Below are 72,089 nucleotides of genomic sequence, written 5' to 3'. Positions count from 1 at the left end.
AGCGCCTGTGCAAACAGAGCTCTTAATGGGCTATACTTTGTCTTGACACAGGCAACATAGCGTAATGGCTTTCTGAGTACTTTCAGTGCTCCTGAGAGCTCAACAAGGGCGGGCAGAGACCTCGAGAGGTCAAAGGTCAACAGCAGCAACATTAAGCATTTTTTTGTCCTTAGTGCAAGTGTGTGAACCTGGGAGTAGGACTTTAACAATCCGACATTGCATCAACACTGTCTGATAAGTGGACCCAGTGGTTCTCACAGTTTTAGCATTCACGAAGCACACATCTATGTTTATGTATGTTAAGTGATTTAAGACTAAACCACCAAAAGTGTGTTTTGCTGCAAATAAACCATTAGAGAGTTTATCTGGCTTCCAGTTAAATTTGAGGTGACGAGAGATAATTTGAAAGGTGCTACTTCTCCTGAATCTCTGCACCACTTATTCTAAGCTTTCATTGAACTTCCTCTCCCTCTCTGTGTTCCTGCTGCTACCAGATTAATGCGCTCAGTGCCTTGGGAGCTAAAGCGGCAGAGCAGGCAGGGCAGAAGTGGGCATCACTGGACTCGACCTGGAGGATGGCGTGCTTTCCCTAGATGACGTGTTGGAAGAGCATGATGCCATGGAAAAAGAGGTGTGCACTGTGCTGGTTGCAGCCACCCAGAGAGGTGCTCTTACCCCAGGTAAAAAAATATATACATTTCACCCTTTGCCATATTATATTCATATAAGACTCTGCAGACCTCCCTACTCAGAGTGGCTCGTGTGATGATGGCGTGCTATGCTGTGAGCTTTTACAGATAGTGTTTTGCTGCTCTACACTGATTTTGCCAGCCCAAGCCGCCTGTGGCCAGGGTTGAAAGCACCGCCTGAGTAATAGGCCCCTTTTTCATTTTCTCCCCCCTCTCTGTGTCAATAAGGACCTCTGACTTCGGATAGGTTTGTGCTTTAAAAAACTGAAAACAAAGGTTAGGATTTTAATGTTGTCATACATGCAACAAAGCGTGCAGTGGTCCAAGAAGCAGCCTGACAGAGCTTCAACAGTTATGGATATTGACACAGGAGTGTTGTTAAACTGGGTTAAAGATTGCTTTTAACAGAAATTTAATTTGTACCTGATAATTTCCTATTGCACTCTTTCTCTGGTTAGTTATCATACAATACCAACAGTTTGGTGATGGTGTGAAGTACCAGCTGTTTGTGTTTTTACTAGGACTGGGTGACACTCCCCTGCACGCGTAACTCTGTAGAATCTCACACAGTTTTTAGATAATGCCACCGAATTACAGAGAATAGAACTCCTCAAGCTCTGCCCACCCTTACTTCCGATATGGGTCCTTCATGGAGGAAAACTTCAATATTCTCCTCCCCTTGTCCTTCGACCAGCTTTCTTCCACTCCTTGTGATTCCACAGCACTAATTTGTTTGTTAGGGTCAGGATCTACTTATTTTACCAGCACTGCATCAGCTCTATCAAATTCAGATTCAACTTCAGAATTAATGTGACCCCCCTCAGATTACTCAAGTGCTGTTTCAGGCTTTGGCTGGTCCCCTACAGCTTGGCTGATCTCTTCCTATGGCTTTCAGACTACAGCTACCATCTCTTCTGGGAGAGGTGCTGTTTCTCATTCTAGGGGAAACAGGACTCTTCGTGTGTGGGATGCATGCACCCAATCTGGAAGGCTTCCACACTTCACAGCTGTCGTAGTGCTCAAAATCACCTGATAAGAACTACACCAATGAGGGTCAAGGCTACTCTTCATCACGTGTTTCTTCACTGCCACCCAGTTTCCTGGACTAAGGCTGTGGCATTGCTCTGACTGGGGTGGTGCAGTGGTTGCTTCAACCTGATGAGACACAGAACAAATCACGTCAGCCAATCCTTTACAGTCATCAAGTAAAAAAACATCTTTAAAGTTCTCTAATATGTTTGTGGGCACTGCAGGCACTCTCATACCTCGCACCATGATAATCTGATGGGCAAGAGTCCTGTCCTCTAATCTAGGATACTCATCAGTACAAGAGGCAAAGCATCAGGCCATTTTAAAGACGTTGAAGCACACACCTTTGCAATTATAGACTTCAAAGTACTGTTGACTAGCTCTACGGTACCTGAAGCTTCTGGCCGATAACTGGAATGATATTTCTGCTCCACTTTTATTGCTGCACATAATATTCTAAAGACCTCATTATTAAATCGAGTCCCTCACTATGACTCCAGAAAGGTTGGAAATCCGAATCTTGGGCTAAGTTCCATCAACAACAATTTTTCTACAGTGAGACTATAACATCTCCTAGTCAGAAAGGCATCTACCCACAGTAAAAAGATGCATACTACCACTAAAATGTACCTCAATCCATTGCATACTGGCATCTCAATGAAATCCAACTCTTTCCTGTTGAAGGGACCTCCAGATCTCCCTTTATGGCTCAGTGTGATAGCAGGTCACTTTACCACATTCATTTGTTGGCAAATCAAACATCGATAACAGAATGCTTCAGTCATTACTCAATACCTTGGGTTAAACTTAGTCTGCCTAAACAATCTCACTATGGCATACTTTCCTATATGCATCGAGCCATGATAATGCTTCATCAATGGGGGCAGCAAAAAATAGGCAATACTAGTCTTCCATCTCCTCAAACCCAAATGTCATCATCTCTTTTTGCACAGCCTCCTCTTATCAAACTTTGTTACTCCTTCTTAGTAACCTCCTCTCACAAACTCTTCACTTCCTCCCATGTATCAGCCACAATTGATCTCATCTTTTCTCTCATTTGTGATATCAACATTAAAAGTACAGACATTCAGTGCAGAGTAACCTGCAACTTTGTCAGCATACATGTCCCGACTGTCACAAAATCATTCCCTTTACAATGAGCAGGACATTTTTCATTGGCAATCCATGCAGGCATTTGGAAAGCTTCTAACAGTTTTTCCACATCTTCTCCATTGCATATGGGGGATCCTGATGAGGTCATGAAACCCCTCTGAGACCATAATTGTCCGAAATCATGAACCACACTGAACCCATACTGGCTATCAGTGAATATTGTCACTTTTAGCTGGTATGAAACACAACATGCTCTGGTAAAGGCAATCAATTCTGCCACCTGTTGAATACTCCTTGAAGCCAAGCAGGTTCCACTACCCCCGTAACAGTACAGACAGGATAGACAGCACTCATGTTTCGATAATTATGCCTGAGGCAACATCCATCCACAAAGAAAGTATGGTCAGATTCAGGTAACGGCTATTCAGAAATGTCAGGATGGGGCTTAGTTTAGTGACATTGAGGCAGTCATATTCTACTTTACTTTCATTCTCATCACAAGGCTAAGGGCATCAGGGCTGCAGGATTTAGAGAAACATCTCTTCAGGGTTATATTCTATGTTGCTAAGATCATCTGCTCATACTTAGTGAGCCTGCTATTTGTCAAATGTTGAGTATGTGTTCTAGTTAGCAAAATCTCCACTGAGTGGGAAACATAGAGAGTCAAAGGGTGATCCATCACGATGCTTTTGCATCTCTCTATACTGTCACCAGTTGCAGCAACTGATTTGTGGAATCTGGGCAAGGTTGCGGCTACTAGATCTAAGGTAGCAGAAAAAATTGGCCACGGGTCTGCGGGCACTTCCATTAGTCTTTGTCAATACTGGGAGCGCACAACCTCCTCATTCATTGCAAAGGAGAGAAAGCGCTTTGTTGTAATATGGCCTTCCTTGCGCATGAGTGCTACAGAGGCTTTCTATCAGCTCTAGGAAAGCATTCAAGAAACCATTGTCCGAAGGCCGTGTGTTTGCATCCGCAATGCTTGGCTATCAGGGAAAAGTTAGATATCCACTGCCGACAGTAGCCCAACATTCCCAGAAACATCCTGATTTCCTTCTGCTTACAAAGTGGATTTATTTGCATGATTGCCGAGATTCTTTCCTATGACATCTTTCTTGCACCCTTAACAATATCATATCCTAAGCAAAGAGCCTCTCCCAAACAATACTGCAACTTACATGGGGATACTTAATGTACATTCTCGGCGCGGGGATACAAGGAGCTGCCCTCGACTGGATCCAATCCTTCCTCTCTGGCAGAACTCAGAGGATCAGATTCCCTCCTGTTTCTCTCCGAACCCACTGACATCAACTGCGGAGTACCCCAAGGACCATCGCTCAGCCCAACGCTTTTCAACATCTACATGGCCCCCCTCGCCGCCATCATCAGACAGCATGGGCTCAGCATCGTATCCTACGCCGGCGACACCCAGCTCATCCTCTCACTCACCAAGAATCCCGAAGACACCAGACTCTGCTTCCAGGAAGGGATGAAGAGCGTGGCAGCCTGGATGAAAGACAGCTGCTTGAAGCTCAATGCAGAGAAGACCGAGGTCCTCATCCTCGGACCCTGCACCTCCGCCTGGGACAACACCTGGTGGCCCTCCGCCCTTGGGAACCCACTCACCCAGAAAGACCAGGCTCGGAACCTCGGCATCATCCTTGACTCATCCCTCTCCATGAACCGCCAGATCAACGCCGTGGCCTCCACTAGCTTCAACTGCCTTCGCATCCTCCGTAAGACGTATAAATGGATTCCCCCTGACTGCAGAAGGACCGTCACCCACGCATTCATAACCAGGAGACTGGACTACGGCAACAGCCTCTATGCCAGAATCAGCAAAACTCTTCTACACAAACTCCAAACCATCCAGAACGCCGCAGCCAGACTCGTCCTCGGGACACTGCGTCACGAGCACATGACCCAACACCTACGAGGCCTCCACTGGCCCGTCCAGAAGAGGGTCACTTTCAAACTCCTCACCCACGCCTACAAATCCCTCAACAACATCGGACCCAAATACCTCAACGAGATAGTATCCTTCCACGTACCCAAAAGGAACCTCCGCTCCGATGACCTCGCCCTGGCAGAGATCCCCCGCATCCGCAGAAACAGAACTGGTGGGAGAGCTTTCTCCTACTTCGCAGCTAGGACCTGGAATGAGCTCCCTGTGAACATCAGACGCTCCCCGACCCTGCACACATTCAGGAAGGACCTAAAAACCTGGCTCTTCGACTGACCTGGAGCCGCCCCCAGCACCTTGAGACCCTCACAGGTGAGTAGCGCACTTTACAAACCCCTGATTGATTGATTGATTGATTGATTGAATGATTCTCAGCCAGATGATTCAACAGTGCTATTGTATAATTTTGCAAGCCTCTCGAGCATTGGATGCAACCAACAGGTCAAGGCATTGAGGAACTTTAATTTTCGATCACGATCGTATCGACCCGCCATTTTGTGGGCCGCCGCCATTTTGTGTTGCCATCACTCAGGCAGCACGGCGAACAAAGTCTATTCTGCATTTTCTGTAGCCCGGTGTCGAAATACGTCCTCGGCCTCTATTTGCGAAGCTGGTGTTAGAACTAGCCGAGTACACTAATCCCTGTCTGGCTTTTCTAATCCCTGTTTCAACTATCTGTTAGCTCACACTATTCTTTCCTGACTTTATCTTATCGACTGGCCTTCACTGTCTCCTACTAGCATTCTCCCATTTCACGACTGTCCTCCAATACACACAAACGTATCTCACCACCTGCAAGTTAGTTATGAATCTGTTAATGCATCAGCTTGAGGGTGGGATGACAAACACAGTTGGAGGAGAGGTCTCTTCGAGTCATCTGATATTTCTGTTTTCAAACCTTTCCTATTGGTTCCTCCTTGTTTTCCAACTTTCCTTATTGGCTCTTTCTTGTATGCTCTGGGAGTGTATTTTGTTAATAATTGTATCATTGTATAGTATTTAACCTGATGCGCCACAGAGTGAAGTGGCAGTCTCCTGAGAACCTACTTCATGTACTTCTAGGATAACTGTACTAGCTGCAGCTAAATAAATCTGAACTTCTAACGCCGACAGAGTGTCCCGTGTCTCTGTGTAGCGAAGTAGGTGAACTCCGGAGACATAGGGCGTACCCTGCGCCGCCAGGTCCAAAAGGTTCTGGTTCTTCAACTGGCGCCCAACGTTGGGCGGCTTCAGTGGTACCGGTTCTGCTCGAAGGTTGTGAGGAACCCCGCAAGAAAATTCCGGAGGGTTCGCGAGCCACATTAAGCGACCCCTGTATGTCGAAAGTGGTCTGAAGGTCTTTTGCAGCGCGGTTACTCCTTCCTGACGGCTACTGACAACCGCTGCCCTGACTGCCGCCCTGCTTTGGCCCTTCCTTTGATGATGTATGGTAAGGCGAGACGATAGACGGACCTCTGTTGGTGGAAGAAGACATCCTTAGTTAAGTATCTTCGTGGGTCGCGCCCACAATTTTGTTCTTTGTTTGATTTCCTTAGGTTTCTTAGATTTAACTTTTGCAAAAGATAAAGCCGAGTGTAAGTGCATTTGTGCTGCGTAAACTGAGTTTTACTCCCTTGAAGTTTGTGAACAGTCCGGAAAAATCTCGAGATGCCTGGTCTGACTAAGTTTGGAAGAATTTGTTGTCTTGGTTGTAATAGGGACTCCCGACTTGAGGACTCTTGTCCGATTCCTTCGGTTGGAACTCCCACATATGAGCTCTATTCAAAACATGGTATCGGCCCCATTGCCTTTAACGAGACATGGACCCGATACACGAAGAAAGATGGTGTTCTCAAATGGCCAGAAAATGGTAGTTTTGATCCAGATGTGCTAGATAATTTGGAAGCAGTTTTATTTAAAAGAAAAACCCGGCCGGCAATGTTTGACTCTTTCCGCCTTTGGCGTAAGGAAGCCAAACAGAAAGAAATTAAACAAGCAAAACGAGATAGGAAAGCACAGGGTATGACAATTATACAGGCTGCCCAACAGTTCAAAGACGATGAAATTGATAATACGACTGAAATTTCAGAAAGACAACATCGTATGGCGATAGATAAATGCTATCCGGTGTTGCCTGTTTCTTCTTCTAATAATAAGAAAGATATAGAAGAAGATCCTCTAATGTACCATTTATTAAGGTTGCCTCTGCCTTATGCGCAAAATGCCAATGTACCTCAGCTGTTACAGCCTGCTCAGCTGCCAGTGGTACCTCCGCCGGTTCCAGCTCTTCAGCATTTGCCTCCTCCAGTATTACCGCCCTTGCCGGTTTTACCATTAGTCTCAACTTCTTTGCCTTCATTTCCTGATCTTAGTTCTCCTTTGCCTTCTGCTCCTCCTGCAACTACCAGTTCTTCTCCTGCCAGTTCTCCTAATACTCTGTCTCCAATTCTAATGTCTAATTCACCGTCTGTGCGTAAGCATCTCACAGACTCTGTCACTAGTATTCTATCTCCTTTCTTTGGAGCTTTTAATGCGTCTCCAGCTTTTGCTCGAAGACAATCTCGTAGTCAGTTCCCAGATTTTGAGGAACAAGAGAAGTTAGACTCTCTGGCACGAAGATGGATCAAGAAGGGTCCACAATACAGTGTGCTTAATATTATGCCTACCTTTTTGCAATGGAATGCGCCTACGCAAAGATTTGTATTTAATGTAATGTGCGACATTCTCATTAAAGAATGGGAAGATGTGAGTTCGAGTCCGGTCTCACAAGATTTGTTAAATGTTCAGACTGATTTTGAAAAAGGACTTATTGTAGGTTCCAAAGTTGAGGAAGCTGTAAGGACACTTATCTCTTATAGATCCTTATTGTTTTCTCAGAGTTTTCTTGATTCCGATCCGTCGGTTAAACTGACGTCGAAAAATTATCCTATGAGAGAGGTTCCTCCAGTATGGAAGGAAGAGGTTCCAGCAGCAGGTGCTAATCCTCCTATTCCTGCTCATTTCCAACGTATATGGGTACATGTCCCTTGGAAGAGATCTGAAGTTTTGGCTCTTAAGCAGACTCTACCAGATCCTCGTAAGAACCTTGCAGGTTATTACAAAGAATTATCGCAGACAGTTGATGCTTGTATTATGAACCTAGCAGATATCGATATGCTAATGGGTAATGTAGTCCCACAGACAATATGGGCTAAGATTCGTAGAGAGGATCACGCACAAGAACTAGGTGCTACTTGGGATGTTATAACCAATACAGATAGAGACCAAGTGGGTGGCGCAAAGCCTGACGCTCTGATCTCGGAACTCCCTGGTAGAATCATCACGTTAATGAAAACTATGATGCCTGCACTGAGAGTTAATTGGGATAAACTAGCAGCATGCAAGCAAAAGAAAGATGAAAGTGTCTCTGACTTCTTTACTCGTTTCGAGGAGACATTTATCGATCACAGTGGTCAGGATATGGCTACCGAGGGTGGACAGCGATTATTTGTGGACAAATTCGTATTCAATTTGCTTCCCAAGCTGTCACACAAATTAAAAGATTCAGAAAGTTCATGGGCTGTTTCTTCTTCTGCCCAGATATTGGCTACTGCACAATATTACGAGAACAGAGATAAGGAAGAAAAAGAAAAGCAAGAGAAAAAGACGAATGATTTAAAGACAAAGGTTCTCTTGCAACAAGCCTATCCTCCACGTTATGCTCAGCCTCAAATTCAGCAGCCTCCGCAGTTTCAGAGGTTGTATCAAAAACCTGAGCCATACAATCCGTGACCTTTGTTGGGTCCTAATCAATGTGCCTATTGTAGAGAGGAAGGTCATTTTAAGAATAATTTTCCGGTTTTATTGCAGTGCAATGGAGCGTTACCTGCTCCACGAGGTCGTGCTGGCCTCCAGTCAGCAAACAGAGGTAGAGGTCGAGGTGTGTTGACTCAAGAACAGCGTGTCCTTCCTTCTCCCAATTCCGTGAACTACTTTGATCAGCAAACTGTGAGGTCTACTCAGTATTACAATGAAGACCATTATGTTGAAGGCGAGAATGAGAGTCTTCATGCCAACTAGGACAGCTATGGACAAAGTAAGGGAGTTGTGCCAATCCCAGTAGACCAAAATGGACCTTATGTTAATGTCACTACAATGGGTGTTTCAGAGCCATTTCTTCTAGATTCTGGAGCAATGAGAAGTTCTATCATTCATTCTAAACTCCCTAGTGCACCTTTGTCTGGCTTAACAAATGTTTCCGTAGGATTTTCTGGTGCCCCTGTTCGCAATCCGGTTTCTTGCCCTTTGCCTATTTCAGTTGGTCCGTATGATTTGGAAGCTCCACTTCTGTTGACGAATGGTTGCGGTGAAAATCTGTTCGGTCTAGACCTATTGAAAAGAATGCATGCTACCATATATTGTTCTCCTTCTGGCGTACATCTTACTCTAGGACAGAAATTGGTCTCCCCAATGTATTTGTCCAAAGATCAGTTTCCACCTGAATTACTTTCTCTTCCAACAGCACTTTGGGCCACGGGTCCGAACGATGTGGGTTGTCTTGAGATTCCGCCTTATGTTGTCACTCTCAAGCCTAATGTTGAATTACCACGCATCCCACAATATAAAATTTCTGCAGAAGGTGAGAAAGCGCTTTTGGGGATCATTCATGACTTGATTCGAAAGGATGTGGTTGAAGAAACAAGAGGTAATACATGCAATAGTCCTATTCTTCCTGTTCTTAAACGCACTGATCCTTCTCAGCCTCCTGTGTACCGTTTTGTAATTGATCTGCGGGAAGTAAACAAAATTGTGATTCCACAATTTCCTGTTGTTCCAGATATCACTGCTTTGTTGACAATGATACCTTCCACAGCAACTTGGTTCTCTGTTATCGATCTAAAGAATGCCTTCTTTAGTATTCCCATTGCAGAAGAGAGTAGAGACATTTTTGGCTTCTCTCTTGGAGGCCGAAGCTTCCGGTTTAAGCGCGCACCTCAGGGCTATTGTGAAAGTCCCTCTATTTACAGCCAAGCTTTAAAAAGTCATCTTGATACTTTTCACTTGCCGTCTGGTGCTGCTCTTATCCAATACATGGATGACTTATTAGTCGCCGCTGATTCAGAAGATATCTGCAAAGATGTCACTGTTGCTTTGTTACGCCACTTGTTTAAACTGAATCACAAGATTTCACCTTCCAAACTGCAATATGTTTGTCGAGAGGTTACCTACTTGGTTCATCTCCTATCAAAGGAGGGACGATGATTGACACCAGAACGATTTCAAGCGATTTCGCGAATGTCTGTACCATCCACACAAAGGGAAGTACGTGCCTTTCTGGGTATTACTTCCAATTGTAGGCAGTGGATCCCTAACTTCTCTCTAATTGCCAAACCTTTGCTGGCACTCACTTTAAAAGATACGCCTCAGCCCCTTCCATGGACTGATGAGTGCCAAAAGAGTTTCACTGACTTGCGTACCGCTCTGTGTTCTGCTCCTGTACTAGGCACTCCAGATTACACTAAGCCTTTTATGCTTTATGTGCATGAGAGAGAAGGTTGTGCATTGTCAGTTTTAGCGCAACAATTTGGAGACAAACAGCGGCCATGTGCTTATTTTTCGGCTACATTGGATCCTGTAGCTAAAGCATTGCCCAGTTGTCTCAAAGCAACAGCAGCAGCAGCAATTTCTATTCGACAGTCTGCTGGAATAGTGTTGGATAACACTCTCATTGTCATGGTGCCGCATGCAGTGGATACTTTGCTAAACAGAACGAAAACACAGCATCTAACGAGTGCTCGTTTAACTGGATACGAGCTGACGCTGTTGGCTAGTCACATACACATCAAGCGATGTAATACCCTAAACCCAGCTACTTTGTTGCCCCTTCCAAATAAGGAGAGTGTTGAGGATCAGCATGATTGTTTCTTCCGTACTAAGGAAGAGACAAAAGGGAGAATTGACCTGAGAGATACACCGTTAGAGAGTCCGGATGGGACCCTATGGGTCGATGGTTCCTGTTTTAAAATGCCTAATGGAGATACGGTTTCAGCCTATGCTGTAGCTACTTTACATACGATTGTGGAAACTGCACGCATTAGACACAATTCAGCACAAGCAGCAGAATTGATAGCATTGACGAGAGCTTGTATACTATCAAAAGGGAAAAGAGTGAACGTATACACTGACAGCCAATACGCCTTTGGTGTAGCGTTCAATTTTGGGCGTCTCTGGAAGGAGAGGGGTTTCCTCACTTCACATGGCACCAAAACACAACATGGTCAGTTAGTGACTGATCTACTTGAGTCACTTGCCTTACCTACCCAAATAGCGATTGTGAAATGTAGCGCACACAAAAAGATTACGGATGATGTTGGTCGAGGAAATGCGTTTGCAGACGAAATAGCAAAAAAGACAGCGAGAGTTTCAACGAGTCGGATGTATGTGGCAGGTCCTGCGAATTGGGTCAGAGAGAGGAATGTATGAGAATACAGTGGAAAGTGTAAAAACGATTCAGAAAGAGGCTTCAGAGAGGGAGATAAGCAAGTGGAAAGAAAGTACGGGAATGTTAGATGAAAAGGGTTGTTGGGTGGAATTATCTGAACATCAACGTTGGCTGTTACCAGATGCCTATGTTCTCCCAGTGGTTACTATGGCTCATGGTCCAGCCCACTTAAGTGCAAAAGGCATTTGTAAACTTCTGGCTCCAGTGTGGCAGAATGAGAATATCCCAAAATGTGCAGACAATATAGTAAAACACTGTATTGTTTGTTTAAAGTACAACCCGGGAAAGGGAACCTCAACTCCAGCAGGTCACTTTGCTCCTCCGACATATCCATTTGAGGTGTTGCAAATCGATTACATTCATATGGAGCGATGCAACAATCTCAAATATGTTTTGGTGGTAGTATGTGTCTTTTCGAGATGGATAGAAGCATACCCTCTAAAAGACAACACAGCTTTATCCACAACTAAAATCCTTCTAAAAGAGTTCTTCCCCAGGTTTGGTTTGCCCCGCATTGTCTGGAGTGACAATGGGAGCGAATTTGTTGGCCAAGTCATGCAGAAAGTTTGTGCAGGTCTTGGTATCAAGCAAAAGTTCCACGCGGCAAATCACCCACAATCAGCGGGTTTAGTAGAATGTTACAACGGAACCTTGAAGTTAAAATTAGCAAAGGTTCAAGCAAGTACAGGACTCAATTGGCCCGATGCTTTGCCGTTGGCTCTACTATCCACCAGAACTACAGTACACTCTCGTTTGGGACTTAGCCCTTATGAAGAGGTATTTGGCCGTCCAGCCAACGTATGGGGAATACCTCGCCATAAGATATTCTCAGACTTGCCATATCCAATGTTGATTGATTATCTGCATGACCTTACGACTAAATTGCGTGTCCTTCATCAACAGGTTCAGAGTGCTCTGCCGGAAGCCTCCACAGACACAGGTCATTCCATCGGACCAGGTGACTGGGTCTGCGTGAAGAATTTTCAGAGGTCCAGCAATTTGCAACCCAGATGGCGGGAGCCTCGAATGGTCCTCCTTACGACAAGGACAGCAGTTAAAGTCGAAGGAAAGAAAAATTGGATTCACGGTGTGCATTGTAAGAAAGTGCCTTTGCCTTTGCCTTACGATCAATTGGTACGCAGAGGTGTTGGTGACTGTGAAGGTGAAAGAGTTCCACGATTTGTACCCTTCAGCGATGCACACCTGAGTGGGACACTGTCTGAGAAAGAGGACAACAACATTTTACAGGAAGCAATTCCATCGCATCGTCGCTTGGATACGACTGAACCACAAACATTGTTCCAAAATCAGAGTGTTCCGAGCAGAGAACACTACAACTTGAGACCCAGGCCAAAGAACATTTAAGACTTTCTTCTCCGTTGTGTAGTATTCTGTTCCGGTTGCAGGGTCACGGTAGGAGTCTAGGTCACGACCTGAATAGAGACAATAGGTCTGCAGGATCTTCAGTGTCATAGGACGGTCGAGCATCGTGACTTCAGTGATTGAGGAAGATTGCCGTGAGCATCCACTAGTAAAATGGAAACTACACTAAGTAATAAAGAAAGAAGATATGAAATGAAGAAAGCATCCTGTAAAATAATATACAGTCGTTTTAGTATAACTTTATGTGTTATTATATCATTATGTATTATTTTGGCGTTTATTAGTTGGATAATTTATGCTTTGCAGCCAAAAGATGCCTCCCTTTCTCCCTCTTTGCCTTCTTCTACTATCTCTCCACACCTCTTTCATACTCTTCCTTCACATGAACTCGTCAGAAGAACTGAGTATTATAACAAATTCTTTATCCAACTATTGCATCAGCACCAATTAGTGGTTAATACGACTGATTGTTGGGTGTGTGGTCTTATGCCACATACCACAGAGAAAGGAATGCCATATCTAGTTCTTCCTTTTTCTTATGTGGGTTCTGCTTGGGCTTACTTCATCATTTTCTCCAATGCTTATCAAAGCAAATTTAGACGATCTGTTAGTACACAAATTAGTTATCCAGATTTTAACCATAGTTCTCTGATTAAAGGTATGGTAGTTATGGCTAAAATCATGGAAAACAGTAAAATCTCCATTGATGAAAGAAAAGCATACACTACTTGGAATGTCACCCAATACATGTCTAGTCTTAGTAATAAGGTTGGAAAAGGAAAGTCCTCGCCAATTTGGACTATACCACATCAGGGCAACTTCTGCTTACAGATAAACGATCGCTCTTCTGACACTACACAAAAGAATAACTGCTCCTACAGGTACGTTTATTCCTCTCAGAACTCGCCTCCTCTAGTGCCGTCTCAAGGCACCTATTTCATCTGCTATGATAGAGCTTATACTTGGTTACCAACAGGTTTCTCTGGCACTTGTTATATAGCCTTCCTTCTTCCCCCTACTTACACTGCTCCCGCAAATCATCACCGAACCAGATATGGCAGAGGGATTATTGATTCAAAGGACACAACAGGACAAGAAGGAGGAGATTTCCTTAAAGGTTTTCTTCCCTTCTGGGGTCCAATGGCTAACAGCAGAAATATAAGGCAATTGGTCCGTGTCGTAGAGACTACAATAGACATCACTGTAGGAGCCTTAAGTAACATCACGGCAGAACTACAAGCGGATCATCTTATGACCTTACAAAATCGAGTTGCCTTAGACTTTGTTCTCGCCGATCGTGGTGGAGTGTGCCAATTGATCGGGTCAAGTTGCTGTATTTTCATTCCTAATGACGCTCCAACAGTATGCCAAGCTATCTCCAAGTTGCACATAATCTCCGAGTCTATTCATCAGGACGAAGGAGATTGGTATTTAACGGAATGGTTTTGGGGACTACTGTCCAAATGGGGTTGGAAAGCATTAACGTTCCTTGGTATAATCCTGACTATTATATTTTCCTGTTGCCTTTGCATGCACTGTGGCCCCACTATCTGTGATCTTTGTTCTACTATGTGCATCCCAAAACCCAAGCCACAAGTAACAGAAAACATAAGAATGATGTTACAGCAACAGCTCGATGACCTCATGGCCATTGACGTGGACTCAGATTAACGGGAGCCTATCTTGCCTGAGTTCTGGCAAAAGGAGGGTCTGAGGAACTTTAATTTTCGATCACGATCGTATCGACCCGCCATTTTGTGGCCCGCCACCATTTTGTGTTGCCATCACTCAGGCAGCACGGCGAACAAAGTCTATTCTGCTTTTTCTGTAGCCCGGTGTCGAAATACGCCCTCGGCCTCTATTTGCGAAGCTGGTGTTAGAACTAGCCGAGTGCACTAATCCCTGTCTGGCATTTCTAATCCCTGTTTCAACTATCTGTTAGCTCACACTATTCTTTCCTGACTTTATCTTATCGACTGGCCTTCACTGTCTCCTACTAGCATTCTCCCATTTCACGACTGTCCTCCAATACACACAAACGTATCTCACCACCTGCAAGTTAGTTATGAATCTCTTAATGCATCAGCTTGAGGGTGGGATGACAAACACAGTTGGAGGAGAGGTCTCTTCGAGTCATCTGATATTTCTGTTTTCAAACCTTTCCTATTGGTTCCTCCTTGTTTTCCAACTTTCCTTATTGGCTCTTTCTTGTATGCTCTGGGAGTGTATTTTGTTAATAATTGTATCATTGTATAGTATTTAACCTGATACGCCACAGAGTGAAGTGGCAGTCTCCTGAGAACCTACTTCGTGTACTTCTAGGATAACTGTACTAGCTGCAGCTAAATAAATCTGAACTTCTAACGCCGACAGAGTGTCCCGTGTCTCTGTGTAGCGAAGCAGGTGAACTCCGGAGACATAGGGCGTACCCTGCGCCGCCAGGTCCAAAAGGTTCTGGTTCTTCAGCATGACCAGAGACTCCAGAATCCTTTTCAGGTTCTGATTGAATATGGAAGGACTCTCATTACGTTTGTGGGATACAGCACTATGTTAAAACACCATTCCCCAGCCGGAAAGCAAATACAAATTGACATCCTGACTTTCTTCTGCGTAAAAGGTGGATTCATTTGCATGATTGCTAAGATTCGTTCCTATGACACCTTTCTTGTACCCTTCACAGTGTGATGTCCTAAGTAAAGAACTTCTGTCATACAGTACTGCTACTTACATGGGGATACTTAATGTACATTCTAAGCCAGATGATTCAGCAGTGCTATTGTGTCAGTTTTGCAAGCATCTTGAGTTTTCGATGCAACCAACAGGTCAAGGCATGACCAGAGACTCCAGATTCCTTTTCAGGATCTGATTGAATATGGAAGGACTCTCAGTATACCCTTGTGGGATACAGCACCATGTTAAAACATGATTCCCCAGCCGGAAAGCGCATACAAATTGGCTTTCCTGATGGAGTGGAACGGAAAAGAATGCCTGACAAAGATCAATGACAGTGAACCATTCAGCCTCACATGGAATCTGAAATATCACAGATGGATTAGGTACTACGGGACAAAAAGGAGCCACTATGTTATTAACATTTCAGAGATCCTGCACAATGGGGTACTTTGCAAGCCCATAATGGGTGAGTTACATGGACTCCCCAAGATCTCCTACAAAATGCCCCGTTCAATCATTGTCTCAATCACAGATGTAATTCCAGCTACAGTTTCGGGTGTCAGATTATATGGTGGTGAACGTGGGTACTCTCTGCATTTTGCTTAACTTGGGTACGGACTGGCTCAGCCCCTCGGATGAGTCCAATGTCCTTTCCATAAAGATCCCAAATGACGTCTTTCACTGTATCTCCGAGATCTTATGGTATGTCTTCCACTTTCAGCATTGGGATCAGTGAGGCATTCAGATTCTTATTTGCTAGCTTAAAGGCAATATCTTCATCATTTGTTTGGAGTTCTATATCCTTTGGTGTACAGATGGTGCAATTTAACTTGCATTGCAAATCATGTCCTAAGAGACACATATGACTAGAATCACACACCACAAACTTATGATTAACTTCAAAGGTCCCTATCTTTACAGGAACTTCTTCAGTTTGGGGATTTCACAATCTTTTATTTACAACACCTACAACTTGGAATGTTTTTCCCTGAGAGGGGTATATTTGGAACCTCTGCTGTTCTCACAGTAGAGCGTGTGGCACCAGTGTCTATTAAGAAGGTGACATTGTGTCCATATACATTACCTCGAACATATGGTCCACTCTGGTCTACCTTTAAGACTGCGTTAAGTATACAGTCTTCCTCCCCCCACAGACACCGCCAGAAGGATGGGTCTTGATCATATTTATTAGAAGCCTCCATCATTGGATAATTCTGAGACACATTCTGATTTGCATTTACGTCCACATTAGAATGGAATCTATTATGACCCCCAGCTTGCTGTGGCTTCGGCTGTTGCAGTACCTGCATCACAGGGCCTTGCGAACTGGAAAAAGTATGACATCTCAGACTGGCCACATTTTGTGACTGCAAAAAATTCCCATGGGACAGAACCATACCCCCATTCTGTTCCTGATTGGCAGGATTTGAACGAATGAATGAATGTATGAATGAGGACTTTATAAAGTGCTGGAATCACCACGGTAGGGGATCTCCACGCTAACAGTGGATAGAAGCGTGGAAGTAGTGAGGGCGCTCAATCTTTAAAAAGTTCTGTATTTAATAATTTTCAGAATTTGAGCAAGTTAGGGTACTTACGTAAGGTACAGGGGAGCGAGTTTCTGAGACGCGGGGCAACATAGGCAAACGATTTCCACCCCGTTTGAAGTTTGTTGACCTGAGGCACAACTAACAGAGCCTTCCCACCTGAACGCAGGGATCTACTGAGTCAATACGGGAAAAGATTGTCCGCCACATACTTAGGCCCGCTATCATTTATGGTCAGTGAATCAGACAGCAAATTTTTAACTTGATTCTGTCACAGATGGGAAGCCAGTGAAGGCCTTTCAGTAATGACCGGGAGTTAGCCCTGGATGGTTGATTCAGAGCCAACCGTCATGCTGTATTCTGAAACACCTGCAACCTGTTTAGCACCGTCTCATTTGCCGCTCCCAGGAGTGCATTACAGTAGTCCAAATGACTGACCACTAGAGCTTGGAGCAGGGACTTTGTTTATTTTGGCATTCAACTGGAGAAAGTTCTTCATCATCCAGTCGGAGACAGCACTCATACCCTCTGCAAAAAGCTGTTTTGTTGCCTCTGAGTTATTATCAAACATTAACAGGAGTTGTGTGTCGTCCGCATATGAAAAAGGGACAAAGCTATGTTCTCTGATGATCTTAGCAAGGGGGGCCACGTATATATTAAATAGCGTTGGGATGAGGCATGAGCCCTGAGGAACCCCCCTCTTAAGAGATTTAGCTCCAGAACGGAAGGTGCCCAGATTAACGGTTTGGGTACGCTGCTCCAGAAAGCTGGAAAACCACTGAAAGGCCGGCCCTACAAGGCCAATTTCAGTCAGTCTTTGCAATAGTCTACGATGTGCTACAGTGTCAAAGGCTGCGGACAAGTCCAGCAGCACTAAAGACAATGCCTTATCATTATCCAGAGAAAGTTTAATAAAGTCTGTTACGCCAAGCAAGGTGGTTTCGGTGGAATGTTTGGGTCTAAAAGCAGATTGTGAAGGGTCAAGACATGACTGAGCTTCCATATATTCCATGAGCTGCGAGTTGATATATCCCTCCATAAGTTTGCTCATGAGGAGAAGGAGTGAGATTGGGCGATAATTAGATAGCTCTGTGGGAGGTATGTTGTTTTCGGAAGGATTTGAACAGATTTCCAAGCCAAAGGCACTGTTCCCTCACTCAAAGAGTAGTTGAATAAAGAGCCTATAGGAGATGCAAAATGCCGAGCCAGTAAGGTAAACTGTTTGGCTGGCATAATATCTGTGGAGGATCCTGATTTCGCTGCTTTCAACACCTCTTCTACTTTGGAGTCCTGCAAAGGAGAAAAATGAGCCAACGCATCATTCTCGCTAGACACTGTAAGAGGGGAAGTGAGAGTATTGACAATACTATCCTCACTGGGAAAGGAGTCATAGATTTTTTAAATTTTGTCATCAAAAAAGTCGGAGATATTATCACATAAGGTCTGTGAGGCAGGTATAAAATTAGTGCAGGCCATAGGTGACATAAATCGTGTACAATTCCTTCCCGGAATTCCCTGCTTCACTTAATTGCACATAAATGTGTCTTTTTCTGAGTTGACTTGATGTTTTTATGGTATGTATTTTATTGCTGCTTTAAAAATATCTTTCTCTGACTGTAATCGAGATTTACGTCAGGTTCTTTCCAGCTTTTTACATTTCGATATCTCTCTACGCAATTCTTGAGAGGAACAGACTGCCTGCTTCCTTAGCGATTTGGGCTGTAATGGCTTAAGAGGCGCCAATATATCTAAGGCTGTCCCTATAGCGTGATGAAGTTCATTGAGTCTGCTATTAATATCTCCAGACTTAGTAAAAGTAGGAGGTCTGAACCCCTGCAAGAAGATTTCCTGAGATTTTATGCCATTGACGCGTAATCTTCCTGCTGTGCGGAGAGTTGGTGACTGTCTGACGCAGGATATTTATCAGGAAGTTAATGAGAGAGTGGTCTGTCCAAATCACTGGTACCGGGGGGTGGGAGTGTATATGGGGTGAATTAGTAAGAATGAGAGCTGGTGTGTGACCTGCTACATGGGTCGGCCCTGATTATTTATTTCCAGCCCTAAAGAGGCCATGTCTGCTAAGAAAAACGCGGCGTTATTGTTCTCTTTATCTTTACTGTGTATATTAAAGTCCACAAGTAGGAGAAAGTGCTTAGACGAAATTACATTGGGGCAATTCTTTCCATCAATTTTAGGGAGAAATCCTTAAGAGGCACTGGGGGCGATATACCAGAGCACCCTTCCAGTAATCCTGGGGATAGAATTACATTCTAAAGAAACAGATCTCAGTTGAATTGTCTAGGAAAGTGTCTGCTATCGTAACCTCTAGGCATGATTTGAAAACAATCGCAACTCCTCCACCTACTTTGCTGTCCCTATTTAGATATAGGATTCAATACTGATCTGGAAGGGCTAATGTAATGGCCGGAATAGAAAAGGGTTTTCAGCCAAGTTTTCATTAGGAATCCTACATCGGGGGCCTGGGAATTCAGTAAGTCCCATATCTCAGTATATTGTTTGGGTAACAATCTCACATTTATTAAAATGGCTCTCTAGCTAGCAGTCGAACCGGGAGCAACCTTTTTGACAGAGTTGTCGGAAAGGCTTTTTCCTATCTTCAAGTCATCTGTCAAAACAGGGAGGGGGTATTGTACCTCCCCCGAGGGTTTGCTATAAAACTCTGGTTGTGGCAGTATCTGCAGGTGAACAGCCCCTCCAGATAGGCTAAACAAGCGTTAGCATGACATTTCTGTGAGGCGCCGACCCAGTTCACTGACTGCTGTATGTGATTGAGTTATGCACGAGTGTAGGTGTGACTTGATAAAGAATGGCTATTCCCAGGGCCAGGGGTCCTGGCTCCTGGCAATGGCAGGGCATGGACAGGCGCAAACGGGTTTGCCTTAGGCACGCCAGCGGCTCACCCGCTGCACGCGTCCGCCGGATCCTGTCCATTAAATGGACTGGCAACAGGAATTAGTCCCGTCCGCCCTGGAGTTCCGAAGCCGGAAGTGGTGTGCCCGGAAGTGAGGGAATCCCAAAAGCTAGACCGCATGCACACTCCACACAACTGGGAATGCCCCACGGTGGACCGGAGTGCGAGCAGAAGACAGAGAGCACAGTTAGAAAAGGTGAGGGTTTAAACAGACACCTCCAATACAGGGGGTACCTTAAAATGTAAAATGTAGGGCTGCGCGTGGAGTACGTAAACCAGGTTACTCAGAGGCTCACCGAAATGCAGGGCCGCCCAGACCCAGAAACACCCCCGAGCGCAACACAAAAGCACTGCCAATAAGTCCAGAAGAACATTAACAAACGTTAAAACAGCAGAATAGGTGTGCTACTAGCCTCAATGTCTCACTCCCATGCCCACCATATTACAATGGTGACATGGGTTAGTCTTTTTAAAAGTTGCTAAATCAACTCCAGTCACAGGATCCATAGGAATCACTATTGCCCTTCCTTGTTGCACTAGAGTCCCAGGCTGCTGAACTCCCTGCATAGAGTTAATATTCCCTATGCAAGGCTGTCCTTGACCCCTCTGAGTTGCCTTCATCTGTGCCACCATCAATTTCTCTTTCACCCTTTTGTGCTTCATTTCAATTTTATCACAGCAGTACTTTGCATATCACAGAATCTCTATTAAATTCTGCTGTATCATCATACTAATCTTCGGTTGCAATCCGGTCACAAATCTAGACACTAATTGTCCCATATGTTTGATTTCAAAAGTATGCATCCCACTATAATGTTTAAAAACCTGGAATTATCTTTCATAGAAAGCATGAATCGTCTCCTTAGGCCCTCGGGCTGTCCTGTCAATTTTTACTGAATCAGTATCTTGTTGCGGCACCTTGGCTTTCAACCAAGTAATCACCTGTTTGTACTTCTTCATCACCATGGGCACTAGACCATGGGTCACTGGATCTCTTTTCGGCTCGCTTTTAGGCCAATCTATAGCTATCTTGTATCCTGACCATGAATCACTAGGGACAACAATTTTAACAATGTGTTCAAGTCAATGCACAGCACCTTCAAAAGCTTTACAAATCAATCAACCTGCTTGTACCACTCTACAGGTTTCTCTCTTAATCTGGGGAAATCATTTGTTAATGCTGCAATATCACCTCTACTCCAAGGCACATGTATATACCCTCCACTCAGGATTTCTCATAAAGGATAAGCTTGGACATCCACTCCTTCTTCTCCACAAGGAGGAGGTTCTCTTATTCTCTTAGAAGATTTCTTCTTAGCCTATCTCACTTTCCATCTATCCAATGTACTCCAAACCAGAATGCACAGTATGAGCTCTCAAAATTGTGTTTTCAATCCTGGTTTCCTCAAATTCTGTTTATCCTGGTCACTAAGTGTGAGTCTGTGGTTTTTATCAGTATCATATCCATTGGCCAATTAAGATAATTTCTCAGGGGCCTGTCTTGCTGTCTTAGGGACATCTTTACTTATGCACAATAATTCACCTTGTTGATAAGAGTCTATTTGATAGAGTTCTAAGCTTCCACTTTTACTGCCGATTTATTAGTTCCTTGACTAGTTTCAGTACTTTGGCTTCCTAGTATTTTTTCATTGTGCTCTTTCAACCACTTCTCTAAGTCTTGGACATCAAAGATGTGTTGCACCCCAGAGGTTCCCTTTTCTGAGGCAGTATTCTCTCGAGGTGTGCTGTTTCACGCACTCGGAAATGTTTCCCGTATAGGTGGGTCAAGACCTACTAATCCTGGAAAAGACTAAGTCTGGGCAGTGAACTCCGCTCCGCTCTCAGAGTTTGCAGTGAATTCTGTGCTCCGCATTACACGGAGTTCGCGGAGTTCCGAAAAAGTCGGAGTGGAGTTTTTTTTCTTGCTCGCGTTTGTCAACGTCAAGTTGGCGAGTGCAAGTGAGGAAAATCGACCTTCGGGCGAGATTTTTCTCCGTTCCTGATGGTCAACATTAAGTTGGTGAGCGCCAGCATGGAAAATCTACCTCCCGGCGACATTTCTCATTGCGGCGGTAAGATTTCTCATTGCAAGAGGTTGCGTATGTTCGCGACCGCTTGCGATGAGGAACTGTTCGCGTTGAGGAAGCTGCGACTTGACTAAAAATCTTCTCGAGCAGCAGAAAGGAAGTAGCGCCCACTTGCGCTATGCATGGTGCCATTCGTGATGGTTGGACACTGCAGACAAGCACCCGGCACTGAAAATCACTGCAAACTGCATTTATTTAATGCATTCTGCCTCTTGCGGAGCTCTGTGTAGTGAGGCGGAGTTTTTTTTGCAGACGGAACTCCGCGACCTCCACCCAGGCTTAGAAACAACCTTACAGGTCTGCATACATTCAGCAAAGTAGATGTATCTGCACTTGCTGTGCAAGGTGTACTCGCATCCATCAAGACTAATTGTACAAATTGCATTCTCTAGTTCTCAACTGCCATTACTCCAGCGGAAGCAAGTATTCTCTGACCTCCATCTACAGGAGAGCTAGGATTGTATATAGGAAACATTGGGCCAATGGTTACCAGTAGTCTAAGAGCATTTGGAAGCTGTGAAGCCAAATTACTGTTACCTATTCCTGAGGTTACAGTCTGTGTTTCCCAAGTCAGTATGACCCCTACAACACCAGGACCAGGAAAATTCGGTGCCAAAGCACTCCCAGAGCTATCAGTTAGGTCCGCATTTCTCCCACTTTCCATTTGCGTCTGAATATATTGAGGTGGACGTTCAGCTAGCAATCCATTAGCTAAGCTATCATTTGCATTGCTATCACTGTCTACGTCTCCCTCCGTCTTCTTTTCACTTCTCTTTCTCTCAGCCTTATTTCCCTTGGTTGTTATGGCAGGGTACAATCTCACTCACTCAATCATATCTACTCTCCATCTCTTCGGTTGGTCATCCCACCTCGCATCTGTGCATGTTCTCATCCTCCTTTTGGTGTTTACATGCGCTGCACTTTCCCATGCATTAAGCGCTTCAAATTGTGTGGGTCTCGGTAATGGTTTCATGGCAAATACTATCTCCTTCAAATGATCAATAATTCTCAAATTGAAAGTACTGTAGTGGAGAAATATCAATGCACCTTCTTTCTCCGTGATCTTGTTACAATTTTTAAGCCAAATAATAGTAGGTAGTGGTTAACCTTACATTTGTCACCATATAATGTGCTGGTGTATCCTCTGGGGCATTTCCTCACCAATTCTAGGAGGAACCCCTACCTCTCCTCGTATCATATCTCTTATAGAAAAATATCACATTTTTCAATCTCTTACTTTGACAATTTTAGTTCAAATTCAAATTAAACAAAGTTTAAAGTTCGGCAACAATGCAATCACTATTAGCAGCACAGTGTCCAAAGAAGAATTTCAACCAATCCCAGCGCGGTGTCACACCAACCAGCCTATCACAGCATGGCACACCTTGACGTAACCCTCATTCCTCACAGCACTCCTCGCTGCATTTCACCCTCCTTTACAATTGCAATACTTTCAATGATTGCTTTCATATGAAAACTCATCACTGTGTTCACTCTCTGCATGTTCCTGGGATGCTGAATCAACATTATGTGCAAAGTCGAACAACAACCTTGTTATTTTGTCCTGGCCAGACCTTAGCCCTTAGAAAAAACATATTGATGCAGCTGTTGTTTGGACAGCATACTTGGGTTTTCAGTGGGGTACATGAATATGTGACACACACTTGGAGAAGAGCGAGACAGCACCTATGATGTAGATCTACCATCTATAGGCTGAGGTATGGGGTCTGCTGTCAAAGCCCAGAGATCTTCTTTGCTATAGTAATACTTCTTCTTAGCAAGGGGAGGGAGGTTAGGCACTATAGTCATTTCTCCATTGTCTTTCTATGATGACATCTCCCTTCATGATGTAGGGACTAGCTGCTATGCTTTGTACCATTCATGTTCCTGGTTGTTGTGGCACGTATACTGCATGTTAGGGGATGTGTCTCTGTCAGATCATATTGTGTACAAGAACAAGAGAGTGAGCAAAAGGGTGTGTCTTGTTACAGCGATTCCTGAGAGATCTGGGAGTGCTGTGTTCTGGAGTGTCTAATCATTTACTCCTCTGTGAGTGAGTAGGAGAGCAAGTGAGACACTATAGCTAGTCGGTCCTGGGTTTGTGGGTGCTTCGGTGGTAGAAAGACCTAGTCCTTATACACTAAGTTCCCATAATCCTGTGCATAGTTCTGTGTTTGTGCGGAATCCCTGCAACAGTATTTATACTAAATCAACAACTAACAATTGTCGGCTCCCATAAAAGAATGGATAGAATTGCTCATCCAAAGAACAAACATCCAAATTGAAACCTCAGCCAGCAGGGAATCACCCAAACCATTATTGTTTCCCTTCTGCGCAAAAGGCTCACCACAATAATTACAACTCTGTTTTGCATACGAAAGTTCCCTATCTCAATTGGTCCGTCGAATACCTCTCACGACAAACCTCACAAAACCTTAGCAGACAATTACCATGCAGTGTCTTCTGCACCTTTATTATATATCCCGGAATCTTAGGTCACGTCGGACCTGATAACAACTTCAACTTCAACCATGTCTCTTAATACCACATTCACAAGACTCTCACAACATCTCTGCCAGACATCACACAATCAATAATCAGCTAAGCATAGGTTTCACACACACATCCCTACTAATACCACTCCTCCTTCGCCACCGCTTCAATGCATGCCACTGTACTCCATCTGTTCTCCACACTTCAATCCTAGCTTCTGAACTAGGGACCCTAATGTTGGGATCCAGATTTTCTAGGTAAACTTTAATTCCCTTCACTTCACTAACTAACCATCAGAAAATGCTACTAATTAGTTAAAGTCTTGGCCCACTTACACATTTCTATCCAGAGGGGACAGGCAGTGAAGGCTCCTCCGCTAAGGCGGAGCAGCACCGCCCCATGGAGCAGGTCAAAGAAGAAAAAAATATAATGATTATATCTCATTGTTATTATCATTTTATTTTTCCCCTTGCTCAGCTGGGTTGGGACAGGGCTACTCTGCCAACAGAGCAGGGCAGGGGAGGAGTGGGTTGTCCACTTCAAGTGCGCAGGATGCTTTGGCCCGCCGTCTCAGGCTGGTCAAACCATTGTGCGCACTATGCATGTTCTCCATGCAGGCTGCATTACAGCCTGCATGGAGAACATGCCCAGCCTCCCATTCTATTGTTGAGCGCCGATCCACGGCCCTCAGACCAATCACAACGCTGCTGTGCAGCATTGTGATTGTCTATCGGAGGCTGGGAGCCGGTTGCTTCCTGCTTCCTGTCCTGGAAGTGGGCAAAGACGGGGAGGAGACAGCGGAGGCAGACAGCAGACAGGTGTTTTTTATTTTTTTTCTTCATTCTCCCCCGGCCCCTTTATCCGCCGCCCTACCGCCGTTAAATACCAGCCGCCACTTGGGACATGTCTTTCTAGTAGAGTGAGCGGTGAAAGGAATCAAATCACTAGTGTCATTTCAATACAGTGCAACCAATGTGGTCACACATTAATTCCACTCGACTCTTTGATCTGAGTTTAATAAGTTTAATTATAAGTTCAGAAATAAGTTAATAAAGATCAGTCTCAATATAATTGTATAATAAGACAGAAACATCAGAGTAAGTCCAAATCTCCTTAAGAGATGAACTCTATATAGAACAAAACAAATGACTAACTCTAAGGTAACAATGTGGATAATCAGAAAGAAGAAATTAAGGTTAAATTGCATCAGATGATTCTCTTTAATGACCATGAGTAACCTAACTTTCCCTACACTAACTAAAAGGGCAACCCTAAACTATAGAATTTGAATAAGAACATGATCAAATTCTGAAAAGAATAATGGTGTCATCCGTCAGAGTCTTCAATACAAACTCCAATAATGGGTCAAGTAGCTTAAAACCACGCAAGCAGTAGCACAGGTCTGCTCTCTAAGAAAACCCAAGATGGACTCTCTCCCTAACTAAACACAACACATACGCTTGTTTTCAGTAAATGCACCACTCTCATGTGGTTACTCCTTAGGAAATTTCCACAGTTCTGGCACAATTGGAAACCTTCAGTACCTTTCCCAGCCAGATACACATTGGGCATATTCACAAGAACGTGTGATAACTACCGCAAGAGTAGCTTAACGCAACGCTCAACATCATGGGAAAATAACCCTGTGTCAACGTGGAATTCACAACAATGCGGTACCATGCGATAGTTTGCCGAAACTGTGGACAATGACCGTGATACAACCACCTCGACGGAGAAAAAAACACAAACCACAACACCAAAAATCCTGCGATGGGCCAAAGGGCGAAAAGAAAACAGTGACATCCAGCGCGAGGGCAGCAATACACACGCGTAATGCGGGAAAAAGCACAAGAACAGCATACGGAAAATGCCACCGAAAAAAAGCACCAACAGTGGAGTACCACGGATGCACCCTGACCGACTGCAGAGGACAACATGTACACCACAACATCCAAGCATTGTGGAAGAACAGAACCAACCAGCACACCGCATGAAAGAGACCAGAGGCAGACAAATCAGAGCCGCAGGAGCGACTCGCCCACCGTGCAGCATACGCACATAAGCAGAAGTGCACCTCGACATTGACAACATCCTGTTACAAACAGCAACCCTACACAACAGAACACAGGTTCCGCAAATGTGCACACCATGGCAAATCACACCTGAAACCGCAGGGACATGGAACATGACAATGTACAAGTACATCCTGTTACCGGCAAATATGTTTTAATCACACATGCATAGCTATTGGACATCCTCAATTATCCCACGATTGCCATGGACAGCCACAATGTGATGTGCTCATGAGAAGTAAGTGTCACTGATGGAGTTCCTACGGTCCATTCCTGCTGCAGCTGCAGTGGGATGTGGGCCACTTGCCCCATCATCACCATCATCGTCCGGTACCTCTGGAACTGTGATCCATGGAGCATTGGTGCGAACACAGACGTTGTGCAACACACAACATGCAACGATCATCTTGCATATGATGTCCGGGCTGTAAAGAAGCTTTCCACCTGTGACGTCCAGGCACCTGAAACGTGACTTCAACACGCCAAATGTGCGTTCAACTATACCCCTGGTGCGTATGTGGGCCGCATTGTACTGCCTCTGGGTGGGTGTGTTCGGGTCTTGGAGGGGTGTCATCATCCAAGGGCAGAGTGCATATCCTTGATCACCTGCGACAGTGCAGGGAGAAAAGAGTTAATACTTGTTTCGGCAGGATGTGATGGCAGGCCCACCAATACAGTGACGGCTGTGCTGGCTGTGTGTGGGGTGAGTGTAAGCCAGCCTCCAGGGAGTAGCTGGTGCTGGCAACAACTCCAACAGTCATCAGGCACTCAGTAATGCAATGTAAGTACTACAAGGGGAAATGACTCAAATCGCACAGGGCTAGTGGCCCCAGCTGCACAGCGGCCGGCACGGGATGCTGAACTGCAGGAGACTGGGGTAGGGTCATGAGGGCATAGCAGGGTCTCGTATGTGTCATATATACCTTCCGCTGAGTGTCACGGGGGAGAATGGGGGGCCTATCCCCAGGGCATGATGCAGAGGGCACATGCCAGCTGTGTCCGGCAACATGGCGCATACAAATGCCACAGACCCAGGCCCGACACCAAGTCCGTACCTGCCAGTTGCTGATGAAAAGCCACAGGCTCAGACACCAACAATGTTCTGCCGGCCGATGACGGTCACTCATGGTGCACAGGGTTAGTGGCATCACGTGTCGCAGGCCTGCTTAATGGAATCATGCCACACTGGTCGAAGGGAGTCTGGTGCTGTGGCAACTGCCACGGACTTGGGGTCACTGTCATTCAGGACTCAGGACACTGTTCCACATGTGGGAACTACTGTTCCGAAGAGGACTCTGGTGGAGTATGTCAATAATTAAGGAGTGATGTGAGCCAGGGTCAGGGGGCCAGCAAGCGTCTGCGGAGGCTGCTGAGCACGCGTGACTGGGGCCTGGAGCTTCCACCGGCATGTGTTTGGCCCTCTTCGACACACGATGGTGTGGGCAGGTGAGCAGTGCGGCCTTGGCGCACTGGGGCGGGCAGGTCTGGTCTGGGTATCAGCATCCTGGGGTGCAGCAGGAGCACAGGGTCGCAGGCCCCGCTGCTCATGGTATCGGCCTCGTGGCGGACTGCGCGGTGCCACCCTGTCAGTGACGTTGGCCTTTCTGGGAGAGAACCACGCTCTGCGCCACGGTGATTTTATCCACACCCCTGCACAGCCCTGGCGAACTCAGGGCCAACATACTACGCTCACGCACACCGGGTGGCAACGAATCGTGCAACACTTCCGCTATCTGTTCCACGGCCGGGGTGACATTGTTACTGCCACTGCTCTCTACTCTCCAGTCACCAGCAGTTTTGGTCTGCATGGACATGTCTGTGGTTTGCATAGTCATGTCTGTCCTGCACATCCACGCCTCACTTCTCGTTGTGTACATTCCCATTCACAGGTCACATGCATCCTCGCACATGGCTGCATTCTGCATCTCCACACGACCAGCTGTTGTGTGGCTGTGGTGACATGTAATGTCTGTATTGGGTGCAGGGGTAGCCTAGGATGACCATGGAGTGGTGTTGTCATGTCTGGTAGGTGGTCAGGTAGTTTGACATGTCGTAAGTGGTTTGGTCACGTGTGCATTCCCACAGTTATGCGTTGCATGTTTGTGGCTTTGGGGTGTGTGATGGGTTGATTTGGCACTTACCAACGAGCAGTCCCGTTCAATATGTGCCATCCTGGATGCGCTGGATGATGATGGACTGTCGGAAGATGAAGGAATCATGCACACTGCCTGGGTAGTTGGCGACAACATTGGTGAAGAGTCCCCGGTTGTCCACTATTGCTTGCACATTGATGGATTGCTGATGCTTCCTGTTGCGGTAGTGGTGTGCAGTATGCGCAGGGAGCACAAGTGGGACATGTGTGCAGTCGATTGCCCCCAACACGGCCGGAAATCCGGCTATGGTGTAGAAGCCTTGCTTTGTCTCCAGCTGTTCCTGCACAGTGTTGGGGAAGTGAAGGTATTGGAGTATGAAGCTGAGGATGGCATCCAGGACAGGTGTGATGAACTTTGATAGGGCTGGCTGTGAGACCCCTCCGACTCTGGCAGTTGTTGGTTGGAAGATACCAGAGGCCAACAGATGCAGCACAGCCAGCAGGTTTGCCTGCGGAGGGATGTTGATTGTCCGGTGTGTTGGTACCGTCAGCCTGTGGGCAATGTGGGTCAGGATGCGGAGGATGGTTGCCCTCTTTAGCCTGTAGTGGGCAATGACTTCTGCGGGTGTTAGGTCTGTGAGAGTGTTGCGTTTTTGGTAGGTCCGCTGTCTTACTCTGCGCTGCCTGTGTGGTGGTCCGGGGGGGTCCAGTGAATGGTGGAGGTCCGGAGGGGGTAGCGGTGGGTGTTGTGGCCCTGTTGGGGCTCCGAGCTGCAAGATGAGTAGCTCCATGGCGTTGTTTGTTCTTCGGGTGTGGCTGTGTGTGGGGCTCCGTTGCCTTCTGCAGGGAGTCATCCGTCTTTACACCTGCTTGAGGCATGTGTTAAATACCTGTGGCTAACGCGGCTTATCACGTGGTTTTGACTCGCATCGCGGATCTGGCAGTGTGTTGGGAAAGTGTTGTTGTGGTTTTTTCGCGTGTTTCTGTACGGGAACGCCTACTCTGCATCTCATTAGCGTTAGTTGCCGGTGTCATCCGTGGCGTTGTTTTTTGCGGCTACTGTCGCAGGTAAATTGGTGATATCAGTTGTTAGCACCAGCTTGTGAATGGTGCGATTAATTTATCACCACATTGGCTGCGATAAAGAGCCGCTAACTCGGCGATAGATCCTTGGCCATTCCTTTCCCATGTGAACTCCTCTCCTCACTTGCTACTGCGATTTCATCAGCCAACTCCTCCTTCTCATGCTTTGCTATCTATTGACACAAAACTCCTTTATTCTAAATATGAAGCTTATCCACCTGCAGTAGGAGCAGTTCATCAACATACATTCCATAATGAAGGCTAAACACAAATTACATTTGAAATCTCAACGCAAGCAGTAACTGAATTAATTTCTTCTTGAGGCCTAGTTTTACTAAGTTAACATGTGCACAGGGTTACAGAATACATGCACCCTCCTACAAACATAATAAATGCAACTGCTTAAAGCACAAATAAGTGAGATGAATTATAAACGTTCCAATGTAAATGCATCCACACTTGATTACCTCAAATTAATCATAATAACATTAAATATTAGTTGCACACATCCTAATTAAGTATCTCAAAATAGGAAATTTCATGTTATTTTCTCCTGTCACGTTAATACCTAACTTGTCACGTACCATATTAATCACATTCTGAATACATTTTCTTTTTTTAAAACACCCTTTAGCATATGATACCCTCCTCCCTTTAGTACATAAATCATGACAACGTATATTTGAGTGCTGACTATTTGTGAGTCTGAGCAAACCTACATTATCTTCAGATGGGATTCAAGCTTACACTTCTTCAAGCTCCTTTGCACAATGATGACTTCAAGTAGCCATCTTTCCTCCTGTTTCGCGGGAATGAACACTTCAGTTTAAAAACACATCCCGATGCATGGATTTTTTCCATGGTGATTGGAAACACATCCCGATGCATTGATTCTTTTCCATGGTGATTGGTTGAACATGAAGATCGGGTTTTCTAAAGCACGTTCTTCTAAGACTTCCTAGGTACTGCTAGACCACACAAGAACCAAATGTTACTTGCAGCCTTGAACATAAAACAATGAAGACAAGCACTGGCAAATTTAAAGGCAGGATCAGGGAGCATGAGATGGTAAAAGAGGGTACACAAACCAGAACCGACTATCTAATGCTTTAGGGAAGAGATTTTGGCAGGTGGAGAGAGGTAAATTACAGGAGAAGAGAGATGAAATGAGAAAATGTGTGGTGGGGAAGGTGCACGAGGAGATTTACAAAATGGTTTGGGAAATGGCAAGAGATGCAACTAGAATTCAAAACAGAGAGCAGTGATTTGTTTTGTAATTGTGAATGTAAAAAGGTTACATAACCCTAAAAACTACACAAATATTCTCTTAAAGCACAAGAATTCCCACAATGTCACATTGTTTAAACATATGAACCAGTAACATTAGTATTTTGGTTGGGTGTTACCCAAAACGTTTTGATTTTACTAAAATATGCATAACATACTTACATTTAGGAACTTTCAGCCACCTCTCTTCATCTATTGGTCTGTTGTTGTGTCATTCACATTTTTCTTCTGCCCACTACACCATACAGCATTGGCAATGGGTCAGCCTTGTGAAGCCACTGGTTAAGTTCATTTTTCTCTCTCACAAGAAGCACATCCAGACACAAGCTTGTTCCATTGAGTGCTAGTGGTTTTGTTTCTATTTTACAACTACTTTAGTGTGGCATTTCTGTTTAGAGCCTGATTTGATAGCAGGATGCTTTAGATGCACAGTGCATCTTTATCAGATCCCATCTCATGTCAATGCTGTTGTAAATTCCTGTTGGAGTGTTTTGCTTTTCTGACTGATGCTATTTCACAGCATACCAAATTGTGTCTATTTGAAGATATTCTGTAGAACGTTATCCTCTTTTGACTCTTTTTTCTCTCTCTCCTTCTTTCTCCTTCCTTCTTTCCTAATTTCCTTCTTTTTCTTTCTTTCTTTCTTTCTTCCTTTTTTCTTTCTTTCTTTCTTCCTTATCTTCCTTCTTTTTCTTTCTTTCTCGTCATCTTTCATTCTTGCCTTCTTTCATTCTTTTTTACTCTTTCCTTCTCTTTCTCTCTTTCTGTTTCCTTTCTTTCTTTTTTCTTTATCATTCGTTTTTCCATTCTTGTCTTCTTTCATACTTTTTTCTTTAATTCTTTTCTCTTAGCTTCTTTCTTTACTTATCATGTTTCTCTCTCTCTCTTTTTTCCTTTCCTTCTTTCTTTTTTTCCTTCTGTCTTTCTTTTTCCTTCTTACAATTTTGTCATATTTTATTCCTTCTTTAATTATTGCCTTTTTCATTCCTTCTTTCCTTCTTCCCTTTGCTTTTCTTCTTTCTTTTTCTTATCTTCTCTCTTTCTTTCTTTCGTTCCTTCTTTCTTTCTCTGTCCTTCTTTTTTCTTCTCTTTTTTCCAAACATTTTTCTAACCGGCTTCTCTTTTTTCATTCTCTTTCTGTCACAAAAGCAAGAGGCTTGCATGCCAATACCAGAGTGATCGACTTACATTAGGTCTGTGTTAGCCAAGACCTTTTTCTTTTACTAAAATTTTGTGTATAACGTAGTTGCTTATTGGGGTTTCAGCCAGATTTCATCCACTAGTCTGAAGTTGGTTTTCTTCAATCCGCTCCAGCATGCATTAAGGGGCAATGTATCAGCCCATTTCAGCATTGGATGACTTCACTAAGAGTTACAGTGCCAAGAAGTACAATGGTAATGTATGGTATTGTTTGAACCAAAAACACTTTTTATGCCTGTGGCAAATGATGGTTTGTTTTTGACTGATGAGGGCCCGACATATTCCCAAATTATAACATTTTACAAGCACATGATGAAACAAAATAATGGCCAGATGGCTGGTGACCAATGTCAAACACTCATCAAGTGATACTGATGGACTTGTTCTATATTGTTCATCTTTCTAATACGTTTTTCCATTGTAGGGAATATATCAAATGTCAATACGGCGTTTCTATAGGCAACATTAGAGCCACTAGTCCACTGGGACTAAATCGACACTAGTTTACGTTGTCTGTCAATAGGGCAATCACTAATGCAGGAATGGTATTTTTATTTTTTTTTGCTGTGTTGGTGCGCTATTGAGGTACAGTGTTCTTCCCTCTTAAGTACATAGACAATTGTATATATAGTGCACCAAGAATTAAACCCTTATGTTAGCCTGAGACCATTGAGTGGCCATGTTTGGTCCATTTTGATACTAATTTCCCACTTGATTGGGTTTTAGTTCTCTCACTTTCTTCTTTCTTGTTTATAGAGCGTTGCCTCACTCCCTGAACTGTTGCCAGGAGCGGTAGGTTCCCTCCCGATTGAATACCGGTAAGGAGTCTGTTCCAATGTTTTCTCTATAATTGGTGTTGAGGAATTTAATATTTCACAAGGGATGGAAATGTTATTTTATTTTATCTTTTTGCATTTACACACTGGTGTTAAACATTTGCACACCTTTTTGTCCTTTCTCTTTTTCCCCCAACAGGAGTATTAATACCCTGGCCTGTAGCTCTGACACAAAATAATACACAGGTACAAGGTTGTATCGTTTCTGATTATATGATGTTGTGTTAATTGTTCACATATTGAGATTGCAGTAGTTACAACAAGGTCCTGAAGAAAGCAATGATCAATGTAGGATCATTGGTGGCTGAAAAATGTTGACCGTTTCACTAGCGCGCTCGCACATCTATTCAGATCGCGCTGTGACTGCGTTTTTATCTTTTTAACACCATGAGATACTTAATACATTTTTTCTTCTCCTGGTAGTTTATTTTAATGCACTTTATCTATACACTGCATCACATACCTTCACCACTGTATTTTCATGCTTCATCATTTTGTGGTCATTTAACCTTGGACTCCATTTTTGACATATTCATGAGCCTCTCCTTAAAATGCCAGTGAAGAATGGTGACGCTCGGGTGGCACTGAGTTGCTACCATAGGAAATCCCAAATGATGAAGTTTGCCATTTAGGTGGCTGATGGGATACCTTCTTCTTAATTAAGGGTTCCCCTTTCATTGTGGTGTCCTGTGGGGGTGTCCTTCTTACCAATCTGTACATGCTTTCCTTGGTCTTTTACAGACCCGCAGATTTTTTGTTGTTATTCACTCACAGTACACAAGTATATACTACAGTAGCTCTGTTCCGGCAGTGCTTTAGAAGGGAGGATGTCAACCCTGCCTTCCCTAACAAACCCCAGGATTTCATAAATAAATTACCATGCCTTAAGCAAACCCAAAATAAATGCACATTTGTGACAAGTGCTCTCCAGACTGCCAAGTCCATTGGTGTCAAAAATGAATTCCTTATTGGCCCTGTGCTCTAAGCCAACAGGTGTTTTTTTGTTGATGGGCTACTTGCCCCACCACTTCGTCAGGGCTTATGAATCAAGCATGTATCTGGAAGGAAAAGGCATAAATTAGTGCACATGCCCAAAATATTATCTCACTCACAAAGCCCCAAATCACTCAAGCACCAATATAGTACAACAAGTACCTCCCTTATGTCCTGTGTCACTCAAAGCCAGGACACAATCTCATGCCCAGTAAGTAATCCAAATATCCTTAGCGTATGCATACTACAATTAACACCGCACTTTGACCATGCAGGAAATCAGCGTGTACACTTGACTGTGTTATTATATAAGACTGTATCATAATTAAAACTGCACTCTGTACATGTGAGTACAATCAGCGTGTACACTTCATATCGTAAAGGGCCGTATCGTAAGTGAAACCGCACTGGATAAATGCGAGCAGCCTCGGCATGTGCACCCAGGTAACCGGCATCCTCTGGTTCTCAGTTGGAACCTGATGAGCTCAGGAGCTGCTGCAGCTCGGAAATGAAAACTAGGAGGCCTTATGGGATGTGCAATGGTGGCAAAATTTTATTGTCAGGATGGGCGATCGATAGGTTATGAACAAGGTAGAAAGTCAAAAAGTCACAAGTAGTCCGGGGTCTTCAAGTGTGGGCCATCGAGGAATGACAGATTGTTGAGTTGCTGTAGGTAGAGAGTCCCCGTCCAGGGAAAATGGAGTCTTCCGCGTGAGTGGTGGCTCCCCAGGATACTCGGAAAAAAAACACAGAGTGGCGGCAAGTAACTTGGTTTGTTTTTATGTGTTGGACTTCCCTTCACCTTGCCCGGTGATTGTGCTAGACAGTGGGTTCAGTGGTGAGGTGAGGGAGGGGTGTGCAGGGACAGGTGAACAAATGATGTAGGAGAAGATGGGGAAAAAGATTTGTCACAGCCCTCTTAACTGAGCTAAGTTAAGTTGTTGAGTTTATAGGGCCCTCTGGGTGGGCAGCCTATTCCTGCTACCGACAAAACACCCTTGAGGGGAGGCTGCGAGAGGTACTCAGTCTTGCAGGGTCACAAATTTCAAAAAGTCGGGCAGGTGGAGGCACTCGTAACTCTACCAGCCCCTTTTCCTTCCCTCCCCTCCCCTATTTACAAAAACTCGCCCCCCCTTCCTTTTGCATTCCTTTGAGTGCCCCGGTGACTAAGTACTCACCGCCAGAGCCGTAGCACTCCGGAGCTATGGTGGCAAGTGCGCGTCTCCCGGGGGCGTCCACCAGTCCTCGCTCCACGTCTCCGTCTCTTCAGTGGTAGCGCCGGTGGGGTGGTCGCTCCCGATATCCTCCTCCTCTGGTCCTTCGAGCTCTCCTCCCTTCTCTTTGGCGTCTTCCTGCTTGGCGTCTGCGACTTCTCCGTCCTTTGCTTCCGAATACGGCCCTTCCTCTTGCGAGAGGCTTCTTTTCCATGCCTCCCTCGGCAGTGATTGGTCCTCCGCCCTGACGCCTTCCGCGTCATCCTGTAAGGGAGAAGGCATGAGGCTTTCGTTAACCCTTTTGTGGCTGTGCGTGTTTCTCTCGGCTGGCGGCTGCCATGGCACGGGATGTGCTGTGGCTAACCCTTGTTTGGTCGCATCCTGACAAAACAAAAATTCATAAAACAAATAGAAAATGACCATGTTGTATGAATGATGAAACAGTGTTATTTAATCACACTGAACATACATTACTTTCTAGATCAATGATGTTATGGAAAACTTTAAAAGCAACAAGTGCCCAAGAGTGGATGGGAAAAAGAGGTCGGGGAAGTTTTGTGATTTGAGTGAGGTTAAAGGGGTACAAAAGGGGAAAATATAGTGCAAATCACATATTCATGATTACATTCAACAGTGGCTCAACCTTTAGCCAAAAAGCTTCATAACATTCTCCATAAACCATTATGTAGCCATGATTAAGAAAAATAACACAGTGGACCAATCACTGTTGGTTCTGCTGGCAAAGAATAAAGTGTTGACGTTTCGGCCCCCATAATGATGTAGGTTCTTGAATTCCTTACGGAGGGGTCTTCCTCAGGACTGTGGTGAAAGGGGAGGGGGCACCTGGGGAGTAAGTATAAAAATTACCTCTAGTTACAGAATGGAACGGACATTTAAAAATTGTGAAAAAAGGGGGAGAAGGGCACTAATCCCATTAATTACCATATGTTGCTCTACTTGGAGGGCAGGTTCAACAAAGTGTAGGGCGCTTAGGCTCCAGGTGAAGGAGAGCGGAACGACAGCACCTGCAAAAATAAGGTGCAGTGTATTGAAACCACCCAACCGTATTGGGGGGAGAGAAGGGGAAATAATAATTAATTAAGTAACAGGACATGTGGGAATACAGCCACTAACTTAAATCGGATAGAAAACCGACATGTCCCTTCTAAATTTAACACCCGATCAAGAACAGATTACTTGGCTTGGATATCTCAGTGAAATAATCTGAAAAATAAAGGATAAATGACCAATGCTACAGCAGACCTTGGAAAATGCAAACACAAAGTTCCATTAAGTCACCACCCATGAACTATAACAATTACCTGTTGTTTAGTCAGACTGCAAATTGGCCTTGTGATGCGTAGTCTAAGGGTAATGAAAAACGAAGGAACGATTGTGAAAAGAAGGACCCGGAATGCGCTTCATACTCATTAGTAGACAATAGGACTCAACATTCTAAAATCTAAAGAAACTGACCGCTCTGAAAAGGGGATGCCATGAAGTGAATCAGGTGGCCCAGTGGTGCTTGGTGTGTGGTTGAAAAAAGAATAAAGATCAGCCGCGTTTCATGATCACCTAAGAAGTGAGTCTAGTAAAGGCTCATGTACCTATTTAGAAAAGCGACAATTACACTAGAAACGGGACTGATTAAAAAAACTCACCGCTACTCGTGGGGATGCTCCTGTGTATGAGAAGGGAACCAGAGCTGGGTCATGTCCATGATTTAAATAGAAACGCTCTTCATCACGGGCGTCTGTATGACGTGGCGTCAGCAGATGCTAGATGCTAGTCAAAACAAAGTGTCAAAGCATCGCATCTCGTTCCAGGAAAAGGAAAATAGACTTGATTGTGATTTAAGGGAATGTAGTACATGCGGCTTCTACCAGAAGTAGATACAATGATGTATAAAGATATTATGGGCGATGTCTTTTTGTAAAAAAACACAATATACAAACTCAAACCACTCACGCAGGAGGGTCTATATTTGATATTACAAGCACACAGCTTGTATTATGTCACATTGCAAAACTTGGTATACATATTGAAATGACAGTATACTCCAAACAGAGGCCATTATTGAAAATATGAGTAAAAACTACATTGTATGCAGATATTCACATATTAGACCCAATGGTAATCTTGTTAGACATACTGTTGTTAGAGTGTCACAAAGTGCAGGTATATTATGAATCACAGTACACTGCAACCAAGTTGGCAAAAAATGAAAATGAATGTCATTAACTAAGGGAATAACATGGACACCATGTGTCGGGGGGCACCTTACTCAGATATAAGGTAGACTAATTGGGCATGGCTGGAATCTAGTTAATTGAACCCAATTTGTATAGACTCAAGGCGGGACATCCATTTGCACTCCCTTATGTTGAGAATTGAGCTAATGTTGCCACCTCTTGGGCCCAATGTGGCTTTCTCGAGGACAATTACAAACAACTAACCTCTTTCCAGACCTATATTACTTTAAATTCGACCTAGTTAGGTTCTACCCTGCCAGGGTAGAACCTAACTAGGTTGAATTTAAAGTAATATAGGTCTAGAAAGAGGTTTTTTGTTTGTCATTTTTCGTGTTCTTCTCCCCCTTCCTCTTAGACCTTAAAGTATCCTTAGGGGGGGCCTTTTTTCAACAGCATTTCTTGAGGACAATCCAATGGAATTCATCTGGAGTGTGTGTAGCAGCTCTAAAATGTTCTACGAGAGGCGTTCCCTGCGTGCCACATCGTATTCGGCTGCAATATTGCAGTATGCGAGCTTTGATTTTTTTGCTGCGTTTGGCCCACATATATTAGACCTTACTCCCCAGGTGCCCCCTCCCCTTTCACCACAGTCCAGAGGAAGACTCCTCCGTAAGGAATTCAAGAACCTACATCATTATGGGCATCGAAACATCAACACTTTATTCTTTGCCAGCATAACCAACAGTGATTGGCCCACTGTGTTATTTTTCCTAATCATGGCTATATAATAGTTTATGGAGAATGTTATGAAGCTTTTTGGCTAAAAATTGAGCCACTGTTGAATGTAATCATGAATATGTGATTTGCACTATATTTTCCTCTTTTGTACCCCTTTAACCTCACTCAAATCACAAAACTTCCCCAACCTATTTTTCCCATCCACTCTTGGGCACTTGCTGCTTTTAAAGTTTTCCATAACTTAATTGATCTAGAAAGTAATGTATGTTCAGTGTGATTAAATAACAGTTTCATCATTCATACAACGTGGTCATTTTCTATTTGTTTTTCATTTTTTTAAAATATTTTGTGGTTGTTGTCAAAGTACTATTTACTGGGGCCATTCTACATTGTACTGTCTAATACCCAGGTCCCAGTGACATTTGGGTTTACCCTTGTATGTTACGGTTGCCTATTTTCTGGCAGCATTTTTGAAGATGAGAAAAAAGTGTGAAAAGGGGAAAAGGATGTGAAATTGTAGACCTAGGGTTCAGCTCCTAGTTTTGCTACTGGAAATCTTTTTCATAATCAGTGTGCCAATAAAACATGGAAGACCAGTTGTACAACAATTTTACCCTATTAATCTTACCTGCTACTTATCCATTGCAAATACTTTGTGAGCTGTATATCATTAGATTGAATTTTTAATATGCCTGGGCATGGATCATGGGGTGTGGGAGAACTAACAACTGTTATATGATGCTTAATGAATTGTGTTAAATATATTATAACATTTAGGACCGTATTTTATTACATGAATTGCTGTTTTTATTATGTATTTTACGGTCTGATGTTTGAACTCCGAATAAAGTTTTCTTGAATGAATATTCATTTGGCTATGATTTACTATCACATTTTGCAATGTAATTGCAAAAGAAGAGACATGAGTTGGAACAAAAGTGTAAATAACATTCCAGTTAGTAGACAAATGTTTTGAGTCGTATTAACATTGAGAAAATATAATTTATTATTTGCAGTGTGAAGCCTTTATATTCCATAAAACTAATATTTATAGCTTCAGTAAGCCAGCACCAATAGAGGCATATAGAATCACATTTATGAATTATTGTAACTAGTCTAAAGAGCGTTGGGGTGCTAATGCCATACAGGGAACACTCCGGTCATCGTTCATGAGAAGATATGTCCAAGCAGGTGAGAGTCCCTTGCCACTAGTAGCTGACCCAAATAAGGCCCTTGCAGAAGGTTTCTCAGACTGTGGTTCTTTTGGAGAGAGACACTCACTTCTGCTCTCACCACCAGGGGTGTAAACCAGTCCCAAGCAGCCCCTGCGGTGAAGGGGATGCCAAAAACTTCAAGGGGCCCCCATTTAGCCCAAGGCTAAGGTATACCTGTAAGACAGAGTTCTTCAAACGTTTGTAGGTTGAGCCCCCCTAGCTGAATTATTTTAGATGTCCCCCCACCTGACAGAAATCTCTGGAATCTTGTACACTACATAATCAAAACCTATCCGCATATCCCGGGCCATATCCGGTGAATAATGTTAAACACATTAAGAGTGTTTAGTAAACTGCAGGTTCAAATCAGAAATTTCCAATATAAAATGTGGGTAAATTGGTTTTACAAGGATGCTTTGTTTAACGCATAAAACACATTATTTTACATAGATTGATAATAACACCACCAACATTAATGTGACGGGTAGGCCTGTTTTTCACCACAGAGGTATTTAATCTGTGGATGGATTATTGCTACTGCCATCCACAGATTTCCTTGAACAGTACTTAGTCTATAATACCACAAGTGCTGAGAACCCAATCTTACAAATATAGAAGGAGCTGAAAGGCAAGAGAGTTTTGATAGCAGTTTCTCTCAAAGCTGAATGTTCTGCAGACATTTTCAGCCAAAACTCTCCTAATGAGACTATACTGAATTACATCTGCAGAGTGCGGTCACTTTGGAGATCAATCAGTTGTTCCTGCATGCGAATTGGTGTGATCACTCCCCACCAGAAATGGTTGAAAGACCCAGTCATTGAAGTTATCGTTATCCTCGGGACAATACATTTATAAACTGTCCCTGAGAGACGCCAAGTGATTTTTTATTATCTTAGCAAAACTTGGACGTTCATATTCAGTCTCTATGATTCCAGCTTCTTCTTGAATGCCGTTATTCTTTTATTCATGGTAAAAGAAGTGATTTTAGCTCCTTGCAGAGAGAGATTCAGGGAATTTCATTTCTCGAAAATGTCAGCAACGTATGTTAAAAGCACAAGCCAGTGGGGATTGCATACTTGTTCTGCTTGGCAGGGGTCCAAACACAGAAGAAAATGCTGTACTTTATTCTTTAATTCAAAGATGTGAGTCAGCACTTCCAACCCGGATCACCACCGCAATTCTGCATGAAACAGCAAGCCATCATGCTCAGCTCCCATTTCTGCACATAAAATTGCAAATGGACAAGCTCTTGTGGGATGGGTTGTTTGTAAAATTTACTATTTTTATAGCAGAATTAAGCACATCGTCAAGTTCACTGTCCATGTTTCGAACAGCAAGGGCTTCCCGCTGCTTCATACACTGGGTCCTCAGAATATGTGGAGCCACTTTCAACATGTTAGCTTTTAGGCCAACCCTAGCTCCACACATTGAAGGAGCACCATCTGTGCAGATTCCAACACACATTTGCCATTTTAAGCCATGGATACTCAGGAAGTCATTGATAGTGTAAAAAAAATCGGATCCTTTTGCTCAACCCTTGATTGGCTTGCAAAATAGTGTTTCATAACAGTATCGAACATAAGCATTTAAAAGGACATCCTTTCATACATCAGTTGCTTCATCCAACTGCAAAGCAAACAAACTTGATTTTATCTGGGCTATGAGCTGTCCCTGGATATCCTCTGACATGTCAGAGATGCAGCGGCAAACTGTTGTGTCTGAATTGGGTAAACTTTTGAACTTCTCTGCTGCTTTTTCACCAAGCATTGTCCTAACCATGTTGAGCAATGCTGGGAGAATCACTTTTTCTCCATCTACAAAGTGCCTTTTGTTTTTGGCAATGTGGTATGCTACTTTGTATGATGCTTTTCATGCTGGAGTGTTTGCCACATGTTTCACTGCTTCTTTCTGCTGAGTTATCTCTTGCAACTTCCTAGAAAAAAAATCTCAGCTTTTTCGTGCTAGAGACCCATGTTTCGTTTCCAAGTAACGCCTTTGTTTGGTTGGCTTCAAGCTGTCATTAGCCATGACCACGCCACAAGGCACACACTGCGGTCTACTTTATCCACTAACAACAATGCAGGTGAAAAGCCAAAGTCCAAATAGGAGGCATCATATTTCCTTGTTTTTGCAGCTTTTCTCTCTCCATCTGGTTGTGTTTTAGCCTTTCGCTTGAACACTCTACCATGTTTTGGCAGCAGGAAATGGTCCATGTCAATTGTGTGCTGAACCTAAGATACAACATTCTGAAGCTGCATGTTAATGACAAGTTCATGGCTGCATTTTTACAGCTTCATGAGGTAGAACAGGATTTTAAATTTGTAGTTTCAAAAAAATCTTTACAAAATATCTTCCTATATTATAAATAAGATACATTTGGATAAAAGACTAATTATATGCTAAGTGGATACAAAGTAATTCCAGCTCATCCAGGCTTTAAGTAGGTGCTCCCAAATTTGCTGCAGTATGTAAGTGCCATATACCACCATTGAGGCTCTGCAAGTTACTCGTTCTAAGGTTAGTGAGGGAACACTTCAACACCGCCCCTTCACCCATCACTCAAAAACAAATGCATGCCTTCTTATTCTCTTCCTTGGATGTTCCTGGTGCTTGAATAGGAGTCCTCTGCCTAGCGATCAAGCAGTGTTTTCCTTCGCAATGAAGAGAACCTGTTTAAGAAATATTACTTGCATGTTCTCAAAAGGTTTTGCATAAAACATCATGAAAGCTTCCCTGAGATCAGAATCATAGTGATGGGTAAGGGAGTGAATTACATGACTACAAGATACCTGCTGCTTTATCTTAAGGGCAAATACATAATGCCATGATCTGCAAGTTAATAGGTTGAAGTCCTGATGGCTGGTAAGATAGCCATGATCTCCAAGTTAAGAATTTGATTTCTGGCAGGGACACACTAGCTTTGAATTCTTTTAAGTTTGTTAAATTGATCTTGCATGTACTTTGTTGCAGCTCTGTCACTTCAATATCCCCCATAACCAGCACACCAACTCTGCTGTAAGGGACAAGTTTCCTTTACTTTTGCCTTGCCAATATTTCAACACGTGCAGTTCCTCTGCAGAGATGTGAAGGATTAGATGATCATCTATTTGGTATGCTTTTAGGACCCACAGACAGCCATTGTCAATCTGCCTTTGATTCGCTGTTTAAGTACAGGTGCATCTCTGACAGACTGAAGAGGTTGTAAATAATTTTCATGGGGCCCTGGCCTTTGCTCTTAGGACTGTGCCATATTACAGATGGAAGGCCAGGGCAAAAAAGCACTGGGGAAAAAGAACAAATTCCACAGCATCAAAAAGGGTCCATACAACGTGTGCTGATGAATTAAATCTGTAAAGGGACAAGGAGGGCTCCTGAGATACTCCGTACTGCCATACTGTACCTTTAAAAAATGCTGTGTTCAAAATATAAATCTATCCTATGCCAATGCTAAGACTATCGGTTAAAACACCACCTTGATACATTGAAAAAAATGAGTGCCAATAAGTACTTAGAAATATTATCTTTTCATTGTTATACATTGTGCAAACTCATCTCCCAGGCACTGGAACAGTTTCAATGAGCACCAGTTACATTACACAGGGTCAGATTTGTTTTCATTACATAAATTACATTATTGCGTCTGAGATAACTTGATGTTGCGCTGAGACTGGGATTGAAACCCGGCTCCCCAGTTCCATGTCAACAGCTCTGGCTATAAAACCACATCCTCTCCCCTTCAATTTTACCGATATCCAACATCCTACACACCCAGGTAGCTACGAAGACATAGCATTCTTATGTAAACAAAGCCTAAAAATGGCAGAAATTTGAAATTTAAGTATGCTTTTTCAGACCAAATCAATCTTCAAAGTTGAATCATGCTAAGTGCAATAATATGTGTATAACGCTTTGAATCTCTAAAGTCAGTCCCATTTTGAAGGCTGCTAGTGATAGCTCTGTATGAGCACACTGCACTAGTATGTGTTTATATGTGGCAGAATGTGTATCCATGTAAAAGTTTGAGTGTCTGTAAGGGAGACAGTGCTGTTAGATTTTTATAGCACTCTCTAGCCTAGAGCCAACCACAATAGCTCAAATGTAGTCTAATATTGCTTCTCTCAGGAAGGAGTTTCAGGAAGAGCGTCAAGCAGGTAGTAAATGGAGATATGTTGCTGGACTGTCTTACAGAGGTGATCTGCACAGAATGTCTGCTCCTGCTGCTTACTTTCTCTCTGAGTTCTTGAAGGGAGGGCAGTACTCTGAAGCATAGCCAGATGCAAACAAGGGAAACTGACTCTTTGGCCACTATTTGGGTAGTGCAATAGAGCAATTATGTAGGATCAATGGGGCCCTCAGAGTTTTGGCCCCTGGTGCCTCTGCACCAGCGGCACCAATAGCAGTACCCCCTCTCTTTTCTACTCCGTGTGGCGCTTAGTCACAATCAGGTGGGCAATAGCCTGTCACTCCTTCCAGCAAACTGAACTTCACTTTCAGTTTTAAGGTTTGCAAAAAGCAGTCAGCAACATTTGGTGCAGTCAAAGGCACCTTTATAGGCTTCTCAGAACCGACAGAAATCAGATGCAGAGTACCCCAAGGATCTCCCTCAGCCCCACACTCTTTAACGTTTAAATGGCCCCCTCTCAACCATCGTGAGACACCCCAGGCTCAACATCATCTCCTGCGCCGATGACACCCAGCTCATCCTACCCCTCACCGGGGAACTTGACATCACAAGGCGCAACTTACGAAAAGTGATTAAAGCTGTCACAACCTGGATGAGCAACAGCTGCCTATAGCTCAACTCGGAGAAAACGGAAGTCCTCATCCACGGCTCCACCTCCTCTTCATGGGACAACACCTGGTGGTCCTCGGAAACCCACCTAACCCAACGGACCAGGCACACAACCTCAGCATCATACTCGACTCTTCACTCACCAGGAATTGCCAGATCAATGCTGTATCATTTGCATGCTTCAACACCCTCGGAATACCCTGATTGATTGATTGATTGGTGTTTTAGGAAATAGTTTACTCACAGCATTTTCAGGCAGCTTGGAGAGATACTCCCTATACATATGTTCATGTATTCTATTCTTTTTGCAGTTTTGCTCAAACTTGACCCGGAGATATTGGAGTGCTTTACTTACTTTACACATGGACAAATTCATTTCTTTATTTTGTGCACAGGGCAATTAAGTGATTTGCTCAGGATGACAGGATGCTGAGCCAGCACCGAGACTGGATCCTGGTCTCCCAGCTATATAAGTCGGCAGCTCTGGTGTATTTAAAGCAAACTTGACAAATACAATTGGAAATATAACGACCTAGAATTTATTTACATGGGCTTAGGTCAGCCTTCTCCCACCTATGATATAAACTTGTGGTAAATGTTGTGTAGAGGAAAGTATCAATCCAGTACAGCATGCGAAAGGGCATAGTGGACGAGTGCAAACTAAAAGAGTGTGGGGTTTGCTTAGTGTGATTGGTTTATGAAAAAAATGGTTTCAAATGATGCATTGTACAGCATAAAGTACTAGAAAACTGGGTCATTTTATGGCCAAAATATTCCTCAGGTATGATCCCCAAGTTGCCTTTTTCCCAAAAAGCCTACAACCCCCAAAGTCAAGCCCATACTGGTCCAAACAATTTCCCAGAGCAGGCTTTAGGGCGGTACGACCGGTGCAGCTGATTTGGTCAATAATAACTTTTGGTTTTACAAGTACTTGCTGTTTCCTTGCTGTCTAGCATTTTTCAGACAGCATGAAAAATGTCAAGATAACACAGGTGATTAATGTTTCTGCTGAAGAGAGATGAAGTTTTGTTTATTGCCATTTTTGACACATAATGTAGCGCAGTGGGTAAATGTGCATGCTGTAAAGGACGTATACCATACAGATCACACAACGGTATTCCTCACTGTTTTGTGTAACATTTCCTATAGAATGCTTTACACACATAAGATTCATTAACTCATTTCTGGTGCCTGGCATTTATTTTTCCTTATTGCACATTTACCTAGAGAAAGAGAGGAATAAATATACACACAAAAGGGAAGAAAGAGGAAAGAAAAACAGAAAAACGTCACAGAGGGAGAAAGCAGAACCCTGTGAAAGTTGCATAAAGGCGCAGGGTGTGACTGTTAGTGGATTAAAGGGTGACATATATTACAAAGCAGCGCATTTGGAAAACTAACATTTAATATTGCTGGCTTTTTGCATTTGAGCAGAGCTCTGGGCACCAGCACTCGTTTTTGTAATTTTTTATAAATTAAGCACTGTGTATAACATGTGTGTGATGCAAAGTGCTCTGACACCCTATGGTTGGTATGAGTAGCACTATAAAACAAAAGAAATGCATGTGAGAAAGGGACTGTGGAGAGTTGAGTGACACTATTGGAAGGTGGTAGTGAGGGAGTCCGTGGAGATGGAGGTTATTGGGGGTTGAGGTGCCAAAAAAGACTATGAGTGGCCCTTTCTCACAAGCAAAATCAAGCCATGAAGATGAGGGAAACATAAATATCTGAAATTGCACCCATTTGAACAACGTGACTGCACCAGCAAAAGCAAATTTTCATAGCATACCAAGTCAGTGTAACAGTGGATCATGACTTACACTCTCTTCCTGCACCGGAGAAAGGGAGGTCTGACCTGTTTCACCTTAGCACAGTGAGTAACTGAATGTGTTTTAATGTGACACATTGTACGACTGGCACCCACTGACTGCAGGTTGTCTGGACTGTAGTGTAATTATGAGTGACCTTTCAATGACTATGAGTGACCCTTTCTCACAGCTTTCTGTGCACAGAAAATGTACTATGTGACAGCGTCCCTACAAAGAACTACATTTTCCAGAAGCCATAAACTCTCACATAATCAGGAAATGCAGTCACCCTCTTCGACATCTGGGTATAACTCCCTTTGTAGCCCTATGCAATTGTGATACAATTTTGCTAGGGACAGGGACTTTGCTACACCAATCTAGGGTCTCCCTGCGAAAGACCAGTTGCTTACTTTGGATTATATTGAAGGAACGTAGGGGCATATTTACACGCCCCTATCGCTACCACAATGTCACTTTTCACGACGTTGTAGTGGAGAGCCTTATTTGCAAGGCAGCGTTAAGCCACCTAATGTGGCTTAACGCTGCCTTGTGAATAAGGCACCCTTTCACACTATACTTAGCATGAAGGGGGGCAATGGGTGTTGCAGTGGGCATTCCACCTCAACACCTATTGATTCTGATGCTGCCCCATATTTACAAGGGTGGTGTAAATATGGGGCAGCGCCAAAATTAAGGTCAGGGAAAACCTGTTCATACCCTGGCGCAACGAGGAGAAATTTTAATTTTTCCTCGTTTTTGTGGTTTCCATGTGTGCTGCGTTGTGCAGCACACATGGAAACAGCAAAACGCCATTGATTGTTTATGTGCAGTAAGGTGTCCCTTCCTGCACATCAACAATCAATAAAAAAATTATGTTTTGCAACTTCTATGTGTGCTGCATTAAGCAGCACACATAGAAGTTGCAAAACACCATTTAAAGATTATGTATGTGCAGGAAGGGACACCTTTCTACATATAAAATAATGAAATCGCAATTTCTAGAGCGCCTTACGACCCGGAGGTGTCTAGGCGGTAAGATTTTCTGGCATGAGGGAAGGAGAGACCTAATGGAAAGACCTAGTAAGAAAATACATGCAGATGGATATAATATATCTGTCTAGCCATATCAATTTATTAAAGAGCCATGTCTTAAGGGTCGTGTGGAATGCCAGTAGGTTGGGGTTTTTTTAAATTCCAAGGGCATAGAGTTCCATAGTTTGGCCGTTCCCACAACAAACCTTCTACCACTCCGGGTGCCTTTCTTGACTTTGGGAATGATAAATTGGCCATGGCAGCAGACCTTAAAGATTTTGATGGCACATATCTCTAAAGGTAATGCCTCAAGGATTCAGGGCTGTCATGGGGCAGGGCCTTGAAAGCGATGCAAAGAGATTTAAATTCCACCCACTTTTTCACCGGCAGCCAGTGGTGTGCTGGGAGAGTGTGGGAGACTGATTAATATTTGGGAATCCAAAGAAGTAACCTAGCTGCTGCATTTTGAACCATCTGTTGCTTGTGTAAGGATATTTTATGCACATTGAGCCCACTACAATAACCCATTTTAGAAAAAGCAAGTGCAGTAATCACTGCCTTACGAAGGTCCATAGGAATGAAAGAAAGATGTTTCTCAGAGGTTTAAACATCAGAAAACAAAAAGAGGTGATGGCAATTACATGTCCTTTATATGAGAGTTTGTTATCAAGCCCGAACTCCCACATTTTTGATTTTAGCGAAAGGGGTCGGAAGTGTTCCAAGTTCCTGAGTCCACCAATCTGGGGACCAGAATGATGTTTGACTATCGAATAGCAAAACCTCTGTTTTGTCCGAGTTAATTTTCAGACAGTTGTTCATCATTCATCTACCTATCTGTTGCATGCAGGAGGCAGTCCTCTCCGGGTTTTCTGTGGCAGACACCACAATGTGGGTGTCGGCAGCATATGAAACTACTGTGAATCCATAGTTTTTAATCAATTTAGCTAAGGGGGTAACATAGAAATTAAAAAGGGTAGGATTCAGGGCTGACCCTTTAGGGACCCCACAAGGTAATGCAAAAGAGGAAGATTTGAGCCCATTTAGCTCCACAAATTGCTCTCTGTCCGGGAGAAAAGATTGAAGAAGCTCAAGAGCCATGTCCCTTATGCCTAAGGTAGAGAGCCTTTTGATCAGAAGACTGTGATTCACTGAGTCAAACGCTGCAAGAGGTCTAACAAGATCAGGGCATCACTACCTCCACTGTCTAAGGTATTCCTGATCTGTTCTGTGGCAGTGATCAGTGCCAGCTCAGTACTATGCTGGCTTCTAAAGCCAAATTGTGATGGTCCAACAGCTCGTGAGTCTGAATGAAATGTGAAAGCTCCACATTCATGCCTTTCTCAGCCATTTTTGCGGGAAATAGAAGACAAGATATGGGTCTATAGTTACTAGGAATGCTGGCGTCTAGATTAGGATTTTTTAAAAGAGGGAGGATAGAGGCAATCTTACATTGTTTTGAAAAATAGCCCAAGGAAACTACTCCATTGAAGATGGTCATGAGATGTAAAGGAACAACGTCAGGGGCTAGGTTAAGAACTGTAGAGGGGCAGGGGTGAACTGGTGACCCTGATTTAATGTAAACAAACAGTGCAACAGCCTGTTTGCCTGAGAGGGGGTAAACGACCATTTAAATCCGTCCCTCTGTGGCAGAAGTTCCTGGTCTGCAGTTGCTGAAATAGTTCCAGGTCTGTTGTCAGTGAGACTCCCGGTGTAAGTCGTCACATCTCCTTGCATGGTGTTGGTATAGCAGATATATGTCTTCGGCAAGCTTGCTGAGTTTTAGCACTGTGGCAAATAGCTCTTTGGGGATGTTTATGACAGATTTGATGTTGTTGAAGAAATAACTAGTTTTAGCTTTGAGCAACATGTTTTGGTATGTCTCATTTGCCGTTTTGTACAATATCTTGTCCTCTAACCTATAGTTAACCCACCATTTCATTTCCTGTCTCCTACAAAGTTGTTAGTTCCTCATCAAACCAAGGCTCCAATGGAGATAATCTATTATTATTATGAAGTTTTGGGGGAGCACATTAGTGCTCGAATCGATCCATTGGTGATATACTTAGTGAAATTTAGCACAAGCGCAGGAGGAAACGTAGGGCTGTACCATATTGTTCTAAATATGGTGTAGCCCTACGTTTCAGAAGTGGCGGAGAGCAGCGTTAAGCCAAGGAGGAAAACAACACGCTCCGCCACTTCTACTGTAAATAGGCCCACTGGTTTTCATAGAAGTCGAGTTGGTGGTGAAAATATGTTTTTAACTATTACAACATTAATATAACCGCACTTACTTGAGGGTTATTCTGTGATGGAAATCTTTTCAGCCATGACAATGTTGCACATGTTATGGATAAGTGTTATGATGAGGGTATTAGAGTTCTAGCATTTTTATGTGAAATGCTAAACTGGGGAATAACAGAATATCTAATGCTGTAAATTATCCTGCACTGCTATAGAAATCTTTATAAACTGTAATTTGTGCATAATGATGAAAATTGAGGTCGCTGTTCTATGCGCACAGAGAAGGGTTAGTAAACTGAGGTACTCGCTATTCGTATGTTCAGTTTCAGAACTGCCCATGTCCAAGGGCGAGAGGAAGAATATATGAGAGCAGTCTCAGCACAACCTCCCAATTCATATGAACCATTACCATGGAGAATGGTTGCTCCGTTGTTAAGAACACCTTTTCTTTATTGAAGGGTCCTGCTCATCTACTTCGGGTTTGCTTATTGAAGAAAGGATGCAAACCTTTCTCCTACACATGGTGGCATGCTTCTTCATAGGTATGCTGCTGTTGCAAGGCGGTCTTATCCACAGTTCTTAGCCTGAGCAGGTATTTTTTCTTGGCATATATGAAGGGTTGGTGTAAATTAAAGTATGACTTAAACAATGTGGACGAACCCACTAGGAGTATGTCTTACAATCACTAGGTGTGATAAGTACATGGACCCATTATGTGTACTTAAAAGACCCCTCACACATCAACCTGGTTGGTGTCATTTTCATCATTGGGGTCCCAACCGGGTGGCCGAGTGCCCCCCGGTTGTGCTACGACGCCTGACTCCAGCGGAACTGGTGTGGTGCGAATATGTGATGTCATGAATTATTTAAATTAAAAATATTTCTGAGAATCCTTGCCTCTAGACTTTATTATTGGCGGATCAGGATATGGTTAAAAATATATGTGGTGTAACTATCAGGAGGTTATTACCTATAGTTGACTATGTGTTGTGGTCTACATGTTTCAGCCCGTAAAAGAATGTATGGAAGGACTTTCTTCAGGACCAGGTTAGTGAGACTACTGAGTGGCAAAGGTGAGAACAGCCAGGTGAAAAAAGTGAAGTACCTACACAAGCGCTAAGGTGTGTGGTCTGAGTGTCGGCGTACTTACTGACACATGTCAAAAAACACTATATTAAGATTTGTGGCAGCTAATCGAGGGTCGGGGGGTGCTCTTCCGATGTCCCAATTTGGTCTCGGTGAGTGTCTCGCTTGTAACCTGCTTGGTTCCCCCCGTAGTCCCGGCTGGGACAAGCAGGGAACCAAGCAGGGGACAGGCATCGTAGCACAACCGGGGGGCACTCGGCCACCCGGTTGGGACCCCAATGATGAAGCATGACACCAACCAGGTTGGTGTGTGAGGGGCCTTTTAAGTACACCTGATGGGTCCATGTACTTACCACACCTAGTGATTGTAACACATACTCTTAGTGGGTTCGTCCACATTGTTTAAGTCTAGCATTACATTGGGGATTAGGACGTACCCCCTCTTTCCCTTGTTCTCTCCTTGTTTCTCCAGTAAATTAAAGTATGACAAACTTTGTAACTTTATTAGATTTGAAACCTACAATATTAAAAATGGAAGCAGATAGGGTAAAGGGTGATATTAGGAAACCTCACCCATTTTTTTCGTAAGGCAACATCACAGAGCTTTCAACAGGTCGATTATGACCCTTCATTCTGTTTTTCCTCAACTGATCTAATACTTCATTGTGCAGTGTAGGTGAGAATACACATATAACTTGCCAGTCTGTCACACGAAGACTTAGAGGCTACCAACTAGGTGCACTGGAGAGAGCACCTCAAAGCAAATCCTATTATCAAGAAATCAGGTAAGTGGGTGGTTTCACCCTCTGGTCACCTGCAGGTCGAGACATATATAAATGAAGGCAGTATCCTGAGTACATGCTAAGTTTGGCTGACAGGTTATTTCTACATTTGCCTCAGACCACAGGTATGGTGAATGCACACTCAGAGATGTGTGTGCTACCATTAGAGTAAACAAGCATTTGCAAGAGTTAGAGCTATTGGCATTGTAAATGGCAATGCCTTTTATTTATGTGTTGGTTTTCAAAACAGATAAATAAAAGACATCATTTGCAATGCCAATAGCTTAAACTCTCGCAAATGTGAGACCTATTGCATTGGAGAAGTGTGGCTCAATGATTAGAGCGGCAGACCCTTATGCAGAGGTCTAGCCCGGGACCAGGGTTCAATTCCCCGCCTCGGCGGGTCTTGGGCTCAAAAATTCCACGGACCTGATAATTCTCGCCTCGGTACCATTCCAATCATGGAGTCCCACTCTGCAACTCTGGGCAATAGCTTGCTTAATCTCCACAACAGCCCCCACAACGCTAAGGATGCCTGGTCTCCACCTTGGGGGTGCCCAGGAGTGGACGCCTCACAGGGAAAGCCAGGATGGGTTCCACAGCGGTATTCGTACAAGTGCCTTGAGACCCTTGCAGGTGAGTAGTGTGCTATACAAGTATCAATTTACATTTACATTACAAATGCTTGTTTTGCATTTGTCACCCGAGTGGAGTGGGTATGCCCAGATGTGGGTCCTGTGTCTTTCATGCCACTGGAGTCAAGCTATCCTGGCTGATGAGTGGTGATACCCTGAAACCAGTCCCAGGATGTAGGTTCTGCTCCAGGGAGGACCTGGCCTGGCAGTTCGGGCTGGACTGTTCCCATTGTGAGCAGGGTCAAGACTGATTTGCACATAGCTGGGTCTAAACTGGGGTGGCGTGGGGAGCAAAACAACGATTGATTTAGGCCCAGATATCTGTACTGGTGTGAATGTTTGACACTGTTCAGCATTCTGTCTATCAATTATTTTTTTTGCAGATGATTTCAGAAATATCTCCCTCAGCAAGTTCTTAACAGATTAGTCTATATCGAGCAAAGTAAAAACCTCCAACATAACTTGTACCTCGCCATCAGACTCAACAAATTTTACCATGGGAATCATGTAATTTGGGGCTGGGATTACATCCTCCAGGCTGGGGCCAAGATGAAAGTTCTCAGGGTTTTCCAAATGAGACTTAAGACCTGCCCCTGAGTATCAGACCAGTCACTTGCAAAATTCAGCTTCATAAAACTCTCTACCGCTGAGCCAGACTGTGCAGCATATAGCTCCCTGAGGCCCATCTCAGAGTCATTACCTTCTTGATTTAGAAAACTTGGCTGTGGTGTGACCTAACTGGTGCCAACCCCTGCCTCTTTTTTGCTGGAAGACCTGATCAGCATTTGTGACTTAGACAAGAGATGAAGGTTCTGACAGACTGGGGCACCTTGGGACACAAAGAAGGTTGAAGGGGACGAAAGATCTTTACATGCCTTAAAATCTAAATCCATCGATAGCCTTATCCTTTTCTTTATTCACCTCTATACTGTTCATAGAAAAAAGTGCCCGTGACTGCCAGATCCAGCAGCACAACCTTCGAGAGACTCTGCTATTTGGGGGCCGGGCAGGGGCAGAGAGACATGGCTTGCAGCCGGCTCTGAGTCCTCCATGGCTGTGTCGCAGGGTGGCTCAGATTGGGACGGACTGAGCAGGACATGCGCTGCACAGGTAGCTGAGCCCTTGGCCCGGGAAGTCGGATAGTCTTTAACTGCTCCCAGTGAGGATCTCACGGAGGGCGCTTCTAGCCTTAAATATGTTAAATTCTCCAAGCACTGCCCGCTCCATCCACCCCCGGCCTCAGTAACTGCAGTACTGCCACACCTGTGACTGACTGTGTACAGTACATTCAGTGTCACTGCTGGTGCTGTGCTGTGTTCAGCTCTGTGTGTATTGAGTATATGTGTGCAAATCTGTGTTTTAAAGCTGATAATTTTAGAAGCTATGTTCAGCTGCAGCCCGACTCGTCGCTGTCTGTGCTTGTGAAGGGGAGTAGCACTGCTGCCATTGCAGAGGATGCATTTTGCTGTGCTCTGCCCATGGTCCTGGGCCCCAGAAACTCCCCACACCAGACATTTTACATGTGTGAGCCCGATGGTGGTTTATTAAATAGATTGTTGACACTGGAATGTGTCAACAACTTGCGAGTAAGGCTGCCCTCACCTCGCACAATGTACAGTGAATCTGGGCTGGCATGGGTGCACACTTTCAAGTGTAGGGCTATGCACATCTGCCAGTAGGGCTGCCACCTTTCCAAGAGAAAAACACTATTTGTTGCAAAGGCCCGTTTGTGATGCTAAATAGTACTGTAAACGAAATTGTATGTTTCTTCTGATATTTATACGTTTCATTTTGCTTGCGAGAAAATGTCACTCATAGTCATTGAAAGTCACTTATAATTACACCGGAATTATGAAAATGTCACACATAGCATAATGAAACTGGCAGCACCCACCAAGGGCAGTACTCTGCAGTAATGGCTTTAATTGCAGCTTCCGTGGCAGTTTTCATAACTGAAGATAGTCGGCGACCCCTGCTCACCGTTTCCCCTCCCCCAGATCACAGTCTAAAGCGCCTTGATGCCAGAAGGCCTTGGTGCCACGGGGGCCAGGAGTTCAAAGGGCCAAGCCAGGGGCTACCTGGGCGAGGGGCAAGCAGCGGTCAAGTGCTCTAGGAGAATAATCAGAGTTCAGCATTCATCACTCACTCTAGCCTCGTGCTGCACGTTGCGGTAGCGTCAACATGTCAAGCATGCAAGCATCACCCATCCTCCATTGAAGTTGTACAATTCCTATTGTATTTCATTTATTAGACAATAATGTTGCTTTATGTTAATCTGCGTACCATGTGCAGGTTTACATGACAGCTCACTTGCCTTCTTAGTTCACTGATGGGTCATGTTTAAAAACGATCACTTTTATCTCAGGGCAGTGCTATAATGTGATGTAGTAAGGTCAAAGCTTCTGCATGTAAACGAAATACCCTCTTTTGTAAATGCTGATGAGAATTTATTATAGTTTAACATTTGTTGTATGATTTACAAAGCAAGGACTTGGCCCTTTTGCAGAGTCATCCCTGAACTTTATACCTTCCTCCTGTATTTGGTCTGACCTGTTTTTGTTGGTTTTATGACTCCGGGCATTTTAACACTGCTGATCAGTGCTAAAGTGCATATGTTCTCCCTATTATAAATGGATTAGTGATTCCATGATTGGCTAGTTTGGTTTACTTGTCAGACCCTAGTACAGTGCACTGAGTGTGCCCAGGGCTTGTAAACCAAATGCTGCTGGTGGGCTTGCAGCACTGGTTGTGCCACCCACAGAAGCAGCCTGTAAAAGTGTATCTCAGGTCTGCTATTGCAGAGCCTGTGTGCAGTCTGGTACTGCCATGTTGACTGGGCAAGTGCACCCACTTGCCAGTCCCTAAACCTTCCCTTTTCTGCATATTAGTCACCCCTATGGTAGGCCCTTGGGGAGGGTGCATTGGAAGCATAAGGTAGGACATGCCCTGGTGTGTGCGGCATGTCCTGATAATGAATTACAGCCATTTTTGTTTTTCACTATTGCAAGGCTACCCGTTCCCCATAGGCCAGAATGGGCAGTTTGATTATTACATTTTATAATCTTAACTGACTCAGGGAACTAGGTAAAAATTTGAGTTTAGTATGCCTGAACTCAGAATGATAAAATGCATCTTTTAGTGAAGTTAGTTTTAACATTCTGTGTTTGAAAACACCACTTTTAGAAAGTAGGTATTTTGTTGTCTAACCATCCAAGCCTGCCTCTGCTAGGTTGTGTATTTCTTGTCTGGAGTTTGAGTGACAGGGGCTGGGGGGGATTCCAGGAGACAGGGTGAGTCAGCACAGGGCTGAATAGAGAGATCTCCATGTAGATGGGTGGGAGGAGTTGCACATGGGACCTGAATAGGGCTATGCCTTCCCTCCACAATGCTGGCTCCTCCTCCTATGGTGCGTCTGATGTCCCTGGCCTACACTGTGAAAGGAAAGAAGGAGTCATGTAAACAGAGTGCTCCAGGACAGACCAGAACTGGTTTGGACAAGGCAAAGGCCTCTCTGCCTTTAGAGAACAAAGAAAAACTGTGTCTAAAAAGGGGGACCCAATCCCCAGAACTTTAGATCACTTTTGGGAAACAAGAAGAAACCTTTGCTGAGGAGAGGAACCAGAGAGACTGAGGAGAGACTATCCCTAAGCTTGAGGGATTGGCCTGCAGTGGTTGCCTTACTGCCAAAGAAAGGAGTAAGGAACTTTGTGTGTACTTTATTCAACTTATGAAGGATCTCCAAGGGCTTGAGAAAAAGCTTGCCTCTTGCTGAAGTCTCAGGGACAACAGACTTCAACCACCAGCTCCCCAAGAGTTCTTTGGAAGTACCTGCAGTTGTGTTGGGCTTTCTGAGGGACTGCGTGTCACAAGGAGCTGGAAGCTCGACTCACGAAGAAGAAGCGTGTCGCCGCCGCTGTCGTCGCATGACTGATCAAGAGTGTCACCGCTGTAGCTGTCGCATCGCAACGCAGCAGCGTCTCGCAACACCGAAGAAGCGTGTTGCCGCTTCAGCCGCTGTCGCAGCATTACTGAAGTGTGTCGCAGCTGTAGCTGTCACATCGCATCGCAGAAGCGTCTCGCATCCCCGGAGAAGCGTTTCGCCGCCGCAGCCACTGTCGTAGCATCACTGAACAAGGGTGTCGCATCGCATCGCAGAAGCGTCTTGCATCACCGGAGAAGAGTGTTGCCGCCGCAGCCGCTGTTGTCGCATCACTGGACAAGGGTGTTGCTGCTGCAGTTGTCACATCGCCTCGCCGAAGCGTCTCGCATCACCGGAGAAGCGTGTCGCAGGGCCTGTTGTGGCTCAGAAGAACCGTTGAGTCGCCGCACGGCCAGCGGGCATGCACGCATCTTGTCGCAACAAGAAGAAGACACTATCTTTGTTTCATTGCACCGAATCTTCATCGCACCACGGTGTTGCGGGCCGCATAAAGAAACTGACGCATCATCGTTCCTGCGTGTCAGGAACCGACGCATCACCTTCCTTGCAACACTTTCGTTGTATAGCGTTACGCATCCAAAGGTACATTGAACTCAAAGTGTCGCATTTTAACATCTGAAGAGAACTGAGCTAATTCTACCATTTTAAGTACAGTATTGTGGATTTTTGTCGTTTGTGGCCTTGTGATAAGTCTATATAAAGAATACTTATTTTTTATATAAAACTTGTGTGATGTCCATCTGTAGTGTTGTCACTGGGTTACTGTATGTGTTCACAAATGCTTTACACACTGCCTCTGAGATAAGCCTGTCTGCTTGTGCCAAGCTACCAAGGGGGTGAGCAGGGGTTATTTTAGGAGTGTACCCCCTTACCCTGATTAGATGCAAGGGTCCCTATTTGTCAAAGGTACCTACCACTTCCAACTAGAGACCCCCAGTTCTAACAGCAAGCATTTCAGGGTTTCGACTCGTGCACTGGCTTTGACAGCCAAGCCAGACCCTTGGCTCGGCTCGGCTTTCCATGTTGATTTGTTTGAAGGACTGAGTGCGCGAGCTGAATTCACCACCAGCGCGAGCTTCTAACACTATCTATCAGTCAATGGTTTACACATTTTCCACGAGATCCACCTTTTTGTGTGTCTTCTGTATGTAATTACAGTGCCTACAGTGCCAGTCTTGACGGCACTGTCAACCAAAGCTAGTTTCAAAACCAATGTAAGCTGGTCATACTAGTCACCAGTCTCTGCCCGGGCTTCTGCTCTGCGTGTCACCTATAGTATACATAACTTGGCGATGGGGCAATTATGTTCATGCAGGCTGTTTTTAAATGAGATTTATCTCTATAGCATAATGCCCAGTACTTTAAATGGATAAATAGAAGTGCAGAGAACCTGTTTGTTTCTGAGAAGTGCGGTACATTCCAATTAAAAGTATTACATCACTCTTGAGAAGTGCCGGTACTCCCCCTCTTTAAGTATACAAAAGTGCCGGTACTCAGTACCGGACAGTACCAGTCCATTTAAAGCACTAATGCCTGAGTATATGTGACTCCCATTGCGGGCAGACAGCAGTCTCTAGGTGTGTGTTCGGTCTGTGTTGTGTTTATAGGTGGCAGGTGGTTCTCTTTAGGGGAGACTTGGAGCTGTGCGATAATTTTAGGGGACGTTTATTGTCTATATGGAAGGGTCAGGTATGTGGAAAGCGATTTTCACTGATGGACAGCGTCAAGGCTTTGGAACTGCAACAGCATCTTCTCTTTTCTTACGAATAACGTAACAAAGCTGCCGTTGGCCTTAATGCTAGCAAGTGAAATGCGCCTCCTCTCCAGTTTCGGTAGTAAAACCAAACGACGCTATATAAACAACTCTTTTCCCCGGTGCAACTACACCTTTTGCACTGTTGATAGCTACACCCTATGCTATCAGTAGCAGGAAAGCAGTTAGCATTATATAGGGGAGGATTCAGAGCTGTGCGGCATCATTGGCAGACATGCGGTTCAGTATCGAAAGAGCTCAAAATTATGTGGTGTCTATAGAAGACACGTATCTCCAGGGGTAGGCGTTCACATTTGAAGATGTTGAACACCTGGAGGAGCCCTGCAGTACGGCAGCTCAGGGCTTGCCTGGAACCACATTCCAGAAATATCTGACCCAGGGAGGGGAAGTTCACTTACAAAGTGTTTTGCGAGCCCTTAAAAAGTATCTGTGGTCGAGTTCTACTCGGCAAGTTACTTTAAAATTAGTACATTGATAGATATGCAGTTTGGAGAGGGGCGGGTGGACCCGTGTGTTAGGGGTATGTAGGCCTAAATGTGGTGTTTGCTGCGAGCGTTCTCTGAGGTGTGTTTTTAAAGGTTGGTGTTTTTTGGGGGGAGGGAGTGGGTCTGCGACTTCACGCATGGCTGTGCCATATGTGTTCTCATTGGCCGGTCAGCGGAAGCCACCTGAAAAAAGTGAAGTCTTAGAACTATTTTCTCTCTGCCTCTTTTTTCTCACGTGTCCTTGAGCTTTGAGCCAAGGTTAATATTACAACACTAGTCAAAAACGACCACCCCCACATGTAATAGCTTGTTTCAAGCCTCTTTCTGGGGCCTTTTGCTGACATTGTGTCGGGTGTGGTGGACTGCTGGACGACAGTCCCATGGGGTTTGGTTCAGGATGAGCTGCCGCCACTTGGACACTAGTCCTAAGGAAGAGACGAGTGCCAGCCCGAGCCGGCCATCCCTGCATCCTGTCTGCCCTTATTCTTACTCCACAGACAACCCCAGGGTTCCTGCCCTTTCCTCTAGCAATGGACGCTTCCCTTTCAAGCATACGCTGTGGCATTGACAGAAACCTAAAAAATGCGTGAGCAAATGCAGTTCAGCCTCAAATCCTAAAGTGCGCAAAGTGTTAAAAACAAGGAGAGACAGGCTGGTTGCAGACGGCACAGAGGGCGGGTGGTGATGGGGAGGACGGGGAGTGCGACACTGACATGCATCCAGCACTAACACAAGCACGAAGCATGCAATTAACAAAAAAGAAGAGGTCCGCTAATACCAGTTACGCGGTCGAAGTGTAACAAAACTGTACTTGGTCGGTGCTGCACTGTAAAAAAAACGGAAGTGACGTTTGCTGCTTAAACAATTAAGTGGTAGCAAAGAAGACTGACACTGTGCTGAACAAATAGTTAGCAGTAGGCAGGAGCTACCTCGTTTACTTAATACTACAGGTCTTGCCGACTGCGCATGCACGCTGCCTAGGCTCGACCTAAAAAGGCACGCTTCTAGTTCTTGATAGCAAATGCTAAGAGCGCCTTCAAAGAACAATTCATGACATACGATCATGCGATGGACAGAAAATTGTCACAGCTCACCCTCTGTTTCTTTGAATAATATGAGATACATCCTACACATCAAAAATGACACTATCCTAAAAAGAAAACTGGCTTTTCCACTGCTGCTTCTATTGGCAGAAAGAGAGAAAAAACCCACACGACATGTAGGATTTTTTTTCATGGTTCAGGAAAAAGATGTTAAGGATTTTTTTCATCCTTAAAACATTGTGCTCCACCAACAGACATTTACAATTTTAAGGCAATTAACCAAGGACTAAGTGTACTCAGTGTGCTTATCAATTTAATTAGCATGTCCCTGTTCATAATAGGGTGTCCCCAATAACTTCAAATAGTTAATATTCCTACCACTGTTGAACCAACATTACAAAGGCTTTGGATCCTTTGCCTGCATTCAGCTCTACACTCATATGGAAAAGAACAACCTGCCTAAAGACTTTTAGAAAGACTTTCAACTATGACATAGGACAGAAACCCCTTTTATTAACATGAGAAATAAACATCCCTCCACCCAAGTCTACGAAGTCAGGTTTCAGGCCAGCCCACTCATCCCTCTAGACCCATCATCACCATTCAATATATAACATAATAATTGAAGATCTTGCATAATTTGCTGGAATTGTGGTGAAAGCGCAAACCTGGTTCTCATCCTTTTGAAAACATTCCCACCAAGCATGAGAAAAGTGATTATTTTATCTAAAGAGCAAAATCCATTGTTGGACTTGGCCATTTTTGGTAGGTTCAACCCTAAACTTTTTGCCTTATTTCTGATATGGTGTTGGTGGTTTTAGGCCTCTGGGCACTTTAGCACTGTGGTCCAGTGTAAAGTGCGTGCGCTCTCTGGGAACATTTGGTAAGGTTGGCCTACCCTTCAATAGGAATGCATTGGGGATTCCCTGTTAAAGTGTGTCAGTGGTAATTCCTGGAATGGGAGGAGCAGCGTGGTCAAGTTTAGTATGTATGAAATTAGTGGAGAATCTTCACTATATAAGGAGCCAAAATGCGCCTTCCTTCAGATCGGTCCTTATGAAAGCCTTTAGATTACCACAGAAGGCTGAAACATGTTGACCCCTACAATTTGATAAGTACGGTAGACCAGTAACTCGGTCTTTTCCCACACACGAACATTTTTATCTTTCTCTTATCAAGCTTCCCAGAATAAAATCATAACTGAAACAATGATTTAGAGATTTTAATTCACTTGATACGAATCTTCGCACACCCTCCCTCATGTTTATGTCTGGACGCTACTGTTTAACCAGTTGGTCTTCCTCCGGGTGGAGGTCAGCATACATTCAAAAAAAGACCTGATGATGATGCTGTACTATTACACATAAGCGGCAACCCAGTTCATGCCGCTGTCGCACCTGTGTATAGTTATGAGGGTTCTTTTATGAAGGAATCAAAAAAGAAAAGACCCTGGCTACACAGGACAAGTGGTCCACTCTCCTCTGATTCTTTACTTTTAGAAGTTGGCATTTCTGTGTGCTATGTGTCTGTCTGCCTGATGTGAATTGCATGTCTGGCTTGTGAGTGACAGGGGCTGGGAGGTGTGTGTGGCTCCAGGAGGTGCCGGGTGAGTCAGCACTAGGCTGAATGGGACATCTGTGCTGGGAGAAGTGGGAGGAGTAATCCCCTGACTCTGAATAGGACTGTGCCCAGCCTGGACAATGCTGGCTCCGCCCCCTGTGGTGTGTCTGATCACCTAGCTCTCACCTGACAAACGGGAAGAGGAGCTTGGAAAACAAAGGGCTCCAATTCCCCCCCTGAACCAGTTGCATCTGGCTCCCCATGCCCTGTACAGCAGACAAAGAGATGGTGTAATATAAATATAGGGGCTGTGACCCCATGAAAATGTTCTTGTTTTGCTCTGTGCTGTTCCTGGACCTATGGGGGCTTGCTGTTGCTGTGGCCCAGGAGGAACCGCCATGGGAGCTTACCTCCCTGCTGGAGGGCCCTGTGTGCTGGCCTCCCTGGGCCCAGCTTTAGCCCCTTCCCCTCTCAGGACTTTTTGCTTCAGCTAGCGCCCCGTGAGCGTTTTCTTTTGATGTTCCCAGGAAGGAGGAGAGCGAGGGCAGCGCAGCGCTGAGCTTCCGCCCTTTGGAGGGAATCCCGACGTCGGGATTTCTCCATGATGCCTAAAGCGTGGGTGCCCACCCCGCTTATCTGATATTTGAAAATGGCAGGTGCCTACCCCGCTTATGCCTTTATTTTAATTGCGGATGCCCACCCCGCTTAGGCGATTATCTTTTAATCACCGCGGGTGCCCACCCCGCTTCGCTGCCGGAGGAATCACCGCCACGGCCCGGCGCGACCAGGAAGTCAGGTGACCTTGCCTGACTAGGGGCGGGGCATAGGACGCATCCGGCGAGCAGGGAGAGGAAGTCCTGCCCTCTCGAGACGCGGCGAGGAGACCCGTCTGGAGCCTCGCCATCTCCCCGTTGAAGTCCCGGTCTAAGAAGGGGGACCGGGTGAAGCGGAGACAAGAGGTGTCCCCGAGGAGTGGGGGCTCTCCTGTGGCCTGCCTCCAGCACCACGAGAAGAGTCTCGTGCAGACTAGGCCAAGAGCAAAGCCGGCAGAATAATCCTCAGAGCCCAGTGAGTGGGGGCTCGGTTGTAACCCTGATGAGGGGAGGCAGGCCCACGGAAGACACCGGTGACCGGAGGAGTTCCCCGTCAGCCCCTGGTGAGTGAGGGCTGGGCGGGGTACATGGCCGAGCGTCTAATTTCCGAGCGGACCCGCAGAAGCCGGGCCGCTCCATCATGGGGGCAATTTTGTGCGCATTGCTGAGTTCTGTGCCCCTGAGTAGGTCCAGAGGTGCCTTTTTTCGAAGCATGTTGTTGGTGCTTGGCCTGGGCGGTCCCGCCATTGCGGGCCGCTCCAACGAGGGGGCATATTGTTGTTTGAGGGCCCAGGGGGGCCCGTGCTCTCCCCAGTTTGGCCATTTTACAGCTACCACGCTTGCTAGAGGGCAGCTGAACCGATGGGGGCAATTTGTTTAGAGAGTCCCAGAGAGGGGCTCAGTTGGCACGTTGGTGACAGGGCTAATTCATACACAGCTGCCCCACCCCGGCAGTGGGCAGCTGCAACGTTTGTGCCTATTATTTTATAGAGTCCCTGAGGGGGACAGGAGTGCACAGGGGGACAGGAGGGCACAGTGGTGCCAGGCCTCCTTTGCTTCACAGCTGCATGGCAATTAGCATCAGCTGCCACGTTTAGGCCAACATTTCTTTGGGGGGCATTGTTGTATGAGATAGGAGTGAGATACACTCCTCTGCCTCAGCGCAATTGACCATGTGAATTCTTCTGCATTGGCTGCCGCCCTGACATTTGGGACATAGGGCATTTGAGCCCCTTTGAGAAGGCCAGTTGGCCAAGGGACTGTTGGGTTTATAGGGCGCCAGGCCCTAATCTGATTTATGTGGTGCACAGGAAATGTGATTCATGTACTGTTATTCATGCACCTGATTTATGCCTCTTCTGTGGTTTATGTTATGAGGTTTTGTGTATTGTGTTTTATGCACCCTGATTTATACCTCTAATGTGGTTTATGTTTATGAGGTTATTTGCATACTATGGTTTATGCTTGTGAGGTTATTCTCTACTGTGGTTTATGCCGAATGAGGTTTATGATTAGGATGTTATTGTCTATTACGTCTAGACTTATGAGGTTGGTGCAGAATATATTTCACGCCTAATGTGATACTGTGCATAATATGGTTTGTGTTACAGGATAATTCTGAGTACAGTGTTTGCCAGTAATTACTGGTTGTGTTCTACGCTTATGATATGTTCTACATTTACTAAGTTCACTTGTGATGGTTCTGACAGTGGTCCAAGTGGCCCTGTCATGTGTATATAATCCCCTGTAAATATTGCCTAGTGCCAGTTGGCACAGTGTATTTTGTGTGGTTACTATTCTAATGTGTTTTATGATAATACAAAGGCTATTTTTGATATAACCTTGTGTGGAGTTCCTTTTGTGATGTGTCTAGTATGTTGTTGCTGTATGTGTGTTGCGCAAACGCTTTACACATTGCCTCCGGGATAAGCCTGACTGCTCATGCCAAGCTACCAAGGAGGTGAGCAGAGGTTATCTTTGGCGTGTAACTCCCTTGCCCTGAGTAGAGTGGTGGTCTCTGCCTGGCTTTGGAGCAAGCCTTAGCCAACCAGAGATCCCATTTCTAACACCCATCAATTGTGAAGATCCAAACGGACTGACTTTCACATGTATTCTCTAAAACTACCATATGGTACCCTTGTCAAGAAGACTAGTAACTGATCCCATTAACTACCATCTGTACAATGAAGTAGTGAGATCTAACTCAAAAGACTTACCTGGGATCGTCATTAAGAGTCTAGCTGCCTGAAATCATCACGAACAGTGATTAGAGACAATACCAAAAAAACAATGGCAAAAAAAGCAGAGTACATTTCAAATACCCAAATTACGTCTGACAGGAAAAGGTAGAGCCGGTTGTGGGCCCGGGAGGTTTGGGGAGCACAATTGAGACTCAAGGGAGGCAAAAAAAAGCACAAAGGGTTCAGAACAAAGGGCACGAGTGTAACATAAATTTGGGTTGGTACACTTGAAGCAGAAGGATGAGACAGCGAGAGGTTTGAGAAGGTGGAAAAGAAATAATACATTAAAGAGTGAATAAAACTGCGTGAGAGACTAATAAATCCAATACCCAAAATAATGAAAAGTAATGTTACTAAATAATAAAGACAGAATAAGCAAGCCTGGGACAGATGAAAAAGGTACTTCTCTGCCATATGAGCCAAAAGAAAGAAGGCATATCCTTGAAGTGATGAAGTGGTGCAGCTTTCTACATGTCTATCGTTCAAGATGCCACCTTTTGTGATATTAGAGTGTTTGCTTTAAAGATTCATCACATAAGTAGCAATGATTTTAATATGCTTATTGTTAGCCCTGTTGTCTGGAGCTGAAATTGGGGTGCAGTCGGCCCCTCACCTCCATGAGCCCCTAACTCCTGCTGCTCCAATGATAGCTACACAACTACACACGTAAAGTTATTACATTTTCCACACTAAATGAGTAAGAAAAGTCCTTAGCATCTAGAAATGATTGAAGGCACCTGTCTCCTTAAAAAAATGTTGCAATGTGTTGCCACTCATGTCACCTTAAACATATTACGATCGCAGAACTGAAGAGAGAGTCTCCAAAGTTCCATATTTTTTCAGCTTCCACTGCCTTCCCCAGACAATGTAACCCAATTACAATCACTGCTCCTTTTATCCACCCTCCAAGGCTCAGGCAGGCTCCATTGTATGGGGATTTAAACCTGTCCTCCTCATATTATGCTGATGGTATATTCAGGTGCCCTGAGAAGCGGAGTTCTCCAAGAATACCAGCATACACTCTGAATGCTGCTTGTACTTGTCGTTGGATTTCTGTCATAAGGGTTAGAACATTTTACATCTGCGAGAGCGAAAGGCATAAAAAGAACATCCAGGACTGCTTCGCATTGACGTGCTTTCCATTATGAAGCCCGCTTCCCTTCCATCAGGGTGCGTGTGGGTACCCACGCACAAGCACAACAGCATCTCCCAGCAGCGGGCATTGATTCGATTGCTGAGTTACTTCCGACCAAGTAGTACTATTGAAAACACAAATAGACAGGAGTTCAAGATCTATAAAAGCGCTGTACAATGAAACAAAGAAGAGAGGTGCGTGACTAAAGCAACCATGCTGAAAGTCGCCCGGAACTGAGCAATAGGACCAAACTTCTTTAGGTTGGAAATTTCAAGCATTAAAATGAGAGAAGGCTCCCTGGCCAGGTCAGTTTGTACGTTAGGACCTTCACGTTCTTTGTCTTCAAGCAAATCAATGTTTGTGTTACATGATATCATTGTCTTGTATTCACAATGGGCGGTGTGAGTAGAGCAATTCCCTTTTGGAAGAGGTGTTAACTCAATTGGCTACACTGGGTGGTGTTTGACCATAGTTACAGCATGGGGCTACTGCTGCCCTCTTCTGTCTCTGATAACCATTCACTCTTTCACAGAAGTAGATAAAAGGACCTTGTCCTGAGAGAAAGGCGGTAGTCCCACAGGGGGTATTTGGATGCGACTGCCACCGTGGCAGTTACGCTTGCTATACTTTGCATTGCGGAGGGAGCTGTTGGTTGCAGCACCCGCCGCAATGTAAAAATTGCACTGTTTACATTTCCCTGCACTACGTGGCAAACACCATGCGGTGCCTGTCACATGGTGCAGGGAAATGTTGGGGGGCAACATAGGTGCATGCCCACCCCAAAAAGAAAGGGCCTTGTGTGAAGAGGGGCCCGCTACAGGTCCGCAATGTAAATCCCCGCCAGACTTTTCATGGCAGGTGAACGGCCATAGAAAGGTTGGCGGGGAGGCACATCCTAATCCCTACAGCAGTGCTTGGTAGGCACCGCCACAATTTTTGGGATGGGAAGGCCTCCGCCAGACTGGCGGGCTCAAGAAGTCCGTCGGATGCATGGCAGTCGGATTTTCTGACTGCCACATACCCACCCGCCACACGATAATATATATGGTGGGCCGGAAATGGCCTCAAGATGACGGTGAGCCCGCCACCAACAGCCTGTCGGTGGCGATTCACCGCCATCGTAAACAGCCCCATGTACTGTTTCCAGGACGTTTCTCTCTGTCTGCTTGTCACAATGTCCCTCATGTGTATGGCACCAGTAGCGGCTCCTGGTGGGAGTGCTGCCGGGCGGGAACTTAGGGTGGGGGAGGGACAGGGTGGGGGGTAGTAAACACCAGAATACGTATGAATGCAGGTAAGTAGACAATTAAATCAATAAAACGAATTTCGTTGTACGCGCTGCATTGCCAAATGCGATGCAGCGCACGCAACGAAATTCGTTTTATTGATTTAATTGTTTACTTACCTGCATTCATCCGTATTCCGGTGTTTACTACCCTCCACCCCACATCACCGGCCGGCAGCACTCCCACCAGGAGCCGCTACTGCATGGCACATTTATGCATTCAAATAATAATACTGTTCCATCTACCTACCTACAGGACTAGGTCTCTTTTTTTGCAGTATGATGAATCAGGCTTAAAAATGATAGGTGAAAAATATTGAAAAATTGGATAAATGCTCAATTATTGGGTCCCTTCATAGGTTGGAAAGTACCTCCATTTGAAGTCATTTGTATTGTTGCCTTAGACTGCCAATATGCATGAGCAATTCTCCATTAACACACATTGTGACCACCTCATTTGCCATCCATCCTCTAAGAGCAACCCTCGGTACTTGGATCCCAATCAAACCATTCTGATTTCTGAAAGTTTGTCTCTTTGATAAAATTATACATATTTTTCCTTTTCTAATCTTTCTCATACTTGCCGGATCAATAACCATTTCTATGCATTTGAAAATCTACTGTTTTAGGCAGGACCCCTAGTGGTGGCACAGTGGAAGAAAGATTTGACCGAATGGGCAATAGCAGCTGAACTACATATTATGCTAGCGAGAGAAGACAGCGGAGGACGACTTAAGTAACTTGGGGTGAGATGAATAAAAGGATGACAGAGAACTCTGATAACAGACCTCTGTGAAACCAGCAGAAGGGCGAGAGAGAACGGAGGAAGGTAGAGAACTGGAAGAATGGAGACCCTGGGAGAATCGGACTTAGAATTTGAATCTTTTGCACATTATGACACGTGAGGTGTGGGATGGAATGGATTTGTATGGATATTTTTGGATATGCAGCACCCACTTGAACGGTGCGTTGCTCAATTGTTCATAAATTCCAAAATGCCAAAAAAGATATAAAAATAAAAATCTACTGGTTGATAGGCATATCTAAACATACTGCTTGGTACCATTATGAACTTGCTAAATCTCATTGCATTGTAGAAGTTAATACTGCAATGTTTTAGAGTCTACCTGTTCATCCAAACCTGAGGGATTAAACAAGTTTAAAATATAGAGTGGGCCAATTACAAGCAAGATTTTAAAACACTGCAGATGATGGTAATTTTCATGTATTTGCCTACTAAAGAGACAATATGAAATAATTATCTATAAGCAAATGTGTGGTCAATAAAGGTAGGACATGGGCCACCGATCGGTTCGACAGGCCTATTATTTAAGTTTCCTCCATTTAGACTCCATGTCTCAACAGACACTGCAAGCTGACAATTTTTTCCTTTTTAATTAATGCATTGTTGTCCAAATGTGTGTCAACCAAATAGCAATAGTTATCAAATTCCTTTAATGCTAGAGATCTCATTTGATTGAGCACATGCACCCTTAGCTTAGCAACCCTTGTACACATCAAGTATTCAGTCAATTCAATGACAGTAGTTAGCTCATATACATAAATATTGAGTCATTCGCAGGGGTTAAGATGCACCAGAATATCATTTGATGATAAAATCAGGATTTGCACTTCAACAGTTCTCCTCAAATAGGCCATTGCACATAAGAGTCATCCTTGTGGTTATTCATAGGTTCCTGGTCAAGAACAGCGGCTGTTCTTGAGGCTTTATTCTCTTGGGGGCATATTATCAAGAAACGGTGTTAAAATGATCACAATGTTCTGGTGTCAACATGGGCTTCTATTGGAATTCTCTGCAGCATATTATCAAGCCCATTATTGCAGCTTTAGCGGCAGTTTTCTACCGCTAAAGCGGTGATAATGTTGACGCCGTGCTTGATAATATGTCCCCCAGTTACTAGGCGGCAAAACGTAACTTACAGAGGACCACCTTCAATGTTGATTTTTCTAATTAAATTTCCTTTCTAATGTACGAATTCTTTTTTAGCGTATTTTGACTACATAATTATTAATTGTGGTTCCTTTTGCTCTTCCTGGATTCTGGGTATAAGCTAGTCCTTTAATTTGCAGGCTTCCAACATTGTCCCTTTAGTTGGGGATAGAAAATGTAAGAGCACCATAAAAAACAGATTTATTACACTCATGCACTGAGCTTCAAGTGCAATGCAAAGCTCGTCATCTACAGAAGAAATTACTTCAGTTCTTCGGACAATTCTGCTGGCTGCCTCTGCACATACCCGACACAGCTGTGTACAAATCCTAGATAAAGCAAAAATACTTTTTAAAATATGCGTTTCATAATTTTCATTTTGTACAGTATGTAAACAGTCAATATAGGTCGTTAGACATCTACAAAAGCAGTAGGAAGGTACATGAAGTATTAGGAAGGGAAATTAATGGTTTGATTGTTCAAGAATATTATTCCAGATTCTTTGAGCAGATGCTTTCAAAGAGAAAGACAAGATGGAAACTTTTGCACTTCTGAGCGATAAACGCCAGAGAAAGTTGAAGCCGTGGTGCTTTCTTCCACACGTGCAGTTTTTAGCTTATGTTGCTTCTATTTGGTTGGGTTCAGTTACAGAAGTTTAGAAGCTGATAAACACTGACCATAAAATTATCAAGATTTGATGGTAAGGCTTTGGAGCTCTGAGATTACAGATGATTTGCTGTCATATGTTCTAGTACCAGAACTCAATTTGGATTCCATCTGTATAAGCACTTTAAAGAAGCTGTATATGATGTAGGAACTCCTGTTAGGATGGACACCTCGTTATCTAGATGGGAATGACTAGGGCCTAACATTTTCTTTTACATCCTCCTCAGGGATAGATGATTTCAGTGATCATAGAAGTGACTTTGATGTGTGAGTGTGTATTATAGATAATGTCACTTGGTACTACAGATTATTTCTCGGCACAGACTAGAGTTGTGAAGAGTTTCATGTCTGGAGATTACAATACTGCCTATCAGATCCTATCAGATCCAAGGTGAAAGTGGGAATCTGTACTTTTGGGGCTGAGTTTAATTTTCCTCTGTATCGTCCAGTCCCATATCTTAAGAAGTAATCATTATTGCATGTAATAGATGCATTCTGGTTTAATTTCTGTAAATCAGACTATCCCCAGTGCTGTAAAAAAGGGCCTCTTTTTGGATGATCTCCCTAAATATGTGGACAGCTGCTGCTGTTTTTTTAACTCTGAAGTACATGGGGTCCTCCTGACCAGGCCCGATGCATGTGCTCTGACTTCTCAAAATGTATGTGCAATCGGTTAATTCAGTTTGAGCATATGTAACTCACCTTTAAGTCCCTAGTATATCATGTAAAGAGTACCCAGAGCTAGTAAGGCAAAAGTGACTAGTAGACTGCAGCACTTATTGTGCCACCACTACAGTGACATTGTGAAAACATGGCTCTAGGGCTGCCACTGTAGCCTAGTTAGGTAGCTTTTAAACTGCCAATTCGACAGGGCAAATAAACCCTTTTGTCAGGTCACAATGTTCCTTAGCGAAGGCCTTAGTAGCCCAACAGGCAGGGTGCTAAGCATTATGGAGAAGGACTTGTTCCTTTTAATACTTTACATGCCCTGACAGTGAAAACTCAATTTTTTTGTTTTCCCTCTATAAAGGCCGGTGGACCCACTGGCTAATATGGCGTTTCACTAGCGCACATGATAATTTTGTTTGGGACCGTCAAAGCTAGTAGTCTAAGGTATCAAATTAATTGTTACATTAAACCTGATTTAATGCTGAAGTTGGATGTAAGGTAACTTTCAATACAAAGGTAACTTTGGACGTCACCTCTTCTTGCCCTTAACTTCGAGCAGTCGCTTCTGATTAACTGCAACAGCTGTCACCCGAGACAGCCTGCTTCCATGTATTTAAAATGTGTTAAGAACTCCCAGGAAGAGGAACAAAGGGTCAGCTGGGGTGAGGACGTATGACCTTCTGTTGCTAGTATGGCCAAGGACGGTGGCCACGGATGGCCCAGATTCAAAGGGGCTACCACTTCTGAGAAACAATTGTGAGTCACAACTTAGCTTGCCTGCTCCTTTGTGTGGGTAGACAGGCTGGCATATTCTCCGGAGGGGGAAAACCTGTTGCAAAACTGTTTTTCCAGGAGGTGTGGTCCATTATACTGGACATGCCTCAGGGTTGTGCCATGGCTCTGTCCCAAGGAAGAAGGGTCCAGAGATCTTAGAATTGGCTAGAGAGATGCAATGTTGGATTGTTTAGTGCCAACCCACAGGAAGGTATGTAAACATAGGTAGGGTTGATCTGTGGGAGTTGTAGCTACATTGGCAAGATAGTCCTTTTCACCCCCACAGGAAATTATGTAAAAGTAGGTAGGTTTGTCCAGTGGGGTTGGTAGCTCCATTGCAAAGTGAGTCTTCTGCACCCAAAAACTTGAAATTGGAATACATATGGCACCCCTGACTTTCAGCCTCAGAACACTGCTGGACGCTGAAAGAACAGAAGGACTGCACCCGCTGAATCTGTAGACCCAAGAAATGAAGGCTGTACCATGAACAACTGTATCTGATGCATCTACTGGACCAAGACAAGACTTCTGAAAGAGAAGGACTGCTCCTGCTGTTGAAACAGTGGGAAAGCAAAAGACACACAATTGATAGGCGGAATGCAGAACAAATTAAAACATTCACCCCCAGTCATGAGATCTGGGTTAAATCCATCATTCTTTAGTTCACCATGCCACCCCAGTTTCGACCTGGCCGTATGCAAATCAGTCTTGACCCTGTGCCTCATGGGAACATTCCAGCCCGAACTGCCCAGCCAGGTCCTCCCAGGACCGAACACAAGCATCCTAGGACTGGTTTTGTGGTTTCACCCCTCATTAGTCAGGATAGTTTGAATCCAGTAGCACAGTGAGCCAGGGACCCACATCTGGGCATACCCGGCGTACTTAGGGCGAGAAATCAAAAGATACACAATTGATGGACGGAATGCAGAACAAATCAAAACCTTCACCCCAGTCAAGAGAGCTGAGTCAAAACCATCATTCTTTTGCTCACCATGCCACCCCAGTTTAGACCTGGCCATATGCAAATCAGTCTTGACCTCGTGCCTCATGGGAACAGTCCAGCCCGAACTGCCAAGTCAAGTCTTCCCTAGACCAGAAACAAGCATCCTAGGGTAGACCTGCTCCCAGTCATGCCAAGGACCAGTGAATGGACTTCAAAATCTAGTTGACTAGCCTCCTATTCTGCTCCAGGGACAAAAAAACCTAAATAAAAGCCCTGCATCTGAAAAGTGTCCAGCTGACCAGTTTGTTCTGGACTTGCCCTGGACTCTGCTGGTATAGCTGACAGATCAAGGCCTAGATCTGAACAGGTCCCTCCCAGATTCTGGACTCTTGGCTAGTGCTAGAATGTATTCTTTCTCACCACAGGACTGCAACTTGTGAGCCAAAGCAAAGGATAATGTTTTTTTAACACAGAGTCTAAGGCTCATAGGTTACTGTTACCTGCTAGTGTAGGGTAGTTTCAACGCCAACAAGAACGAAGGTTTTTACAAGAACCCTGAACTTCTCTGATCCTTTGACATTGAATGCATGGCTAGACTCCAGGTGCAAAGGGCACTGCCCACTCCACTATTGGTGAGAAAAAGAAGCAGAAACGTTCTGAGTGTGAAGGTAAAATCTTGACCGGGACCAAACCAGTGCCCACATCTGACCCTACATCCCATTGTAGGTGGCTTGACACTTTGACTTTGTCCCTGACCCTTGTGTTGGAGGTTCACAGTCTACAGTTAGGAGTGAAAAGTTGTGATTTAAAATGATTCCAAACTTTCTAGAGGTAAAAGCAATGATTTATAAAAATGTACCAAAAATCATAACTCCAGTTATCTTCATTTAAGTTTTGTTGTTTTGGTTTATAAGTGAAGTGTATTTTTATAAATAGGGTTGAGGTTTTTAGTGTGTTGTGTTTCTTACTGATTGATCGTTGTGGTACTGATAAATGCATTACACTTGTTCTCCTTGGAGTTAAGTCTGACTGCTATTTGCCAGAGCTACCCAGGACTGGACTACGGTTTGAATTAAAGATATCTAGCTGGACATGATACAAATTAGTGACACCATTACTTGGTGGGGTCTCCCACCCACCCCAACTAATAATTCACTTTTCTCACATGTGCCTTGGTGATTTGACAACTAAAGTTTGTTTAGGAATTCTTCACGTGGCTCATTGTACAACTACAAAGCTGTGGTGCTGGATCAGGTCCTTTCTAGACTAGTGATAGAACTGACCATAAATGAAACAATATGCTAATTCGGTTTAGAGCGCATAGCCTGAGAAAAAAGATGAACAGTAATTTCCATAAAATCGAGG

The sequence above is a fragment of the Triturus cristatus genome, chromosome 1_2 (genome assembly GCF_964204655.1).
Source record: "Triturus cristatus chromosome 1_2, aTriCri1.1, whole genome shotgun sequence".
Classification (NCBI taxonomy): Eukaryota; Metazoa; Chordata; class Amphibia; order Caudata; family Salamandridae; genus Triturus; species Triturus cristatus.
Note: the sequence above shows the minus strand (reverse complement) of the source record.